This window comes from Magallana gigas, chromosome 7, assembly GCF_963853765.1.
Source record: "Magallana gigas chromosome 7, xbMagGiga1.1, whole genome shotgun sequence".
NCBI classification, from domain to species: domain Eukaryota; kingdom Metazoa; phylum Mollusca; class Bivalvia; order Ostreida; family Ostreidae; genus Magallana; species Magallana gigas.
This window is the reverse complement of record NC_088859.1, coordinates 17,648,604-17,709,551: the sequence shown is the minus strand read 5'-3', so window position 1 is coordinate 17,709,551 and position 60,948 is coordinate 17,648,604. Positions and strand designations below refer to the sequence as shown.

The 60,948-nt window shown below is 31.9% G+C and overlaps 7 protein-coding genes and 1 long non-coding RNA gene across 19 annotated transcripts in view; 5 read left to right on the top strand and 3 right to left on the bottom strand.

Annotated features, from left to right (window-relative positions):
- Window positions 1–865: 865 nt before the first annotated feature.
- On the top strand, window positions 866–6,127 carry LOC105322295 (uncharacterized). Its single transcript, XM_011420941.4, has 9 exons — window positions 866–1,049; window positions 1,195–1,712; window positions 2,712–2,841; window positions 3,111–3,377; window positions 3,724–3,939; window positions 4,087–4,122; window positions 4,551–4,609; window positions 5,109–5,169; window positions 5,490–6,127. Exons 1-9 carry the CDS (start codon window positions 1,019–1,021, stop codon window positions 5,549–5,551), a joined length of 1,380 nt encoding a protein of 459 aa, XP_011419243.3. The 5' UTR covers window positions 866–1,018; the 3' UTR covers window positions 5,552–6,127.
- Window positions 6,128–11,735: 5,608 nt separating this feature from the next.
- On the bottom strand, window positions 11,736–14,351 carry LOC105322306 (uncharacterized). Of its 2 annotated transcripts, XM_011420949.4 has the most exons (6): window positions 13,950–14,350; window positions 13,637–13,695; window positions 13,509–13,548; window positions 13,315–13,377; window positions 13,152–13,192; window positions 11,736–12,721 (listed from the first exon to the last, which is right to left on the bottom strand). In XM_011420949.4, exons 1-6 carry the CDS (start codon window positions 14,233–14,235, stop codon window positions 12,593–12,595), a joined length of 618 nt encoding a protein of 205 aa, XP_011419251.2. In that variant the 5' UTR covers window positions 14,236–14,350; the 3' UTR covers window positions 11,736–12,592. The 2 variants fall into 2 exon arrangements, with proteins under 2 accessions (XP_011419251.2, XP_065921824.1); XM_066065752.1 differs by lacking the exons at window positions 13,509–13,548; window positions 13,637–13,695 and having other exon boundaries at window positions 13,950–14,351.
- Window positions 14,352–16,670: 2,319 nt separating this feature from the next.
- On the top strand, window positions 16,671–21,527 carry LOC105322317 (phosphoinositide 3-kinase adapter protein 1). Of its 5 annotated transcripts, XM_011420961.4 has the most exons (11): window positions 16,671–16,779; window positions 16,955–17,436; window positions 17,525–17,654; window positions 18,508–18,771; window positions 18,883–19,104; window positions 19,550–19,588; window positions 19,878–19,948; window positions 20,631–20,691; window positions 20,902–20,954; window positions 21,043–21,099; window positions 21,253–21,527. In XM_011420961.4, the coding sequence occupies exons 1-11, from the start codon at window positions 16,752–16,754 to the stop codon at window positions 21,310–21,312; spliced, it is 1,467 nt and encodes a 488-aa protein (XP_011419263.3). In that variant the 5' UTR covers window positions 16,671–16,751; the 3' UTR covers window positions 21,313–21,527. The 5 variants fall into 5 exon arrangements, with proteins under 5 accessions (XP_011419263.3, XP_065921819.1, XP_065921820.1 ...); XM_066065747.1 differs by lacking the exons at window positions 20,902–20,954; window positions 21,043–21,099; XM_066065748.1 differs by lacking the exons at window positions 20,902–20,954; window positions 21,253–21,527.
- Window positions 21,528–21,572: 45 nt separating this feature from the next.
- LOC117684797 (uncharacterized) lies at window positions 21,573–29,116 on the bottom strand. Its single transcript, XR_004598510.2, has 2 exons — window positions 29,073–29,116; window positions 21,573–22,142 (listed from the first exon to the last, which is right to left on the bottom strand). It is a non-coding gene; the product is annotated as an uncharacterized lncRNA (long non-coding RNA).
- LOC105322334 (phosphoinositide 3-kinase adapter protein 1) lies at window positions 21,653–25,357 on the top strand. Its single transcript, XM_011420997.4, has 10 exons — window positions 21,653–21,820; window positions 21,952–22,421; window positions 22,523–22,661; window positions 22,844–23,110; window positions 23,666–23,899; window positions 24,074–24,118; window positions 24,298–24,350; window positions 24,524–24,572; window positions 24,690–24,760; window positions 24,967–25,357. Exons 1-10 carry the CDS (start codon window positions 21,802–21,804, stop codon window positions 25,036–25,038), a joined length of 1,419 nt encoding a protein of 472 aa, XP_011419299.3. The 5' UTR covers window positions 21,653–21,801; the 3' UTR covers window positions 25,039–25,357.
- Window positions 29,117–29,958: 842 nt separating the features above from the next.
- Window positions 29,959–36,105, top strand: LOC105322352 (uncharacterized). Of its 3 annotated transcripts, none has more exons than XM_020064765.3 (11): window positions 29,959–30,033; window positions 30,445–30,896; window positions 31,034–31,175; window positions 32,016–32,282; window positions 32,385–32,575; window positions 32,659–32,692; window positions 33,605–33,679; window positions 33,986–34,011; window positions 34,125–34,176; window positions 34,626–34,766; window positions 35,716–36,105. In XM_020064765.3, exons 1-10 carry the CDS (start codon window positions 30,021–30,023, stop codon window positions 34,763–34,765), a joined length of 1,392 nt encoding a protein of 463 aa, XP_019920324.3. In that variant the 5' UTR covers window positions 29,959–30,020; the 3' UTR covers window position 34,766; window positions 35,716–36,105. The 3 variants fall into 3 exon arrangements, with proteins under 3 accessions (XP_019920324.3, XP_011419309.3, XP_011419316.3); XM_011421007.4 differs by having other exon boundaries at window positions 34,626–34,805; XM_011421014.4 differs by having other exon boundaries at window positions 34,626–34,684; window positions 35,716–36,104.
- A 3,716-nt stretch (window positions 36,106–39,821) lies between these two features.
- On the bottom strand, window positions 39,822–48,812 carry LOC105322365 (uncharacterized). Of its 4 annotated transcripts, none has more exons than XM_034458367.2 (15): window positions 48,591–48,812; window positions 46,846–47,364; window positions 46,225–46,354; window positions 44,835–45,122; window positions 44,455–44,670; window positions 44,270–44,338; window positions 43,291–44,070; window positions 43,069–43,173; window positions 42,844–42,960; window positions 42,344–42,453; window positions 42,109–42,216; window positions 41,807–41,882; window positions 41,505–41,557; window positions 40,696–40,782; window positions 39,822–40,432 (listed from the first exon to the last, which is right to left on the bottom strand). In XM_034458367.2, the coding sequence occupies exons 2-15, from the start codon at window positions 47,347–47,349 to the stop codon at window positions 40,352–40,354; spliced, it is 2,724 nt and encodes a 907-aa protein (XP_034314258.2). In that variant the 5' UTR covers window positions 47,350–47,364; window positions 48,591–48,812; the 3' UTR covers window positions 39,822–40,351. The 4 variants fall into 4 exon arrangements, 3 of the variants coding, with proteins under 3 accessions (XP_034314258.2, XP_034314259.2, XP_011419339.3); XM_034458368.2 differs by lacking the exon at window positions 48,591–48,812 and adding an exon at window positions 47,778–47,866; XM_011421037.4 differs by lacking the exon at window positions 48,591–48,812 and adding an exon at window positions 47,606–47,737.
- Window positions 48,813–53,661: 4,849 nt separating this feature from the next.
- LOC105322386 (formin-like protein 1) overlaps window positions 53,662–60,948 on the top strand; it is a 23,836-nt gene continuing 16,549 nt past the window's right edge. For both annotated transcript variants that reach the window (XM_066065208.1, XM_066065207.1), the window contains exon 1: window positions 53,662–53,796. In XM_066065208.1, coding sequence (XP_065921280.1) covers window positions 53,701–53,796 — 96 coding nt within the window. In that variant the 5' untranslated portion in view covers window positions 53,662–53,700. The remainder of the gene's footprint in view (window positions 53,797–60,948) is intronic.

Sequence of the window (60,948 nt, the reverse complement as noted above, 5' to 3'; positions counted from 1 at the left end):
ATTTCTTTATTTAGAAAGTACAGGTCAATCCGAGTTTTTAAAGCTTATTTTAAGAAAGTACAGGTCAATCCGCATTTTTATACTTTGACACGTGATATCAAGGGAACCAATGATAAAATTCGTTATAATGCATTAAATAATATTGTTAAATATTAAGAACTGATTTTTGTAAACGCACTGTTTTGTGGGACATATAGCAAACTAAATGAACTGTGCCTCTTTCCCTACAGATATATACTAGTGATCATATTTAGATTAAGATTTGTAGACGATATGTTTTAACAACAATTTCAATATCATTGAAATTGAGAGTAAAGGACACACCTTTTAACTAGAGTTATTAAAGGCGACAGTGGATTTAGGAGGAATGAGGGGGTTTTAAAGTAAAAACAATGAGCAAGGAGGCAGATGTATTTCTGCCAAAAATCAAGGGACAAGATTCTTCTGCCATATACAGTCTAAGTACTAAAGTACTATGCTAATAACTAGCCAGAATTTTGCAAACCGAGATACTTCTTAGACTATTTCATTGTATTTGGAGAGGTGCAGTGTTTTTACTACAAATGTATATGTCATTTCTTCAAATGAAAAAGGTCATTTATCGCCTTATTTGTTTTACAGCTCCATAACTTAAAAGTTTACCATGCCATTATAATTGATTAAGACATAATCAGATTTTTTTTATTCAATTATACAAAAATCATTTCGTAAAATTATTTTGGCATGGGGCAGCTTGAAAGGGAAATCCCCTATGGAGTCTTCTGTATTATCTACATATAACAATGAAGTCAGTAAGGTGTCACCGATAGCGGTGAAATGTTAGATATTGTCAAGTCAATGAGAATTAAAAAATGAGAAATGGATATTATCTAGGTCATTTACAAACAGGGGTGACTTTGCTTGGTTGAACACCCTGACGAATGTGGAGTTTTGAGTGCATCCTACCCGCAAAAGAGGAAGAGAAATATGGGCATATAAAAGATATTCCATCACTTAATTTGGTTAAACGACGAAAAAAATGGACGACGGTGAAGACAATGTTTATGTTCGTAAGTACTTGCACCGATGGTGATAATCCAAAGAGTTAAACGTCAATAAATTAATTTGTAATTTTGTAATTTTAATAACAAAATATTAATTTTGAATGATAACTTTAGTATTAAGCATGAATAATTTTACAATTTGTATTTCCAGCTCCACTGATGGAACAATCTGACGATTACATGATCATGCATCCAAAACTGGAGAAAAACTCCATTTTTATAATACACGCACATGATGGTCAGCCGATTACTGACTGTATTAAGAAAAATCTGGAAATGTATACCCATCCTCCAATCAAAGTCAAAGCCTGCGATGTTACAGTGATCCAAAGTCAAGAACTTAGACACCAAGTTACAGCTCTTCTTTTAACTCCTGAAATGATGGCACACCTTGAAGCAAATTCAGTCTCAAAACAAACAACCTTACAAATTCCGGAAAATACGACATGTGTTTGCCTAGTTCACTATTCAATGAACACTGAGGATGACGATGAAGTCAGAATGGTGCTGGAAAAAACTATTCCTAACTTTGCAGTTTGTAAGAAGATTAAGCTGCTGTATCTACGGACAGCAACGATTGAAATTGTGACTTTACTTGATGGAATGTCGAAAGAAAATTCATTTCCAGCTATCCTCCAGTATCGTCTGGAACCAGATTACATTGTTACTGTAAGTTGGTTTTCATTTATCAAAATTATTCTGTTATTAAGTTGTCGTGAATCTATGTTTCAAAGTAATTTATTCTATTTGACAATATTGAAGTCAGTTTTTTTCGTCAGTAGTACAAATTGCCATCTCTTTTAAAAACAAATCAAGTAAAATTAGTAAATTCTTTTTTAAAACTCAGTTTCTTACTTAATTTTTAACCAAATTTGTCATCATTTTGGTCAAAGGTTATTGCTATAGAAAGCAAAGGGCTGTGATGATGAACCATCAATGTTGGTTAAATTTATTAAATTTGACTTATTTTATCTTCCAAACACCAATGCCTTGTGCTGAGATCATTTTGTTTTTGATCATTCAAATGTAATTCAATGAATTCATAAATACGTAACTGTTATACATGTTTTTCATTCATAAAAGACACTAAATGTAAATCTTTTAATTCATTAAAAAATGAAATACTTCCTTATACATTCTGTCAGAGTTATTTATGCATATTCTTCCTGTATACTGGTTGTGTGTAAGGAGATACGGCATTAGAAAGCCATTCTAATGTTTTACCTTGTTGTTATAAAAGGAAAATATGTATCAATATTTGGAGAAATCTTCTCTCCTTGACCAATCACCGCAATCAAAAATAAGCAAGAGCAAACAAAGCAAAGTTTTGAAATCTCAAACCAAATTGTTATAACAAAGATACAGTTAGTCGATAAACAATTATTGTCAGTTTTTTTTACAACGCACTATTATACAAGTATATGTTCTAAATCAATGTCTGGTCACTTATAATAATAGGTAAATGTTTATGTTGCGTTTTAAATAACGACAAATGAATAAATTACTAGTATTCTCATTAATTATTAATATAAACATAAGGTCTTTTCCACATGTACACAAGCCTTTCATTTTACCTTATTACGGTGTCTCCTGTAGAGTAAAGATTTGCTGATCTAGACATAAATAATTGTGTATAAATACGTAAAAATCGAGGTTCTTTTTTGACAGGACAAAAACCCGGTACTCATTCTGTTCAAATCCAAGAAAACTGACCGGAACCCAGTATCTGTGATAGTAGACGGTAGACGCATTGATGCCAAGTACCTCAACCCCTACACATACTCGTTCGTCCCATCCGGTAGGTTTCCAGGCACACACAGTGTTGATGTCAAAGTCTTGTATCTTAGCTCTTTTTTTAAATTCACAGTGGAATAAGTTAAACATTTATACTTCTTCGGGAATGATTTGTTCAGAATTCGAATCAGAGGATTAAGAACACTGGGAATAAAATTCAAATGCTATCAACATGCATATCAGTCTACATGTATATTAAAAATATGTACTCGCATTTGATTAAGATTGAGCAGGTTTAACGCATTTCATAATATAAGGTTTATTTCCCAAAAGGCTTGCCATATGGAAAAATAATGGTGGACGTTTTGGTTGGCGGGAAATCAGAAGGAACTACGTATATAACAGTGGGGAACAAAATGGACTTGCTGTACGAGGAAATCAAGGACATGGCCTCCCCAGTAGAGTTCCTGTGTCAGGTTCTGAAGCTGTCCTCGAGGGACAGAGAAACTCTGGATAGGGAACTAGGGGATATAATCAATGACAGAGTCACGGATCATTTCTCCTGTCTGGATGGCCTTGATTATCGGTTTTCTTTTCGTGGTAAGTCGATTAATAAAATACAGACGATACTTATAAATGTTAAATAACAACCGATATCTTATTTTTGTTTTGTTTGTCATAATATCAGTTTGAACTCAAGTTGACTTCTATAGCCCAGTCTATCAACTTAAATAAATTCTTTTAGGGAATAAAAATGTTTTTAAAAGATTCATTTTTTCATACAAAAATATTGCTTCTCACAGAGTTTGCATAATTTACTTACTTAGTTTCATAATATTATCATTCAGATTCAGGCTTCTGTATATCTTAAACATCAAGTGATTGAAGAAAAGATGGGAAGTATCAAGCAGGTTACTTATCATAGAATTTTTTTATTTATTTTTAGACCAGCAGATTGATAAAGAATTCCCTACAATGCTCCATTTTGGAGCCAAATATGGGCTATCTTGCTTCTGCAAAGTTTTGTCGAAGGTGCCTGGGTTCAAAATTGCGAGGACAATAAGAAATAAATATGATCAAACACCAAGCCAACTGGCTCAAAAGATGAAATTCCTAGATCTTGCCGAACAACTTATCCCAGCGGACACCAGGATTTCAAACCGTACGTATAAAGCAACGACGCGGCTTTTAATTGAGATAGATATGATAATGTGATCTCAAATTACTCATAAAGATAACATATAAGGCATGTAATTACACAATGGAGCATTAAAAATTGTTCAACTGATGTTTTTTAATTTTAAAACAGATAGCATGATGAGAGAGAAAAGTGAAACATTCAACAGTAAGTTTTAAACCGTATAACCAAGCTTAAAGAAATACTTTATTTATATATTATGAATATATTATCATATATTATACATGGGAATGTTTTAAAGGATACACTTCTTGTATGCACAATAAATTGATTTTGATTTATGTCTTTTGGATAATAACTTAAAACTCAAAAATTCTCATGTTATAAACTTCATCAAGAACATTTCTCTGAAAAGGACACATTCTCTCACTTTGAAAAAAAAACTTTTTGAAAAAAAAAACTTGAAATGTTATTCAACATAAAATGAATTATGAGCAGCGCTTCAATAAAAACTTTAATTCTTTAATTTCAGAGTTTTATTGGTTCATTTTATTAAAAAAATACCTCTTACTCTTCACTTTTAAAAATTAACCGGTAGTTATTCATTTGTATATTAAACGTAATATATATTTTAGACTATCACACCTTGCAAAAACTTGGACGGGGCAGGCAGCGAATACCTGTTGAAAGTGCTGTAAGTTCAATCCTTATATCACGTTTTTTTTTGTAGGGAAAACCCCCTGAAGTACGTATTGTACAAGAAATAAAATATAAACACATACACGTAGAATGCAAAAACCTGTATCAAGTATCGCCAGTCAACAAAAGGCGATCGTATTACTTGTTATTAGGTTGACACACACAAATAAATGTGTTGTTTCACATTTGGGTTAGGTTAACATATCTATGCAGTATATTAAAAAAAGAACATAAAAAATGCATTCTCTTTTAAAGCTAAGTGTATTAACATAGGTGCGTCTGAAAAAGTACTTATTATAATTTGAAATTGAAAAGTAATTATAACTAAACAGGTTTCTTGTTGAGATCAGGTTAGCATTGCCTAAATCGGCCGAGTAACAGACTTGTGGATGTAAACGTTATAAACGACTGATTCGTTGTTTGGTTCAAATAAGATATAAAGTATAATTACTATAATTATCCTTCTAATTGACTTTTGTTTTCGTGTTAAACAGGAAGTGACAATGCGACCACAACAAGAAAAAGAACAGATTCTGAAGAACAGAACTGCATCAGGTCTGATATCCAAATTTTACAAATTCAAGATATCATTAACATTCTTTGTGAATTAATAAATGCATGTACATTCTGAATTTGTCCTGGACTTAACAGTGCTGCTGCACAAATTGCTTTACTTTTTATCTTTACACTTGAAAAGTTGATTTATTGCATTCTAAATAAAAAATGACAATTGCTTTTATTAAACAATATTTATACGTGCAGTTGAAACTTACATGTAGATAACCACGTCAGTTTTAAAATCCCTTATTGATAATAATACTTTATTATTAAGTATTCACAATTATTTGAATAATATTTATATTTTGTTTTCGCAGGACTCTCGGACAACTCACGTGATAGTGGAGTCTCTGCATTGTCATTTGAAAGTGACAGATAAAAGTATAAAACAAAGTCGAATAAAAAAGAAACTTTTTAAAAACAAAAAAAGTTAAATGACAGGTAGAACTAAAACTTAATGCAGTAACTAAAAGCAAAAGATGAAATTCCTATGGTTGTTTGTCAACAGATCATTCCATTTATAATAAGCAATTCATTTGCCTAACCAAGTTATTAAACATGATTTATGTGTAGCCATGTATATTTTTTCCATTCAATCATACCCGATAATTTCCGGACTGTAATGTCAAATGAATCCAATTTAAAAACATTGTGTGAATTATTATATTCTTTGTGTCGTTATGGGTAATATTCTTGCCAAACTATATCATAAGTCGTCCATTATTTGTTATTGTTACCATGACTGTGATTTTTAACGTTTTGTATTTTTCTTTGATATTTTCCGCTTCTTTTGAATACTTGATTGATCTGTTTTACATAAAAAATAGAAAAATCGGTAACTAACAATGTAATGCAATAACATTGGTGCTAATAATTATGATGCATGGTTTGCATAATTATTGTTACCCGTATTTTACATGCGATATGGATTACAATAAAAAAAATCCAATAGCTAGATACTCTTATCCTTATTAAGTATGATATTGTGTTTATTAAAATGAACACTTTGAAGTTCAATTTTAACTAACATTTTGTATTGATGGGATCATTGTCCACGAATTTACGTATCATTGAAACTAAGGTTTTCAGAAAATCCACGCAAATTGATACCCACGAAAATGAATGAAACCACAGTAGATGAAATATAAAACTAACATAATACATTATGTTCAATATAATGAACCATGTGAAATAAGATAAAGGTTTGATAGCAAATCGAAAAAATGATCGAAAATAGTCTGGTTAAAGTATGAATAAAGTCTTACATGGGGGATGAACTCATGAAAAAGGTAAAGAATAATGAAAAAAAACCTACAGCTTACACCCCATCCCCCCAAAAATCCCTGATAAAAACCCAGTACGATCATCTAGATCAGTCTTCAACTGTTGAACAGATTGAAGCACATTAACCCAGCTTTCAATTTTCACTCTGGCAAGATCTATATTTATACTTGAAATTTAATCTCGCCCAATTGACATGCCCACTGCAATTCATTAAAATGCATGGACAACATTTGAACTTTCTTAAAATTTCACATTCACTCAGATCTTTTTTTTAAAATACCAACGCTGACATTGCTGTTTAGTTATTGATATTCTACTTCTTTCGGGAAGTTTCATAAGGAAAATTGAACACTTTAAGCTTTGTTATCATCTAAACTCTGTGGCAAGTAAACTTTTTGAAAGATTAAAATCATGAGAATACATTTTGTGCATCAAAATCTTTTTTTATATGACACATCTTGAAAAAGTGATAAACAAATCAATTCCTTTTTTACGTGTATCTTATCAAACGCAATGCATGCATTCTCAAAAGTCCCTGTCGTTCCCTTTTCATGTTATTTGGTTTCCATGGCGTTCGAAGCCAGTGAAGTGCTGCTTTCATCCGGTGCATAGTCTTATGGTATTCTTAATTTCAAATATTGTAAATAATAATACATCCCAATTTTAAATAGTCAATGTGTAGGTACAAGTTTTCAAGCAGCACGTTTTATGATAAATTCAGTTTGACAGCGAAGGCAGTATCATTGCTTAAAAGGTAAAGAACGTTTGCTGATTTAACAAACTGTGTTCAAAAATAAATAAATGTATCTTGTTCTTTACTCGTTATACTTTTAAGCAAGAAAGTAATGTGCCACTAATTTACGTGTAGGGAAAGCAAATAGGCTCCAAAGGTTATTCTTTTCTTTCTAAATGAAAAAGTTGACGAAGAGTCAATATTTTTAAGCGGATGCAATGTTACTGCAAAGTTTTTTTGAGTTGTAGAACACCCTTTTTAAAATAATTATTTCTTGATGAAATGTTATAAAGAGTAAATCAGAAAATAAAATGACTAAATATAAACCTTGCCCCAAAAATATCTTTATAAGACCTAGACCATGGTTTCTTACACACATGAATGGGTTTCATGTCACAAAAACTGTTTCAGACCGATATCTGACCAACCGAAAAAAAAGTTCAGTAAGGTCAACTTAACAGCACGGATTTTAAAGGGGAATACCCAAAAAGTAACATTCCTTTTGATAAAATTTTGCCAGACACCGTGATATGTAGAATATCAACCATCCAATCCCAACAAAATATGTCATATTTGATGAGGTGGAGCCATGATACTAGATCTTTTATATAAAATAAAGATGGTGTTTCACAGTCTTTAATTCTGTTAGATACTTTAATTTATCTCTACACAGATATACGATATAATGTAAAATTTTGTAGCATATACAAGAGAATGTTCATGTTTTTCACCCCCCCCCTTTAAACTTCCTCTTTATTCATATCTAAGAATTAAGACATTTTGCGAATAAACTATAAAATGCCTGCACCATGTTAACTGCTTACACCTTTGGTATTTCAACACAAGTGATATGATGTCCGTAAAATATAATTGATTTTTACTTGATAAGGAATAATTGTAAAATTAATTAAAACTTATTTTCATTTTTGATAAACCAGCCCGAAATACCAAAAAATGAGAGTAAGGTGGTTGACACGCTTTGGCGGATATATGTTGGTGGGAGTTAGTATCAAAATATATAAACTTGCGATGAAATAAAAAAGAACGATGACGTCAAGAGTAGATATATTTACTGGGAACTTACTTAGAGTACACATAGAAGTTAAGATTTGACAAATGTTGATTAAATAAAATAAGGTACACTGTAATTCGTTTCTTGAATGCGCCATTTTAGTTTTAATGGATATAACTCATTCGCTTGCGAAGCACGAAGAGAATGGTATAGAACTTTCCATAAAGGGGTAACCAAGAACGCAGGTTTACTAATTAACGTCATGGCGAAAAGTGAAGGATGAGTTCATCATGCATTGCAGGCAGATACCTTGGATCGGACATCTCTGGTTAATACAAAAAAGTTAAAGAATAAAATGGAACAATCTAATGCGCTTTTAGTTTGGATGGAAAGAACTTTCCAGAAAGAGATGACCAGGAATGATGGTTGTCAAATTGACACCATAGCGGAAAGTGTAGGGCGAGATAACTATCGGACAAATACTTTAAATCTGACAACTTTGGTTTAAATTATGCAAATAAATATGCATACACTAGCATTTTTTATTTCATTCATTTTTATACAACGACAGATTTGTAGAGAACCTCAGACATTAATTTGTAAACAATGAACAGTTTGTGTTTATGTCTATATGAATATTGTAAATTCCTCATATTACGCGAGTACTTAATTCCGCGATCCCGCTGTTTTGTATCAAATCGCGAAAGCGGAATTTTTTTCCTTATTTCTTATTGTTATCAACTCTCAAAAAATAATGGCGAGTTCTAAAATCCGCAAAGGGTGTTTCTCGCGATTTTACGCGGATATTAATTCCTCGCGTTTAATAAGGAATCTACGGTTATTGATGCATGCATAAAACGGGGACGTTGAATGGTGTGACCCCCTCCCCAATTTTTTTTCAAAACAAGTCTTATTTAAATCCCTACCCGCTCCTCTAATTATTCAGCCTTTCAAACTTTAATTGTCTGGACTTTTAATTGTATCACAAGCTGCTATATGATATCAGTTGGTCATAAAAATAAAATATAAATTAACATATTTTATTATGAGATCTTGTTTTAGCTCCTTATGAAAATGAATAAGGTTTTATGTATGGGTACTTTGTTGACCACCCAACTCTCTCAAAAACTGATCCGCCAAGACATCTGTGATATAACACGGTTAGTTCCAAGTGGATGGTAAGTTGTGTGGAACCATGTGATAAGATATGTATAACTAAATGGAATAATATCTGTTTTTTTTAAGTTTATCCATCGTATATTCAAGGAAGTTGATAGGTAACTTTGAAATAATTTAAACAAAACAAAATAAATCACCAAAGGAATTTCTCATGATATCAAAACTAAATGGCCTAGTTGTGATCCAAGGACGCAGTAAATATATACCACCCAACCAAAACGGTTGAAATATTGTACCACATGCATGATAAACGTGATTTGAAAGAAGTTTGGAATGTAGTCAATAGGCAATCTGAGATGTGGAAGAAAGAATGTTGATTTTGCATTGTGTTCACCCCAGCAATTTCTTGAAATGACAAAACATTTATCTATTGCCATCAATATTAGAACTATCAGTGCACGTTCATTAGTATTTACATTTACTTGTTACACTCCCTTTTATTTTCCCTGTCTATCTGTACAGTAAATGTTCGTATTTACGTAAGGCTAATTATGTCCAAGGATTTTAACAGATTCCATTTTTTTTAATTTGAAACACTGAAAAAGATTTCGGTTCTAATGTCGTCTTATTGAAATAATGCATCAATGGTATTTTAGAGAAGTGTAAACTTTCATTCTAAATTCATCTGGTATTTGAGTAAATGCTGTCCACACAAAAAGCAATATCTTACAAAGGTAGCAACAGAACAAAGCTGCAAATGTGCATCAGGTTCTATTGAACAGTAATCTTTAGTTTACCAGCATTTAAGAACACGTAAATATGTTGATGTTGGAAAGAAGTTATAAACAACAGTATTTTAAAACTAATAATGATAACTCGATCGGTGTGTTGTTTCTATAAGCACGACGTGTAACTAGAAAAAAAACCCAAATATGTAGGAAGTGTATAAGGGTTTGGTGTGATAAAAAAATTGGAGTATCTTAATTGCAATTTTTTAAATAACTAATTAATTTCCCGACAATTTCCAAAAAGTCATTGGCGTACTTAAGGAGATACATGGAAATAAGCAATCGATGAATCTATAATGAAAAATAATGTCTTAAAACATAAATGTCTATAAATGTTAAACAAATGGATAAAAGACGAGTACAATCGTTTTATTTAGAGTCGTTTCTAAAATACTGGAACACAGAATAATATCTGCTTGTACATTTAGAATTCAAGGGACCTGACTTTAGCTTTTGAACATTGGTATTTACTAGATATACATCTACTTATTGTTTAAATCATGACCTTATGAAAATAGATGATTATTCTAACTTAAAAAGATGACTTAAGAAATGGATGTTGTGTGTTTGTTTTTTAATGACTATTCAACTGAAGAAAGAAGACTAAACTGAATAAGTGTTGGAGGCAAGCAAAACACATTTGAAAACACAAATACAGACATAAAAATTTCAACATTAAAAAAGCTACGAAAAAGTAAAAGGACGCAAGCACATACAATAACATACCCCCTCAAAAAAAATTAAATTGAATAAATAAATCAACACCATTAATATGATTATTTTACATGACTTCGCTGTGGTTTTAATTTTAATAACCCAATAACATTGACAGGTCAACTGTTTGAGTATATAGAACCAAATTGTAAGGGAATTTCCGAACATGACGCAAAATCTATTTTAAAAAACGAATGATTTTGGAAAGAGAATGTCTAGGCTGACATGACTTTTTGATATGATGGTTTGTTTTTCCATTTTTTGAAAATACAAGAACTCTTTCAAAAAACAACCCCCTCCCTATAAATAGACAAACTATAAAAATCCAAGTTTCATTTACATGTAACACAGCTCAATTTTGACCCTGCAAACATTTGACTTTATTGTTTACATGTACAATGGTGTTTTATATTGGGACGAGAAATGTTTCCATTATTATGATCAATTCATATTCATTGTGTTGCATGTACAGAAAATATAATATATATAAACAAAAATTCTAATTTTATGAGTTTAGAAATGAATCTAAGTAGTTTAGTTTTCATTGAGATATGGAAAAAACTGAATATCTAAATTTCACCGTTTAGACTACAATCGCTATTGTTCGTGTAAACCTGAAAGTCTTAGCTATTTAGACTATAATATTACTATCCTTGAAAAGAGCGCTGTATAAAGAGATAGAAAAATATATCAAAGTTTAAAAGCTGAAATATTTTCTTTTCGCCTTGGGTAATTTGTTAACCAGTCTCTTTAAGAGAGTAAGTTCTTTTGGTGGTACTTGTATTTAATAGCTCAGCTGTAACAGTTCTCCTGAGGATGAGCATTTGAATCATTTTGCATTCAATATTTTATCTTTGGTGTCTTAATTTTTATTAACCTTCATGTAATAATCAAAAAGGAACAGACAACTGAAGTTTTTGTAACATGATTTATTTTCAACATAATACTACTGAATTAGTAGCATATAACTCAATTATGATAATGAATTTTATTTACAAAGAAGACTTGGAAATAATAAAAAGTATTGCACATGATACATATTAATGATTGCAAACGTGATCTGATTAAAACAATTTTAAATCGTTTCATCAAACAGTACAATCTGACTATTTAAGCCAATATCTCAATCAATAGATCAAATTTATTTAAAATTTACTATTTTCTGTCAATAAAATGCAAATGATATTAATACCTTGATTTTTCAATGCAAATCAAACCTTTTTTGAGTTTCTCATAATGCAAACTTCAAGTTAACATGAGTAAATGAATTTTAAAACTTTTCATCAATTGTAATTAAGGACACAACGAGTCTTCATAGGTCAGACTTCAACAATATTTTCTTTTATTTTACAATAAAAAATGACACCAAACTGTCAATCATCTCAAAAATCCATTAAACGAAATACAAATTTAAAGCAGAGCAACACGGACCTCTAAAAAGGTAACAAGTGAAACCCATTTCCAAGTTTGAAAAATCTCATTGCGATAGAATGTTTCCACCATTCCACAGCTTAAATACAAGTAACAATTTTAATGAGAAAAATTAAATAGGAAATAAAAGAACTGATCACAAAAACGTATATACAACTAAAAACACAAAAAACTTAAACTTAATTATCCTGAGGGTATGAAAATATGAGAAACAGTAACAAATGAAATGACAACAACGTTTCCGAACTTATATACATTTGCATATTGCTCGAAAATCAAATCTCATCTTGTAGTACGCAAAACTGGCCTCCATAAACGCTTGCAAACTCTAAGATAATGTCACAGGGACGATGCTTTGTCTTTAGATTTCACATATCTCCTACTGGAAGCCTTTTGTGCTTGGACAGTCAACAATTGTTCAGTCCGTGTAGAGAATCTTCTGTTATCCGGGTCTTCTGATTCACAGGGCTGTAAAAAATTTTCAGTATTTACATATTATTTTAAAACACAATTTTCACAACCAGTCGTTGAGAAATCTGAATTCTATGATGTATTTTTGTTTTTCAGCATCGTACGTAATTCATGTGTGCAATAAAGAAGGGTGTGTTTTGATACTAAAATTTTGTTAGCATTAGTTTGAAATTATGTTTTTTTTAGGATATTTATAGCTTTAAAAAATACAGTAGTTTAGTTTTGCAGATTTACTTGGTTTTATGTATAAAATTATGTATTTTTCAATTTTAACATTTAAATATGTTTGACCAATTACAATATATTAAGAGTGTAGCGATTTTTATGCAATAGTGATGTTTTTATAACATAATTTATCAGTTATGTAAATTTTGACCTAATCCTTTGTTGATTGCACTGATTTATGTTACGTATAAGCATATTTTACCTCGGATGTTGTTGACAAGGACCGTTGGGACAAATTCGAACCTGTTAAAGTTAAAAATGATCAATTAATAAGCTTATTTCTTCCTTTAAATCAAAGAATAAAAATATTTTACGCTATTCGTTAAATACAAAAAGCATTTGTAGTACATAATAAAAACAGGTACCTGGTCTTGATAATGATTCGTCGACGTCTATCCCACTATCCTTTTTTGAAGACCTTTGAGTACCTTAAAAGGAAATGTGAATCCTGATAATAATTACTAAACAATGAACGATGCACCCGTATTGCTATATCAAAATGCAAAAATCAATACAATATCTTATATCTAAAAAGTTCCTTATTGTCTTAAGCAAGTACCTAAATTTTCTCTTATCTGTACACACTGTGCGCTTTCCGCCTACAAAACAAAATTTAAAAAAGACGTTGACACATGAACTGTATAATCGATTGACATGAAACTCTCAATCTATATAAATGATGTTTACTTTTTCTTTAAGTACTTCTCCGGCACCTTCTTCCTGAATTGGTGGAACAGTTCGTCCACCTGTAATAACACCTTAAGCACATGATATAAAGCCGGAAGTGACTGTTCTTATAGCATTTCTAGACAACTTATTTTCAGAAATACCATCCATCCTTATACATAGCAAGTATAGAATAGAAAAAAAAGCATAGAAAAAAATGTGTCGCGTTATCTATAACTTAACTGCAACTAATAACGTGAAGAGTTTAAATAAAATTGAATTCAAATAAAGCCACCTAGACCTTAAAAATTCACTTGGTAGTATATACGCTTACCTGATGCGTATTCATTGTTTGCGCATCCTTTGCATAGCTCGTTGAATTTCTTTAGATTTAATTTTAAATTTTCCAACTCTAAAATCAGACGGGAAACTTTTTCCACCAATTTTTGTCCGTGACCTCCGAGGACGTCCTTATCTAATGCACATAATCCGTGATGGCCGTCCTCCATCTTTTCGTTTTCACCTATCAGATGGGCGTTAAACAGAGCGATTTTACATTTTAAATCCAGTATATCTTTTTCAAGCTCCTTACAAGTTGGAACGAATTTGCAGTTAGACATATTACTTTCGTGTCCAAAATCATTGACTGAAAATAGCAGGGTCTAAAAAAGGGAAAAAAAATGCGCCTGTTTACTTTCAGTGTTCATTAAGTTATGAGCTTTGGTTTATGACGTCGACTGTACTTGCAAAGATAACGTCTTCCTCGTTGGTCGGAATTCCCCCAAAAACTATAAATAACATAAGACACATGAATTTTTATGTGTTTATAATAATAAACATTTAAGCTATTATAAAAGTGTTGTTTACAAGGAAAACAGTAATTATGCTTTGAATTCCTCTCCAAAATTTCCTGATATAGACAAGTAAATATTGAAATAAAAGCAACAATAAGTACAAGTATATTAAGAAATTTTTAATAGAAGAACGATATTTCTTTAATTTATAAAACAAAGAGTTTGCGTATTTGCAATAAAAGGAGTAAGAATTATTTTTCATTATGATTTTATCATGATATTCATGATATGTAAATCCATTTAATATTCATTATCTACCTCAATTAGAATTAAGGAAGTGTTGTTGATGTCAATTACATTTATAATTAGATAAAACATGTTTTTAATAACACGTGTATTTATATCCTCCTTTCCATTCATGTTTGAAGAAAAGGAAAATAAATGTTAGATCACTGTTAATAAAACATTTAATGAGAACCAAATTTAACTTCTCGGCTTAAGTCATCTCTAACATTTTTTTTTCATTTACCTGTGCCGTAAGAAAGGTATTCAAGCTTTAAAAATTAGTGTACATTTTTATAACAGTTAAAGGAAAGACATTTTCAAAACGCAAAAATGCAAAAGGTTGTATCGAAATTTTTAATAAAAAACTGTGTATTTCGAAAGAAAGACACACTATGACTTGTTTATTTATATGTACATATAAAATGTTAAATCAGGTTATGTCGTATATGAAGATCGCGTATTTTCATTGGCTGAAAAGAAACCGATGAAAACACTCTCTAAATTTCAAAACATGACACTGAGGCTTCTTGAAAAGAAACCTATGAAAACACTCTCTAAATTTCAAAACATGACACTGAGGCTTCTTAAAGGAAACTTGTGACCTCTAAATATGTGTTTTTTGTAACATAAAAATAGACACAAACAGCAGCTTTTGTAACGAACAATTTGTATATTTATTATAAACTTTTGTATACTTATTGCTACAAAATACCTGTTAGATACTGTAGATTGACATGTGCATTAAAAAAGTGAGCAAACCACCCCACGCTATACTTGTATCTTTGTGTAGATACTGATAATATAATCATTGTGTTCAGAACAAATACAGCTGACATGTACCGATTTCTCACATTTAGTGCATTCAGTAAGGGTAAAATAAAAAAAATCCCCACTCTTGATACCTGTGTCATCTTGACACTTTGCCATTTAAGCGATGTACCCTTTATCATGATGGAAATTTAAATTATTGTAACTGATACGAGTGGAGGGGTAACAGCGAAATAAAACTTTCACAAAAATGCACTTAAATTCAGAATGAATCCATTTAGTCTTATATGCCAAGTATAAGATAAATACATGTACAAGAAATAATTAACGACGTAAAACAGCGCTTTAACTTTAATCGACACTTTTTAATCAATATTATAATATTACATATCTATAAAAATTATATATGTTGTTGGAGTGATACGGTTCCTAACCTCAAAAATATTAAACTAGACAATACTAATTGTTTTTGTTTTTAATAACATATCTTGAGTCAATTAATAGCACACTTATAATTAATCTTTTTTGGATTATTTTCACAACATTAGTATCATTTTTACTTCATTAACATTCACATATATTGTTAATAATCGTACCGTTAATTCTGTTAAAGAAAGTTTAACAGCTATTTCCCATAATTTGAAGATATCTTAAAACAATTTGTGCAAATGCTGATTAAGCATGGGTGGTTTTAAAGATACAAGCCAACAGGATTCATTTATATAAGTAACCATTTTAATCTTCCCTTTGCAACTTAAAAATGCTGCCAAAGTAACTAATTTGTTGACATCCTCTTTTTCGAAAATCACCATAATAAGCCTTGTCTTCTATTTGTAGTGATAAGGATTTTGATATAAGGGACATTTACCTCGAAGATCAAGATCTTTTTAATTTCATCCTAGAAATATGCTCCCTCGCATACAAGAAATAAAAAACTCAATTTGACCCTCTTGAGTGGTATTTGATATTTTCCCCTTCTAACCCAATCTTTACGTTTTAGAGAACCAAATTGTTGAAGTTATATGCCGTATAATTTTTACTCTTTTGTCTTCGCTAACGATAGAATTACAACATTTAAAAATATATTTGTACAAATTTTACAAAAAATACAATTGAAAGATAAATAAAACTATCGTTTAATACTTTTTTAAAAGCTTTTTTTATGCATGAGAAAATAACAATGTGTATCAGATTTAAAAGTCTCAGCATTTTTTAAAGTCACGTGATTTTGCACTAAGAGGAAGTTGTTGAGATAAGACACACCACTCGCTTCAAAAAATAATAAAGAAATGGACGGCGACAAAGGCGTATACAACGGTAAGAACTAAAAATATCGTGTACTGCTTTAGTAATTCTTATTTCTTCAGTTTGATCTCTGCAGAAATTTCAGTGGTGTAATAACGTACGTGAACCAATTTAACGAAAAGAAAAAAAGTATATATTATGTTCATAGGTATTTGTATGACACAAATACTTTTTTGATATTTTCTAGAACCTTGGAATGATGCCGACGATGACTATGAAGAAATGGATTGTATCTTACTCATTCATACCCATGAAGGTGAGCCAATTGCGAGATTCATCCAAGAAAATCTCAGAAGATTACAGGTCATGGTCAACGTTTGTGACGTTACAGAACTAGAGAGCAGAAACATCAACTTCCAGCTTACACTTCTCTTGGTTACACCGGAAATGATAACCTACATGAATGCCTTTGGTGATTCTTTTCGCCCAGGGCTTCATTGTAAAATGAACAGAGCTTTCGGTATCTTGGTCGATAAATCGGTAAATATGGAAGAAGAAACTATTAAATCGGTTCTTGGAAACAGTCTTCCAGATTTTAAATCCTGGAAAATCATCAAATTAACACAAACTCAGCCGACTATGATTCAAATTCTGGATCTTTTAGATGGTACACAGGAATCAGCAATGCCGACTACACTTAAATATCATCTACAACCCGCTGTCATTACGGTAGGTCCATTATGTATGGTGAGTGTTTCTTTGATACTATTTCTTAACTAAACACTACAAACAGAAAAACTTTTTATCAATTTTATAGGATGGAGACAAGGTTTTTGTACTTTTCAAAGGCGAAAAGAAGAGTTCAGATAACGTTGTTGTACGTGCTGGAAACCAAACATTTGACACTATTTACCACAATCCTTATACTTTTGCCTTCACGCCATGCGGTAGGTTAAATTAATTTATGTTCAGTGCTGTTGCATTGCGAAGAGTTTAACACTTGACTCCTAGACAAATTGACCAACATTATTAAGAAGAAGAAAAATTATGTAACTCAGAGGCCATTGTATAAAAGAACGTACGACTAACGATCAAAACAGTGAAAGTTTACTTATCACAATCTTATCGGGGCATTCTGAAATCTAATACCATGAAAACATCATATTAAAAAAGAAATAGTTTTAAATGATCATTCATGGTTTTGTTAGTCAACGATTATTCAATGAGACTGAACATATTTTTGTCGTACGTTTTATTGTTAAACGCATCACATGTTTTATATAAGACTTAATGGACAGTCAAGGCAAGTAAACAACGGACGCGCAATGCGACGGTTTGCTATCATAGAGGTTATAAGGATTTGCGAATAACTGTGAAGTAAAATCAGGCACAACATCCGTAACATTATTCCTATAGGCGGCGAAATATCACCATTGATCGTTTAAAGCCGACCATATTTTGAACTTTGCGCAAAACTAAATTTGTGAATTCGATCTATGTTGAGCTGAGAAAATTACGGCGATCTCAAATCCTTTCTTAAATTTTGGTTTTTTCTTCATATAACAAAACAAATGAGTTTTCAGGCAACATTAATTATATTAGCCCCCTTCGCTTCGCGTCGGGCAATATTTCATCCCACGGGGGCTAATATAATCAATGTTGGCCTAAACCCCAGTCAATATCTGTATAATATAAAACAAAAATATTGGTGAAAGTCATATTCATGTTAGACTGATATTCTCCGGCTTCATAAACCACTTCTTATTTAAGTTTTAACATGAAAATTTATTTGGATTTTAGGGTTATCTTGTGGCGAAGTAAAAGTCGATGTATTGGTGAACAACAAGAGTGAAGGAAGCACGAAAGTTACAGTACAAAATAGACTACACACCCTACAAAACATGATGGGAAACATATTCTCTCCATTTGAGTTTCTTTGTCAGGTTTTGCCACTTTCAGAAAAGCAGCGAAAAGAGCTTGATAATGAGCTTGAAAACAGAATGAATGCCGATGGATTTGAAAAAAATGTTGATCGAATTGTATTTGACTTAAGTCAATCAAGTGGTACGTTTTCTCCACAACATTACGATATACTTAAAGATAGATTACATGTTACTCTTGTATAACGATATTGCTTTTATCTCACCCATAAGAAAATTAATATGCTTCATTTAGGTATGGATGCAGATTTCCCCACCATTTTGCATTTTTGTGCAAAATTTGGACTCGCAAAAGCATGCAAATTAATGAAATTGTCAAAAGGATATGACGAAGCTTTAACAATAATAAACAAGGATGGTGACACCCCGAGTACTCTAGCCAAGAAAATGGGATATGAACAGATGTCAGCTGATCTGGATCCTTTGGAAGCTCAAAAAAAGTCCCAAAGTGATCCATGTATGTAGCAATGCAGTGTATTCAATTGTATGATTTATTGCTTAAAGTTTTTATTTTGTATATGTATTTCTTTACATAGGACTTTGGTATCAAGTTCTTTATAAAAATAAAGAGAAGATAAAGAAATAGAAAATATTAAAGATGATAAAAAGGATAATTCATGTTTGAACATAATTATGTTGTCTTTGAACGAAGGAACATTTACTTATATTCTTCTTTATGCAACCCCTCCCTAAAAAAACAAAGATTTGCCTACTCAACGTGTGAGCAAATTCAAACTTATTTCAGAACACATTGTTACTTAATTTTAAAATCAAAAAAAAAAAATCTTAACAGAAGAATTTATTATGTATAAAACGGTTACACCGAATTTTGATTTGTTGAACTACTAAAATAAACTTTTTTAAAATTTATAAAAAAAATTCTTCGTTCTTATTAATTTTAGATAGTCTTGTGAGAGGAAAAGAAAAGAAGAAAGAATATGGTATGGTAGTTATTTCTTGATTTTATCTTTATTTTTCTTTGATTCTTTACATGTAGTAAAATGTGTAACATTTTTCATTTTTGCACAAAAGTTGTTATTGTCTTTTTATTTGTAAACGATTTAAATGATTTTTATTATCTCAAAATCATAATGAACAACTTTTTCTGACCAATACATATTTTAGAGCCTGAAGATGCTATTTGTTGAAATACTATGTATAAAAAATTATTACAACAATAATCTGGCAAAAACTGGAAATCCCCCTTTAATATTCAATATCTATTTTTAGATTACCCACCCCCCTTACCAGAGCGTAAAAATTACCTACATGCAAGCATGAAGAGTGATCGACCAAAACAAGTACATTTTTATCTATACGAAAGCACCAAATTGATTGGGGATTTCCCTCAAATATAATACTGAGCTATCTCACCGTATAGTTGAACTTTAACTAACCTTTTTGTCATTTAAAGATTATAGTTACGTGTACCTAGATACCTATTTTAGATGTAAAACAAACAGAATAAAAAATTTGAATATTTTTATTCTAAAATTGCTGTGAAAGGGCTTATTTTGAGGCAATAAACTACATTTATATTTTACTTTTTTTATAAAGAGAATTTTTAAAAAACAGTTCACTGTCAAATGTCTCTTCCGCAGCTTGTTCTTGTTGCATGAATTCTAAAAAAACCCAATCTTCTAGTGATTGTGTCATTCATTTACCAATTAAATGAAAAAATATAACTAAAACACATTAGATACAGAATTACAGATATATTAGCTAATGTAATAGCTGGGATAAGGTCTTATGATAAATTAATGTTAAGTTGCGTGGTAAAATTGATTTGATTAGAGCGGCAATGGTTTAAGCTTCTGAAAGTTTGATCCCGAGAGAATTTAGAATTCGAAGATAATAGATACAAAAAACCAGAACTCAACAATTGAAATATTAAACAGCTAATTCAACGAAGAAAGGTTGTATATAAAACATTTTATGGAAAATAAAATTTTATGGGTTCATAGTGGCATACAAATATTTTAGGTAGCTTTGAAAAGAAGTCCCTCTGATATTGGAGGATATTCTTCTCATCAAAACAGAACAGGTGATTTATGTAGATATTAAGAAGTGTTTTAATACTTCACTTATCATTTACATGTTATAAAATGTGTTTAAAGGTATCGTTTATTCATACATTAATCAGCTATCTAAAGTACGTTAAAATTGCATCTCTAAATGCAGTCTTTACGTATAAGAGCATGATCGTATTAATGAAATGCATATTTCTTTAATAAAATTTTAATAATAAAAATAGGATATTGGACGCATATTGAGAACACAAGAAACCAACATATCCGACATTTTTCGGTAAATATTATTAAAACGGTTTCTTGTTTTCGATTTGAATATTAAAATTAAATTATCTGACCAACACAAAATGTCCCTTTTATTTTAGTTTGATGACAATTCCAAATGCCTAAATCAAGAAAACAAGAGGTTAAATACGAGAAAGGTGTAATATGTTTATAGTTTTAATTATTTTTAAATTTTACACAAAATTTTATCTCGAATTGAATTAAACTATAAGAGAAATATGGAATAAAAATTAGCGTATATCATATTTTGGAGTAAATTGGAGATTGTCATGTATTTTTGATTTTATTAGGACACTGCTTTTCCAACGGACGTTCCTTTTCCGACTATTGGAAGATCGTTCCAGAATTGAAGAATATTCATCTCAGAGGATGAGCTTACCTACACCCATGCTGATAAACAATATCTTTAATACGACGTAGTCCTTGTTATAACCTATTTGATAAAAAAAAAAAACCCCAACATTTATTTGTTTGTGACGATTCAACTATACATCTAATATATTACTGCCGTTCAGAATTAATGTTTAATTTCAATTCTTTAAAAATAAACTCGCTGGAAAAATTAGATCGTGTTTTGTTTCTGTTTTGTTTAACACTTTTTGTATCTGTGTTACATTTAAGGTTGACACTTTAAATTTTCTGATATCAATACAGTTTAATTGTTTTAGAGTTATATTGTTATTTAAAGATATCACATAATTCACGTATCATGAATGAATGTTATCAAAAATGAGTAATCAGTCGCGGGAGGTCGATAGATTAAAATGAATATAAATCAAACTTCCAGCTACTGAGGATAACCAGTATCTCAGCCGATTGATAGGTATCTGGCGTCCAGCATGAACCGATCAAGCCAAGGTAAGTCTGAGTTAGGTAATTCATGAAGCCAAGCATAAAGCCTCGCACACATGATTAGACTTAAATCATCTCTGATTGTCTTTTGATATATTTAATGGAATTGGAACGTTTTAAATACATTTTGATTTCAGCTGAAGATTTGCTGACTATTTTCTACGCTGATGATGCAGAAGCAATATGCTCGCACATCAAAACATATTTCGAGGAGGGACGATTCCGTGTGCAAGTCTCAACGGTGAACATTAATAGCGACCACAGCACACCATGTACTGTTCCTTGTAGTCTTGGATTGGTTTTACTCAGCCCGGAAATGTTACACGATCTACAAAGAAAACCAAATAATTACCTCAAAAGTGTCAGTGCACAATGCACAAAGCGAGCTTTTCTGTGTCATAACAGTGTTGATCTTTGTGACCAGGCCAATGAGAAAATTCTTGAGAATTCATGTTCTGATGTGACACTTTGGAATAAAATCTCCCTTGGAAATGCTAGTGAAGATTTTAAAATAGCTCTTCTAAACATGATGCAATTGATGGAATCTACCCCGAGTGCTAATCCAGTTTTACTTACGTACAAAATAAATCCAAAAAAGATTTCATCGGTGAGTTACAAATACTGTCGATTTATTGTATAATGTATATCACGATTTACTTTATTCTGATGGCATGTACACTTATCACATTATGTACATCGTTTTTACAGGCCAAAGAGCATATCGTTGTTATTTTCAAAAAAGAAGTATCAAAAGGGGATGTTTTCGTTCATCTGCATAGAAATAACTTTCAAAAGAAAATAAAATGTACAGAACTAAATGTTTTAACCTACACATTTAAACCAGAAGGTAAAATTTATTGATTATATACTCCATTTGAATTGTATTTCTATGTTATATACTAGCATTTAAAATGTAAATTTAGAGTTTTAACAAAACAAACGTTACTCATCAAAACGATCAAAGACAATATTGCAAAAATCAACAAACATTATGCAAGTTTGAAAACATATTCTTCGTTGTCAAAATAGGAATGCCTGAGGGAGAAATTACCATGGAAATCTTTACAAACAACATTTCACTTGGCAAGACAAAGTTCAACATATGCAACAAGATGGACAACTTCTCGTCCTTAGTGTCCGACTTAGTCAATCCTCTTGAGTTCTTCCTTCAGGCCCTTGATTGTGACGACACGGACTCACTTGATCGTGAATTGGTCGATATCTTAACAAACGGGTCGATGGGTAACAATCCTCTCACTGGGTTAGAGGCTGTGGATTTCAGGGACAGCATATGGGGTGTGTGTAATCATACAACTAGATATTGAACTCAGTGCCCTTTGTTGCCCCCCCCCCCCAAACAAAAGAAAAATAAATTATTTTGGTCTTAATCTTTACAAAAAATGTGTTATTTTATAAATAGCATTTACTATATGACAAATATTCTTACGAAAGGGTAAAGTCAGTTTACTGCATCAGATGATATTAAAGAAAGGTTATCTTGTGGAAAATTCATTTGTTTATTTTACCCCCCCCCCCCCGTTCCTCTCTACGCGTATTTAAGTAAACAAATGAGTGAAATGGGACAGTGACCAGTAAACTTTGAAATGTTGTCATTAAATGCATTAAATGACAATGGGAATTTTCCGTATGATAATTTTTTTTATCTCATTGTCATTACCTCATTGTTACCCTTTTGGATAAAAGTTTAAATATATAAAGATAATTTATGTAGTTTTAAACTACAATTCATAATCAAATGTGCTTAATTTAAGAGATCGTGTTTGAGCCCAAAGGGAAAAATGTCAAATACATCTGCGCATGGTCATTTAAGTGAATTTTTATCATTGATAGCAAATAAATCATCAAGAGAGTATCCAACCGTGCTTCATATTGCTGCAAAGCTTGGTTTAAAGCAGTTTTGCTCTACTTTGAAAAAATTTCCGGGATACCAGGCTGCCCTTGGTATAAAAAACAAACACAATAAAACAGCCAGCCAAATAGCTTTGCATGCAGGACACACGGATCTAGCCTCAAACATCCAACCACCAGAGAACTTTGCTATGTTCCAAGACAAAGATGTTCAAAGTAACTACGTTACGTTACTACAAGATATACATTAAATACATTGGTTTTATTTTTACATCCTCAAATGATCTTAAATATTTTTTAAATCATAATGTTCCCAGATTTTTCAAACCTATTTATGATACATTTATTAATTATAAAGATCAAGTTATTTCAACACATGTTTTTTTCAAGATGGTGATTCTGGTGGATACATGAGAATGAACCAAGTTACAACAGGTAACGGCTTACACCTGTAACTTGATATAAAAATCTTCTTTCTTAACAACGGGTGTTAATCGAGAACTTTTGTCAAAATACCCAGACTCGAGCATCTTCATATAAAGAAAACAATATTTGAATTAGATACTGATCGTATGAAATTTTAAAATAAATAATGTTTATATTTTGATATATAGTGTTGTACAGGCGGGAAAGTACATGTACCCCTCCACCGCTACCACGAAGATCAGTAAGTAAAAATATAAACTCAGCACACGCATGTATTTAATAAAAATGAATATTAATTTTTACAACAAAACCCAGTTTAAATTAGATACGTAACGTTTTTATTTGATCAGAGACAAAAAGAAAGGTTGGCGTTAATCAGAATATATATGTACATATTGACATTTCCTTTTTCAGTCGGAATCGGAAGAAGTTGTCCTAAGACAATCTCGAAACAGTCAAAGAGGTAATCGTGATAAAAATTCAAACATTTCTATTTATTGTCGTCAATTTATTAATTAAGGTATCAGTAATATTCTACGGCATTGTATTTATATTGGTGTAATAATCTGCCTCAATATAGATAATACTGGAAGTGGAGCAAGCAATATCAGTGATTCTTCGTTAGAGGACCCATTCTTTAATCCGAGACAGGTAAAACATGTATTATATCATTCTCATTTCATTCTACTAGACTTGCACTCAAAACCTTAATGCCAATAATATTTTGAAAACAAGTTATTTCTCGGACAGTTATAAACAATAAACGCTATAAACGAAGCCCGGTCTAAAACAACACTAAGAAATCCAATTCACACATGTGCTAGTCTTCAGTTGAATATTTCTTTTATAAATTTCAGATGACATCACGGATGACACAAATTTTGGAGGATAACATTATCTATTGTGGAAATTTGACAACAAAACTTTAGATAAGACTGGTTCTTCAATGAAGAGCAAAAGGGTGAATATTTACATGGAGAACAGACCAGGATTACTGTTACACGGATATATTATAACATATGAATTAATCAACGACTGTATAATTATTTGTATGAATATGTAATACAATTTTATGTTGATAGTTTTCCTTTATTTGATCTGAGAGAATGTATTATGAGATTATCAATAAGTAACCTTGTACCTAAATGTTTTCAACTATTGAATATTAAGAACAGAAATATATACTGAATTCCACTGTGTTTTGTTGTATAATATGCTGATATATGAATTTTGGCGCTTTTTTTTTTTTTTTTTTACAAATAGTCGCACATTTAAATAATGTAATATTATTGACATTGAAATCCACTTAACAAATTTAAGGAAATCAAATTAAAATAGGACTTTGCACCGTTACTCTTTGAAGGGTTTCCTAATACTGTTGGCAATTGTCCAAATATAGGCAAGCAGACACACACACTCTCTCAATTATACATGTTAGTATCCTTTAAGTTCCATGACCACGTTGCTGTAAGATTAAAAACTAAGCCCATATTTAATTCAAATTCTTATTAAGTTATTGACGTTTCCCTATCGTACATATATATCATACATATATCAAGTGTTTACTCGTAGTGGAAAGTATTTCTCATTGAACTGAAAACATTTTATATTGCTATGACCTGATAAAAGATTTTTTTTTGAAATTTGTTTTTAACTCTTAGGAAAAACCAAAGAAACCGAGTGCTTTGAAATTTTAGCTGCAGGTCTGTAGCTCTCAGTTTGAGAAAATATGGACGATACTTTGTCGTCCATCCGAATTTTTTTTCAGACCGGGAGCTACAGACCTGCAGCTATTAAAATATCTAATGAATGTGCAAAAATAAAAAAGATCAAATGTTTTGTAAAGAAATGAACATAATACATAAGAAATTAAATATGAAACGTCTTCAGCAACTAACTTGTAAAATTGATCATATTTATCTGCAACTGATAAGTTATACAAAAGCTATAGAATATCATTGTATTTCTCTCTGCAGCGTTTTAAACAAATCAGTAATGAGCGTTTTTATTTATATATTATAATAGTATAGTATTGACGCTTGAATTTGAATTCCTTTTTTTCAAATAAATTAATTTTCAAGAACAGTGTACATGTACTTGCATTTGCAAAAACCAAATAAGGTCAAAATTGTAAGTATAGCCCCTTAACGTACATAAAACATTTTTTATTTCTTTATATGTAGAAAATGTTGTATTTTATTTAGTAAACAGTGTCTTATATTGCATATAATCATGTTGCATTTTGTAGAATAAAAAAATAAAATTTCTTTAATCTTATAAGTGCCTTATGTTATATTTAGTAAAACTGAGCTTACATTGTCTGACAGAGAATCATCCTAACAGGTTTCTATAAATATACATGTATTTAAAGACATCAATTAAACAAATATGGTCAAATTGGAAACAAAATAAGGAATAAAAACTAGCAAACTTGATAGCATATTCAAGATGTATTAAAATAATTTCCTAATATAAACGCATGGGAAAATTAATATTTTCAAGGAAAACATACCATAGATGTCAACTTGTGTATCTATTATTTATTGTTTTGCAATTCAGCTTGTTTGCGTTTTACAATTGAGAAAAAAATTAAACTTCTTGTAAAATACACGGGAAATGCATGGTACTTGTACAGAACATTCATATTCTAGCAGCATTTTTGACAGTTGAATTGTCTTAAAAGAATCCAAATCGCAATAACCAATACATAATTGCACTCAATTTTAAAGGAGTTGGTTCATACAAACATCACACATACTTGTAACAATAAAACTTAAAGTTCCAAACTAACACACACACAGGGTCATTGATTTTCAAGGTTTTATAGTCAAAGTATAACGTTTCCTAAAGTTATATTTTTTTTAAAAAAGTGTTTGCAAAGCATAGATGTTTAACTACCTCTATTTGGAACCACAATTACTTGGTACCATTATTACCTTGCTAATTAATGAACACAATGTATTTATACTACATAACGTAGACGAAGCCAAATTTTTTTTTTACATTTCTAAATCAGTCACCAATATAAATAAATATAAAAGGTATAATTATTCGTATTTGTGTTTAAATTTTGTCTACAAATACTTTGTTGTGATACTTTCTTGTTTAAAAAAAACCAAACGAGTAGGTTGTTTTTCAAATATCAGAAAATAAATACAGTGCTATAAAATACAACCAAGGAAAAAATTGGCACAAGCGTCAAAAGAACGGCCGCAAACTATTTATTTTTCTATACAACAAACATAATTGAAATGAAAAGAAAAGTTTTTGCATAATATGAAACATCCTATCTAAGACATATGACAAGGTTGGGAATAACTCTGCCTGTTGCATTTTAAAATGATAAAATTAAAAAAATGAGTTCTTTCACTTATACTTATTTCGTTATTAGGGTCTCTCGTTTCCAACAGTTGTTAAAACACATAGACAAAAGTTGTTCAAGTTTATACGGGCTTTCATTTGATATCAAGAAAAAAGGGTTGAACCCTTCAATTTAGGGCATGGTGGCTCTAAAGTCTTTTAGTTATAAACCCTAACCAAGTAGAATGTTTGTAATTTATTAAAAAAGCAAAAATTTTATGGTACAGCTGTTTTTCAATCCGGTTTCATAATCAAATCATATGTTACGTTTTTAGCATTACATACGTAATTGCAAAGAATAATGTTCTTAACAATATGCTACCTTTAAAATGTTTGGTTCATTGCCTTGATAAGGAGTTAAAGCACCCCTGCAAATGTTATTGTCATTCAAATTTAGACCACATGGTTTTATTTAACCCTTTCAGTTTTGCAGTAAAAATCATGCCTTGTGTTTATAGTCTATTTCCTAGAATCTAGGTACTTGTAGTCAAATATAAAATCTAGACGTTTGTTGATTTTAAACTTTATCTCCATTATTTGGTGGATAAAATGAGTTCTAGAAATAAATGTGACAAGTTTTTTCTGCTCTTGCAACAATTAACATGCTTAGTAGCGATCCCCCTAAAGATTAATTTTTGATCCGCGCCTGACTTAGTAATAGCATTAATAGTGATACTGACTAATAGTATACTATTTTATGCAGAATGTTCCTTTACTTGAAATTGGCTCGATATGCTAAGTTTTAATTCAAAACAGACATTCATTCGTTTTTTTAAAAGCATGGTAATGCAAACCAAAAGCATCAAACATGGCTATGATTTTATTAAGCAACTCAATGTTTATATTTTCAACCACGTGTAGAGTGGTTGAAGACGAACGATAACTCTGTTCTGAATATCATCGTTTAGTTTAAATAACCGCCAGATGATGAGATAAGACATCCATCCTAATATGTTTTCATGTTTTTAAATAAATCAAAGTAGTATATGATATGAAAAACGACCAGCACTTACGTATTTCGAGCATATTATACGAACACCTATACTTCCGCTCAAAATTTCAAACGAACTGAACAAATCTCGGGGAATTAACGTGAACTTTCTTTCGAGCACCTCTGGATTTATCACATACTTAGCAACGATAAAGAAAACAATCCGAACACATTCGCAGGGGTTGACCCTTAAACACTTTTGTTAAGATATCTGTAGAACGGTTACCAATTCCTGAACACCTGTTGAACAAAATATGTTGATTTACAAGTCTTTTCACTTGATATCAAGATATATTAAGTCGTACCAAGAATCTTTCGTATTTATTTTTTATGTGATAGATTGCCTGTTAATCAGAACTTTATTGATTCAGAATTCCGGGTTTAGTTCGACAAAAGCTTAAAACTTTTACTTTCATCACTAACTGACAACCCACTCGTTGCTTTTTAACAAAGTTTGCTCTAGTTATTATTATTTTCTTAATTGATATCGTTTAATTCAGGCTCTCTCTGAGCAGAGCAAAGCTACGTTGCATAGACACAACGTTTATCGAAGTAGACGCTTAATGATAGCTTTGCAGAAACGCGAGCTACCTGTCAGTGTCATATACTTACATTTTCCAGTGCATTTGCCTGTTCAACACTACGTATCAATTCTGTAATACAATTTCAAGAAATTCTAATGACGTAAAATTGGGACATAAAGCGGAGTTTACTTATTCATATATTTAATTGTACAATTGCTGAAAATTATATAAATATAATTAATAAGAAATCATTCTTTGAATATTAGGGGATGATAAATTTGGTCGGGGCGTGTTCAAATCTAACATAAAGCCTCTCGGGCTTTATTGGATTTGATCACGCACTGACCAAAATGATCACATCATAATACTTAAATTATACAACCGTCCGCCTATTGTAAAATTTACAGACAGATATAACCTGTTTTATGTTATCATTGTAAAAAACAATAACGTACACTTGCCTGAACGTGTCTTTAAATGTGCGCCGTTAGGTAGATTATAACACAAAAGACCTTACATGAAAATACTTTTAGATTAAGCAAAACAAAAATTATTTACTTGATTCCAGAGTTAATAAAAAGGGATAGAACACCTCCATATTGTGAAAAATCGTTCTCCAGAATCAACAATATTTAAAACGTTTGTAGTTTTTCATCACATTGTTAATCATTGTTAAACTTCAAGATCATAAATTTAAAATCTACTGGAGCTTTAACAATCTTATTTTATATTTGTAAGACTTTATAGAATGCATTTTATGGTCAAACGTTGTTCAAGTTGAACATCTTAAATCGGAGATCATATTTCATTGTAAGTTATGACTTTCATCCACACTAAGATCTCAATGTATCCCATGTCATTGTTAAAAATAAAACTAGAAAAATGACCACCTGAATAAACACTTTATCTGGGTTTTAGGTGGATATAAATGGTGTTTTCCCTTATTACATGTTATCTCAAATAGATATTCTAAACTTTATCTTGATTTATCACAATAAAACATGCTGTTATGGCCATATAGACTACATATCACAACATGGATCATAAAAGTAAGTATTACTTTAATAAAAATTATTAATAAAAATAATGAGAGAGAGAGAGAGAGAGAGAGAGAGAGAGAGAGAGAATGGCATTGCAGTGAATTACTTAAAGACTGTTAATTTACAAAAAATCAGTACATGCACAATGTATATCCAATATTCAAATTATTCACTTGGAACAGACAATGAAAACATTTAAGAGTGGCTTAAGAAATGTAGATAAGATTAGCATAGTTCAATCAAAACATAATTAGAAACGTTCTTTGTTGTATAGGGATTTATTGTCAACGTTAATATCAGTATTAAACACAACCTCACGCTTCTCAATGTCTACATGTACGAGAAACTTGATCCTTAGAAAAAATTATGAAGAGATTAATAAAAGCATACTAAATATATAACATGGTACTTACGTTATAGATAACGGAGTCGTCCTTTACTATGCAGACGATGGCGAGAGTATATGTGATCTCATTGCATCTTTCTCCAAAAGTTTCAACTGCACAGTCATGAAACACAATATAAGTTTAAGACGATCTCCAAGACACAACTTAATTTTCGTTCTTATTTTAACTCCTGAAATGTTAGAAGAACTAGAAAATCGTGCAAGACTTTGTCTACAAGAAGTGACGCGTGGTTTCCAATACAAAATCTTGCTTCACCATGAAGCTCCTGAGTTACAAAACAAAAGCACGCAACGAATACTGGAGTACCAGTGCCCTGGAATTTTGCAGTGGAAATGTTTTACAACTGATGAAACTGATGACAAGTTTTCACAAAAGTGTTTTGAGATCTTTAATATGACAAATATGAACACCCCTCAACTTCCATCACTAGTGAATTTCAAGTTGACACCCAAAAGAATTTGGACGGTAATTTTGATATTTTGTTTTCAAATGGTTAAGTCATTATCATTTTGATATGAAATGAAACTGTTTTTCAGAAACCATAGAGATATATTTAGAAATGAAAAAAATACTACTCCATATATTCGACTCCATAATTTTAGGCAAAGGATGAAATAGTCATCACATTAAAGAAACCAGAAAACGAGCACCATTTAAACGTAAATCTCCGTCACCAACATGGTGGATGCAGAACAGTGTCTGTCATCAAACTAAACGACAGATCTTTTAAGTTTTGCCCTGAAGGTAAGGCAAAGTGACTTATTGATGTATTGTTTTTGTAGAGGGTTAGTAACATCATAGCATTCTATGTGTATGTAGATATAAACAAAAAGGAAGCAAATTGCTCACCTGAACATCTTTTAAATATGATACTTTTCTAAATTATTGTTTAAACTCACGAAAATTGCCATACATTTATTAGCCTGCTTATCTAGACATGCATCAACTTACCCATCTTATCATTCTATGTGTCAATATATAAAAGAAAACCCCTCAAAATTGGAAAATTAATAATCATTAACTTTATATAAACGTTTATCTAATTTATCTCAAGATGCTTCATAGTAATTACACAAATTGTAGGATTGTAGTTCTTGAGAAAAAGATTTAAAAACATTTTCCCGATATATTTCTCCGTTAAACTTTTAACCTTTCTTTTGGCCATAGATTAATTGTGGCACGAAGGTTACAGTTTTAACAATTTTTGCTTTTTATACGAGCTTTGTGCAAATATTGGCACTTTTGGTGCTATGGTTCTTGAGAAATTTTTTTTTTAATACATACACCTATTTTCACTGTTTTAAGATTATCTCCCTTTTGAAAAGGATTTAGCGCATTTTTAATAGTTTACAAATCCAATCTCATAAGAATAATTTGTATAAGTATGGTTAAATTTGGCCCAGTTATTTCAGAAAAAGAAAAAAATATAAAAAGTTTATAGACGGACGAACAAACAAACAGACGGAAGGACGAGAAACATCAGGTGATCGGTAAAACTTATTTAAACCTTCAGCCCAGGTAAGCTAAAAAGGAGCTATAAAAACACGCAAGTACACAATAATGATAAATTTTTATTACTTTTAGGAATGTTGGACGGAGAAGTCACAGTTGAGGTTTTGGTAAAAAATAAATCATTAGGGAAGACATCGTTTATTATTAGATCAAAAATGCAATTGCTCTCAGAAATATTGGATGACGTCATTAGCCCCGTTGACTTTCTGTGTTCTACGATGAAAACGGATGATCTAGAAGCTTTAGATTTAATTCTAGCTGAAAAGTTTACAAACTGGAAAACCCTGTTTCCACTAGCAGCAGTGGAAAACGAGCAAGAAGATGATTCACCTATTTTTGGTTAGTATTAAAACCAAAATTAAAGAATCAGTTATCATTGAAAATATGATCATATAAAAAAAATGGATGGCAATTTAAATGTGTGTTGCTACTTTTTATCAGCTGATAGAGCACTTAGTTTGTATCCCACACTTCTTCATTTCGCTGCCAAATACGGATTAAGTGATTTCTGTAAAACGTTGATGAAATATCCGGGTTACAAATCAGCAAGAGAGATGATAAACAAAGACAATCAAACTCCGAGCGAAATAGCATCAGAGGCAGGCCACACTGTGTTGGCAGAAGATATTAAGGTATGGGGCTATGATTCAGAAAAAAAGAGCTTGATTGATTTTTTGTCAAACAAATCAATTTTTATTTCTTTTAATATTTCCAGAATACAAAAAGGGCATCTCATTATGAAGAATTACGTAAGTGGTTTTTTCTTTAAAAAGGAGTTCTCAGTCATTCACTCTCCCTCATATGGTGTTCAGATCTTGCACTAGATGCCATCTGATGATATTTTCAGAGATTTCGTCCCCTGACATCTCTTGGCCCGGGTTAGATCATCACCTTTGTCTATATAGCCAAAAGTTTACATTATGTGATAACACTGATAAAATTTGAACGCAAATATTACATTTATCAGATATAGAAAGTGTCATGATCATTTTACATACCTCTGAATTTAAAAGCTAAAAAAAATCCCCTCCTCTAATCACAATACTATTCAAGGTTAACTTTATCTTTTTAGTGGATAAGAATTGACTTGTCTGTACATGTCTAATCAAATACATTAAAGGTGATGACAAGCAAATGATAAAATGTTATCATTTGTATACTGACACTTTGAAATGACCTATCTTTACCAGATAGTCGCGAACATGTATAAAACACGTAACGAACAAATAATAAAAAAAACACCAGTGATATGGAAATATCACGATACTGTAAATTCTCTACATTTTGCAAATACTTAATTCCGCTATCTCGCTGTTTCTTATCAAATCGAGAAGAATATAGAATCGCGAATGCGAAACATTATTCATATTTCTTATAGCTCACAACTCTTAAGAAATAGTGGCGATGTTTTAAATTCCGCGAGGAGTGCTTCTCGTTATTTTACGCGGAAATAAAAAAAACCCTCGCGTATAAAAAGGAAATTACAGTAAATGTAAAATATAAAAGAATGATTTCTACAGTACTTATCTGTTTTAAAAATTATTTTATATTCAAAATTCAATGCATTGATAAGTACATGTATTAAGTTAACGAACAAGACTGTAAAAGGGTGAAACGCATAATAAACAGCGAAATTACTGATATTAGCAATTCCTTTTTAGCGATTGAAGACGAACCTGAGCCAGAGTTTTCTGCGTACCTTACATGTAGTTTCAACGTAGAAGACCACAGAACTGGTATATGTAACTTCAACTTTTTTTTTAACTTCAAATGTTTTAAACTCTATATATTATTCGTAATATTTCGGTTCAAGTAATGATTCATTTTATTTAATTTAAAAAAACCACCCTGTTATATTGTAATTCATGATCAACGATTAAAAAGTACGATTCCATTTTCATAGTATTCGTAATATTTCTATTCAAGTAATGATTCATTTTATTTAATTAAAAAAAACACCCTGTTATATTGTAATTCATGATCAACGATTAAAAAGTACGATTCCATTTTCATATTCTGTTGTTGTTTTTTTTTCATGTTAGAACGGAATGATTTTCCTGAAAGAAGGGTAAATAGTCCTAAATTTATTTCCTTTTCACGCAAAGAGATATGAGTGAAAGTTTATTTCAGTTTTTTTTTTTTATTTCAAAATAAGTATCTCCAAACGTGATTTTTTTGCAGTATATTAAATCTATCAGACGTCGTTCTGCCCCACCCAAGTGTCTCAACCGAGGTATGTCATCGATAATAGTTTTTATTTTGAATTGGAAAGAGGTCTAGATAGTGTTGATATTTTAGTTATAATATTTTTTTTTGAGAAATTGATTTTTTAAAGGAATACGAAAAATTAAGATGTCAAAGTTAAAATATAACAATGCGTTAAAAGATATAAGGTCTCAAAGTTTGAGTTTGATTTTCTCAACAAAATGTGCCATTTCTATTGAAAAATATCCCATTAAATCCAACCATAAAAATCAAACAAAAAATCAAATTCTTTTGACCGCACAATCATAATACGTATAATTAGTGATTCATCGTCACCGACAGAGACATGAAAATTTTGCCATTGATGAAAAAGGATAATTAAGATTTTCAAAATAAATATGCTTTTTCTAATTACATTGTACTACTGACCTGGCCAACATTTGTGTACCTGAGGATTTCTTTTATTACCTGTTTTAGACAGTGGAATACACGGAAGTAATGACAGTGACTCCACGGACAGCTCAGGAAAAAATCATGCAAGTTTCTTTCTGGATGTTTTAAAGACACTGAAGAAAAATTTAAGAAGGAAAAGCAGAGGAAAATACAAAATTGCATGAAGTATATAACACTGTACCGAAAAATTTTGCCTGTGCCAATGTATCCTTGTTATCCGCTCAAGATGCAATTTTTCAACAACAAAAAAATCATTAATTCGATAGACCTAGACACATGATCCTACCTCTATCTATTTGGAGGTCCGTGTTGCACTGTTTTGAATTTGTATTTTGTTTTATGGATTTTTGAGATGGTTCACGGTTTGTTATTGTCATTTTTCACCATTACTTAGAGGAGTTAATAGCCACTTTTGTTATTGTTGAACATGCATCCCATTTGCCTGGTAGGATATTCAAATTTAATAGATTATTAAAGATGGAAGAGTGTTTTTTCTATTAGAAAAAACAATTTACCTATAGGATATAAAGAATATCCTATTGGATTTGAGTACTTTCCATATGGATATATAATCCTGTAGAATGTGAACAAAACTCATATAGAATTAAGAAATCCATTGAGTTTTCTATAGAAATCCTACAGATTTTTCAGTTTTTTTTTGTAGAAATGATCACTCCTCTCTATGGAAATGTTGGTCCTTTTCCCATAGAATTCAAACTTTTAAATTTTATATTTCATTTGTTAGGTGGGATACTCTAAAAACAAAAGTGCTTCATAAGCAATTGTTTGTTGTTTGATATATATATGAAACTTTACGAAACTGCATTTTCAGCGGATGCAAAAATGCCACCTTGGTACTGACATAACTCTAGGCACATTGTTATATAGATTGTTTGACACAACAATCTCTGACTAGCATTATTAGAATTAACACCAAAATCGGGAGAAATTATCCATATATATGACGCAGTACTTCTATCAATTTCTGAACGGTCGATTTATTACCGTTTGTCTTGTACTAACTGCATTGCTTCATCTGTTTTTGTGACATTTATTTATTCAATCTACTAGTATCATAAATGCAACTTATTTTTGTCATTATTGTGTTTTGCAGTCAGGAAGACGATTGAGTCTCCGAGAGAGAGAAAGACTGTCCCTTCCAGGAAATACAAGAGGGGACTTGATCTGAGCAGCGCTTCGATTCTCACTGACTATTAAAAGCTATTATGTTTTCTGATGATTGGCTTGAACTGCTTGCAGAGTGTGTTGCTTTATGTAGTTTCATATAAAGAAGGACAAAATCAAAGACTCTATAAACAGTGTGTCAATATGATAGTGATATTTTTTAACCAAACTGACTATTATAGAAAACCCTGCGTGTTTAAAGGGACTCAACAGAATTCAACGATGTGTGAGAATCATGTTTTGATTCAAAAAATGAACGGAAGAAAAGTGGTATAGTACTAGTGTTTTAAAATACGATGTGGCATGTACTGATACAAGTCATTGAGGAAACGGCATGACAACGTATCGATACAAGAACAATAAAAACATAAAAAAAAATTATATGAAATTATTTTCGTAGCTGTGTTATGGTGTGATATTTTAATTTACTGGGTGGGTGTAAATACAAAATTTACAAAATGTTTTAAACTAGTAGATTTTGTATTTACACCCACCCAATAAATTCAAAATTTACAACTTGGCCCCCTCCTATTTTTCAGTTCCTTATTTATGGAGGTGTGGTTTGTGCATGCACATGTCAAACGCCACGGTTGCCAGTATTAGTGGCGGGGACAAGTCACAGGCTTGATTAATCGATAATTCATGTATAAATGCTAACTTTCTGGGGATGCGATCCCGCATGGATAAAAGTTCAAGATATTTGTTTGGGAGTTTACTCTCGGTTTACTATCGGCGTGTAAAATATATGTAAGAGGGAATCAAACGACTACAGTATCTATATTGTTCTACTGCTCTTAGTAGTATTAGATCCAACATAATCATCTCCAAGCTAAATCTCTTTGCATGATTTTACTAAACCACATCAATACCACCATTCATTTTCGTACCCAATGAAAGAGTTAGGGTTTTTTCTTCTTGATTATACGTGTACAGTTTGGTAATATAATTATAATTGCAAATCAAACTATTTACACTCGGTTGTTCAGCTTTTCTACATCCATGGACAAAACCCTCAATCATAGCCTTGTTAATTGCCTATGATTTTGTTGACAAGAGACGTATCTTTGGATATTTGCATGGTACAAAATAGCCAAGCGTCTCTGTATGCTCACGTTCAAACTCATTCATTCTCTTGTTGATACTATTTTAATTAGGCCTATTTATTCCTCCTTCTGGGAATTAAGTCTTTATATATACGCGTGGGAATTTAAAGTAAAAAATGATTATTTTGCTTCCTTGTTCAAATATTTATAAATAGAAGCATTGAAACAAAGACCTTGAAACTACAAGCATTTCTATTCTTACACTTTGTTGAACTAAATGCCCTATTATTGACAAGGAGCTTTGTGTCCTTTCCGAAATATTTCATTTTATCAAATAAAATATACAACATGACCACAAATTTTGATTCTCAATAATCTAAATTTTGTAAAGGACATTTGTTTTGTTTTTTCCACCTTCATCATGCACCGGAGAAAGATATCATTTGTTTTCAATGCATTGTATTGCTAAAAAGGTTTTAAGAATTACCTGGTGCAACCTGTTATTTTCAGCTAGAATCGGCCAAACCATTCAAAGACAATAAAAAATAAAAATAAAGGGCTGCATGATTTTTCAAAGAGGTTATGATAAATAATAAGCCAGATAAACTATACTGCTGTCTTTTTATTAAATATTTCTCTCAAGAACCTCTGCAACGAAACGAAAAACAACACATTTATAGTATACTTTTCCAAATTGTTTAAACCCAGGATTGGATTCCCCAGATAGCTGCAACTGCAGGAAGGAAGACATAAAATAGATTTGAAAAGAACATCTTTGAAAATCTTTTCAATAACTACATTAACTGCTAAAATTTCTGATCTTATTCTTATAAAATGTAGATGCAATTTGTTAAACATTTGATCGCTGACTATGACTATTTCTATCCTCCATGACCTACAATTACTTAACATTTGTGTATTTATTGATTTCTCGGCTAAATATTGAAATGCGGAAATATCATCACTTATCGTGCATGACATGGGATTCTATAAGATGTTTGTAAACATCATGTGAAGTAATTAAAACCACTTTCACGTGAGCATGCATATCGATCTCTGGAGTAGAAAACTGAAGTCTTACACTTTGCATTCAGGACAGGGAAATAAAGTGTAAGAGTGATAAGTGGAAGATGATTTTGTTTACGGATTTGATTTCATGTTCCGCGTTAAATACCTGGGAAAACCTGATTTTCGTCAGGTCCAGGAAGAAATGGAAAACGTAAACGTTTTATACTCACTAAAAGAAGAACTTTTCAGATCTAAGAAAAGTACATTTTTTTTATTTTTATCAAGCCTTAATGCAAAAATATACATGAACATATAATCTGGTTTGTAGTGCTAACACATTTTTCATGGTAAAGTTTTCTGGAGAAAATTGATGAGGATTGCTTAGATTTCTAAGAAATCGTGTATATATATATATATATATATATATATATATATATATATATATATATATATATATATATATATATATATATATATATATATTCCTAGCATGCGTTTGACTTGAAAATGACATTAAAACTTTAATTTTCGAGAAAAACAAATTTTTTCTATAAAAAAGGTATCAATGTTCATAAAAACAAAGTACCTTGTCTATTTGGACTCGGTACGTATCTGATGGTCAGTAGCAGTTTAATGTTATACCCAATTCTGTACTGAAAAAGACATCCATATTTGGAAATATGAACAGTTGCACACTGGGTAGAAATCGCTATGCTGTGACGTACTGTCATAAAACGTTAAAGATATGGGGTGTCGAGGACCCCTAACCCTAGATTCCCAAAAGTTGTTTTCTGTAATTATTACTAGTATGAACCCTCATTATGACTCCTTCCTGGTCCGTTAGAGTCATGGGTTGAACAAACTTGACTAAATATCAGGAAGCTAAACTGTAAAAGTTTGGATCGCACAGGCTCTTTATAGAAGCCTTTTTATCATTCCCATCTAATTTCTTTCCTTCTTAACTCTGTCCCTTTGGAAAGAGGAATGACCCTTTTAAGTTGATCTTGAGAAAAATAAGTTACAAGGAAAACAACAGAAAAGGGACTTTCGTTGAGGCATCCTTATTTTTGCCTCAAGTTCGCTGAAATAGATAAAAGAAATCTCCAAATTTATGGCAACAGTAAATAAGTCAAGAATTAAGAAACCAGAAATCTGGAAATAGTTTTGGTGATCAATTATGATTTGTTTTCTTTTTGCACTGAAGTTAAAACTGGCGTTAAAACTGTAGAAATGTTGTGTATGTTGTTTGTCAATCATTAAATCAAAAATACTGAAAAACAATCGAATAAAGAAAATTGAGTTTGAGGAATCATGTATTTTAACATAGTACTTATTTTGCAAAAAAATTTCAACTAATGCTAATTAAACTGATATTGTTTAAATGTTTTCATTCTTGTTGTTACTTATCAAAAGCTTATGATAAACGATTCATATGTGTAAGTATGACACATGTAATGAAGATTTTAATCATTTTTGTTACCCTTCCCATCGGGTTTAAAGCAAAGATAATGACAAAGACAAAGACAAAGATAATGCGCAGTGATATAGATAGAAACTATTTCTTTGCTATACACATAGCACCATGTGTTAAAGATGTAAATGTGATTCTCATATCGCGAGGTTTTGATTCTCGAGAGTTCGGTACAAAAGAAGAGAATGCCAGATTTGAAGCACAGAGATCAAAATTCATTTCTCTCTCGTGAATTTTAAGGTAAGGAAATATTTTAACATTATCGAAAGTTTATGACGAAGAAACAACCAGTTACAGTTTAACTATATAATTATATATCTTCCTTATTTATTGACGCACACTCTATTCTACATGTATGTAAAGGTTAAATGGCAATATACCTATACACACATTAGTATGTTAACAATATGAATTTATTCTTACTGGGGGTGCTTAGATCTTTTTAAAATGTTTATGGTCGATCACGATTGTATTGAAATTTCAAGAAAAGAAAAACAAAATATCACTCTGTCGCATTTTTTCTTTCGTAGTTTTATTACGCTACAAAAATAGCGAACATTAGGTGATGAAATATGACTGGCTGCAGACAATATTACATGTTTGAAAAATGATTACTCTGCATTGTTCATAACACAACATAATCACAACATAAACAACATCATATGCGTAAATAAAAATAATATATACATGACGGATATAATCATTGTAGAGAGATACTAGTTGACAGTCTTAGTTAAAAATAAATATTACATCATCACATACAAAGTAAGTAATGCTGTTCACACATCACACATATCATCATCATCTTAACCACAATCATCATCATCATCATGACGCACATTAAATATCACGTTTACTTGGTTATGTTAATGCTTTGTAGAAATATATAAAAAAAGTGATATGTACAAATCATTACCATAAAAAATGACTAAGCTGGAGAACTAGAGTTGTCTCCAAGGAGTTGTAGGTTTTCATATTTATTCAAATTGTAGAAGTATTGTTACTTATATAATATTGCACATCACACTTTGTAGAAATATCAATTATTTGCGTTTAGCAGGAAGCTCCAACAATTGTAGATTTTTGTCCTTTTTCATTTTATCAATTCTGACAGACTTCCTTCTCTGGAAAAAAAATTGCTTTTATTTAAAAATAATTGGCAGTTTTAACCAGTATTGAGGAATGTAGTGACTGCATGTACCTATCTATTGACTAAAATCGAACAAAACCACATCAAACGTATAAACCTGGTCAGCATAGAGCCAATGCTCAGTTGGTGCTACATGAATAATTTCTATTAATATTTTTGAACATTGTTTTATGTACAGTTAATTAAGTACGTAGCAGTGATGTTGAAGTATGCGTAATTGTTTAAACAAATACTTACTGCAGTAGATTCATGCCTTCCATCCTTCTTTTTACCTCTAAAAAGCCCTTTCTTTGTATTTTTCTGCCTTACTTGAACCTCACCCTCCTTCAACAATCAAATTGAATGGATTTTTAAAAAATTGTTTTAATATGTACGTTTTAGAATATTTTCATGAATAAATTGAAACAATACAACTTAATACATGTAAATGGATATTATACAGTGTGTGTGCAGTGACTATAGAATTACTAAGTTATGTAATTACTTCTTGTTCATTTTACTCGTCTAAATCTACTTATATTGATAAAAACTCGCACTTAAAATGAATTACTTCCTTGTAAATGAATAAGAAAACCCAGACATGACTTGATCACAGCGGTTCATTCAGACATGAAGGAAGGCGAACACAACATAACCCCCGTTTTATTAGAAGGAAGTAAATTGTAATTTGGTTGAAATCAGCCACAGTAAAATTTACTACATGTAATAAATGAGAAAGTCGCAAACAAACGGTTTCTGCTAAATGTTACTGCGTGCTGTAACATCCATTAACCATTGTTAAGTGTTTTAAAAGTGATATTCAAGTGCATTATAAGGGTCCTTTCCGATTAAATTTAACTTTATCTTGAAAACAAAATATTTCCTCATTCATATTTCATAAATGCTGCATTTATAAAACAATCAATGGTTTGCTAAATAGATTTCCAAAAGAAACATATAGGTGATGTATGTGCAGTGTTAGTAGTTAAAGTAATGTACTAAAATTACTAGCTACTTTGCAATTTCTAAATTAAGTATCTAAAAGCATGCCTACGTTATGAATTTACCTCTCCTGCACCCGATTCATCGTGGGTTTGACCTTCGTGATAACTTGAATGACCTTGAGAAACAAAGAGATAAAAAAAAGACTTATGTATGAAATAAAGAACTAAGAATAAATAAGCAAATGACTTACTTAACTTCTTCTTTGCTATAGTATTTGAATTACAATGATCTTGAATTAAATTGTTCAAATTAACAATTGTTTTCGTTAAAAACAAAACCAATATATACACGTACAAGTACAAGTAAATGATTAAAATATATTTCCTTTTTTATGAATAACTTTGAAGCTATGAATCGTACTCACTCGATGAGCTGGATGTACTGGCGTTCGACATTCTATTTTCGTCGGATGGCCTCAACAATTGTTGGTTTCTTTGGTTCTTTTAAACAAATGTCAACATTTTAAAATTTATCGATCAAACTCCAAAGAGACTGCATTTTTTAACATAGTCTTTAGAATTACAGTATGTTTTAAAATCTTAATATCAAATAACATATCCTGACGTTGTTCTAAATTAAATTCTATTATCATATTATTCTATTGAGTACATGTATTTATTACCTAGAATTTCAGAGACATAACAACAAATATAAAAATGAACCTACAAATTTATCCAAGCTCTCCTTAATTGCCTCTGGTGGACAAGACATTTTCCTCCCTCCTTTGCCCCCCATTTTAGATTTCAATTTGCTGAAAAATCCTTGACCTCTATTCTAAAAAAAGATGAAAACAGAAAGAAAGAAATTAAAAAATAGTACTAAGATATTCATTTTACATCATCATTCAGAATTGAAAAAAAAAATCATCGCAGTATAAAACAATGCACTTTTTAATCATTACCAAGGACATGTCGTCATCAGAAACGCATTTCTTGGGAACACTGCTACTTCTCTTGTAGTGGTGGGCTTTCTCCGACAGTGGCCCTTGGGCCAGTGGAGATACAGGAGAACCTTCATGAAGGTAAAGCAAAGTTTTATTCGTCAATTTTATTTACACTTGAAGTATAATTTAGTTAATTTTGATAAAAAAGATACTTTATTAGAAACGCTATATTAGTAACTATTCTATGAAATCAAAGCATGCACGACCAGTCACGTGTCAAAAGATCATAGTTAAAAAGACTTTTCTAGAAACTACGAACTGTGCCACGAATTCATGTTAGGATACGGTCCTGGGGGCCATAAAACTTAGACGAGCTCACTTTTGATCTCAGTCTCACTTTTCCACTATATGTTCCTTTTGTAAAAGTGAGACTTAGATCATAAGTAAGCTCGTCTAAGTTTCATGGCCCCGGGGCCAGGAAATCAAAATATTTTGATAGAGTCTGTTCATCTCCATACCTATCCGTTGATGGAATCCTCCATGATGTCTTGTATCACTTTCAGACATGGCCCTCTCGTGAGGTACTGGTGTTGAAGTAAATTCATGAAACCTGCTTTCGTGGCTTCCTCCAAATGCTAATAAATTATGATTTTTTTATTCCAAGATCTTAAAAACATCCTACAAGTTAATTTTTCAAGGTAAGACTTAACTCAACTTGTATGTTAAGTTGCAAAATAACTCACGTAGGTAGCTTGGTCTATGTCCATGTGTATCTTGTTTCAAATCGGAGGTGGAATGGACATTATGTACCGGTGACATCAGCGATGTTCGAGGAGAAATTCTAGGAGCTGAAAACAAACAAATATAAATTAATTCTTAGTATCAAAAAGTTATTCTTTTTAAAGTTTTTATGTGTTTTCCGAAACGTTTTTTCATTAGTAAATCGGCGTTATGTATGCTCTTACAAACTGATGTTGGATTGACATAATCCTCTGAATCTGGGATCGGAAGCTGTTTGGGTACATTCACAACAGATTCTGAATGAGACTTTTTGAGGTGATGGGGTGGTACATGTACTTCTTTCATGGGCATATACTCCGAACCAGTCGGTCCTGAATCCAACTCATCGTCGAAAGTCGCGAGGCTCTCGGCTGCGTCCTCTTTTGTTGAACCTACACTTGCATCAGACGACCGATTTGGTTTTGGAAGAACTATAGGAGGTGTGGGTTTAGTTTTACTTCCGTTCCTTTGGACCGATCTCATGTCCATGTAGGAATTTGAGGTAGTTGCCATGTCTACATAGTCTGCTATCGTCGTATCGTCACTGCTGTCGCTGGACAAGATGTCACCTGAATCTGCGGATAATTTTCCCGAATCTAGAGTGGTTACCGACTCCATGGAAGTTTCCGATGTTAATGTGGTTCTAGAATCGGTGGAATATCTAGAATCGATGGACATTCTAGAATCCCCAGAACTTGAGTCTATGGAAGATCTCTCCGATTGAACAGGCGGTCGAGGGACTGGTTTACAAGGAGCAGGGGTGGACTTCATTTTGGGGGGAGGTGGCGGCGCAACTTCGTCCTCTCCGTCGTCTGCTGTCTGTAAACCAAACACGTCGTCTGCGTGGTGAACTTTTGCCTGGTTACTGTTTACGTAGTATTGTGAGGACTGATGGGGTGTTGGAGGGGGCATTTCATATGCGTCATCTTCCAGTAAACTATCCACAGTACGACCAGAAGGTGAATCTAAAATTTATAAACTTATGCTTAGTAAAACAAGATATTAAAAAACGTTTTGTTTTTGGAACTCTTATATTGGTGTAGTTTGAAGCTTATATTCATGGATATGGAACATGATCTTGAATTTAAATTTGAAAATTTATTACTGCTAATGATATTAACGGAAAAGAATTTTAGTGGAAATAATTGATTGCTTGATGCTTACACGAGCTGGCGACAGACATATGATCAAAACTGTCACTGATTCCGCTATCCTTATTAGCTGGAGAACTTCCTGAAATGTAAGAGAGCATTTGTGAATGGCCCGATGTACATGTACGAGCATAGTACCGGTATTTGATATAAGCCATAAATACTGAGTATAAAGCAGTTTAACAAGCTGACACTAACGCTTATCTCGCTGGGTAACAGTAAGCATGTCCAGTTTTTCTGCTAATTTCAGGAAGCCGCGATTTCGCGCCAACTGACCAGGTGTCTCGTCCTGAGAGTTTGTCACATGGCATATTTTGTCCATTCCTGGGACCTTTATCAGTTCATCACAAAATAAGCTCAGACCAAGCTCGGCGCCGAAATGTAATAAAGTTGGCCAGTTACTTTCTTCCGAATCTGTAAAATAAAGGAAGATAAAAAAAAATATAACTCAGATTTCTGAAGAAAAGTAATATTTAACAGGCAAACTAACGAGAGGATCAGAAGGAAGTTTCTTAAATAATATAATAGTAGGTCGGCTCTTCATACAAAAGGAGATTAAGAGCGAATAAGACTCTTACGTTTTTCAGCTAGATTATCCCCTAAGGACAGACTTTTCAGTGCATCAAACATTTTGAAATTGGAACATTTGTCCGCTAAAAACTTGTCCAAACAGGAGACTGATACTTCCGGGAGTCTGAGAGCCTTGCATAACACTGTCAGTGGTTCTAGCTCCGCGTGCAGAAGCTCCTGGATCTGGGATAGTTTGTCGCCTGCTGATTGGTCAGTTTTGGGTTCGATCTGCACGGTCGCAACATTTCTTCGTTTTGTTGTTACTATCCTCAGCGACTGTGATCTATTGAAATCATCTAAAAAAATATTGCATTTAAAAGTTTAAAAAAATTTTAACGTTGAATTTTGTTTATGTAAAACTATCAATATGTACGGGGCTTAACGATTTAAATATATTAGGATATAATATACGGGTAGACTTTTAAAGGCAGGCAAAATAGAGAGTAAAGTGCACCCTCATTTAAATATAAAATCTCAGAGAGGATATCAAGACACACGAATAAATCATTTATTTCTTTTTTGACGAAGCTGTAAAACTTATTGAAAGATGGAAAACAGAATTTAGGTATTTATGGCTCTTAGCTTTTATCTGAAATACTTTTTATTGGAGGGTAAGGGGAGGGGGGGGGGGGGTAATGTGCAGGTATGAAAAAAAACGTGTTTGTTTTGAAGTTCAGACAGTCTTAGCTGTAGTATTAACCTACAATGGCGGGGCTGACTCAATGCGGAAGTATTTGGAAGTAGTTAGGCGGAAGAAAAAGCGATAAGAAAATGAATATAATGCCTTATATTTGACCACCGCTTGTCACCGTGATGAATAGAACCTTCATCTCGCCATAATTACTTTCAATAGGGCATGAACGATGCTTAATGCGACATTCCTTATAAGATCTCAGAGCCAACGCTAACCGAGTGCGATTGAAATTCAATACTCAAATCACTTCAGTCTTCGCTTTGTTCTGATTTTACACGTAAGTTCATGTCCAATTTAGGGATCCCTTTCCACATTCTTTTCTAGAGTTACCCTTATTGTTCTTTAAGAAATACCAAATTGACACCTGTGATTGTATGAGGACTTTCTCTCTCTCTCTCTCTCTCTCTCATAATAATAATAATAATAATAATAATAATAATAATAATAATAATAATACATGTATATAGAACAGAACTCATTGACAAATCATAATAGGAAGCAATTTACCAATCTAATTCTGCACGGAAATTTCACTCACGACGACCAAATTTCCAACCTATTGTTCCTTGAAGATGATCGACTCCTCCCCTTCCGCATTGAAACTTAACCCACACATGCAGAATGTTTCTTATACTCGCAGTCAATTCACCATCCTTTTTATACTAATACCAAAGAGTTTTCTATGACCGTTAACAATAACATACCTGTAAGGGAGGCCTCATATAGAGCGTTACCCAAGTACTTGCACTGGACACACATCTCTGGCCTATTTTCGTCTTGAACAAGGATATTTTCTTCGTCTTTATGCGTCATAATTAAGTATAATTTGCTGTCCTGTTCGAATAAAAAATACATCAGAAACAGCCCTATTAGGATCCTTCGACAAGAATAATATCAATCTTTTCATGACCGTCGTTCTTCTGATATTAATCATTTGCATATCGATTATCATCATCATCATCATCATCATCATCATCATCATCATCATCATCATCAACTTCATCATCATCATCCAATTTAAAATCATATGATGAGGAGGCGATGATTTATCATACATGTACATGTAGTTATATCCATCTTACTGATCAAACACTGTACTAAGAAAGAGGTACTGAACAATAGAGCTTCACTTCAAAATGTTTTATCTATTTTTCAGATAACGCTGGGGGAAAATGCACTTGAAACAAACAAATATCCTTTTTTATGTTTTCCTTTAGCTTAACTTATTATAAATGCTTCTTAGAGAGAAAAAAACCCCCACAGAAAGCTTCGAAAAACCGAATAGCAGGCAAGTTTACATGAACTAAGCATCCAACAAAACCTACCCTCTCACTGATAATGTACTTCTGTAATTGGTTTGACGATATGGGGATCGGTTTGGGTGCCGGGAGAAGGTCGTATGGTACATTACTATGATGCATGAAGTCCTCTGTAGGAACATTTCTTTCGTATAGGTCAATAATCTCCACCAGAAGACATCTCACCGAACTCTCGTTGGCCTCGGTTTCAAATATTGGAAAGCCAAGAATGGTATCTGCTTCTCTTTCCTTGAGAGCAGCTTCGAATTCTGACTCGTCGACACCTAGGAGTACCACTAGAGATTGCTGTTTTGAAATAGAGCAGAAGTGATCGTAATTCGGTAGTTCTAGAAACGCAGGACTGGCCAATATAATGTTGGCCTTGTAAGAGTCCTCACATTCTGAAGCCAATGCAGCCTCGATTTCGTGGACGCGAATATCGTAAGCCTTTTCTCCTAGTTTCGTCTTCAGAAAGTTTGCCCACTGTCCGCAGTCTTCAGACACAAAGTAGAGAGCAACCGCTTCGATCATGGTGAATTCATGTATCTGGAGACAAGAATGAAAATCGTACAAAATAATAAATAATTAAAATACGTGGAATTAAGATATAGTTTCCTGGTGGTACTGTGTACAAAGGTACAGTTAGATTAACGAAATGATTCCTGGTCTTCAGGAAATTCATGAAAACACAGCTATGTAGTAAAAGCAGCTTTTGACAAAACCATAACTAGAGGGAAGTTTTTCTCTTATCACGCTCCGAAAAAAAAATTCAAACTATCTTATGTACCGATCGATAACTCCTCAAGATAGATACGATCTACCTCCTGAGCAACTACTTAATTGTTTCCTGAAATACATGTATTATAATACATTATAATTAGAAGTTACATTAGAAGCACGTGGATTTTTATCAGACTTCCTAAAACAAAAAAATGTTAAAAAAAATAAAACAAACGTACGTAGATTGATCATCCTTTTGCGCTATCTCCCTAAAACATCCCTCCCAGAGCTTCCTCTTTCACTTAATTAAGAATATCATTTCTATGACGCGCCATCAATGATCGTGTTTATCTACGAGATCACACCGCATTTTATTTATTTATTAACGAACTGAATGGCTGTGGTCAATTTACGACCCGCCTTTGTCCAAGTGTGACCAGGCAAAGATTTCTCGCTTCAGTAAATTCTATCTTTGAACGTCAATCTAGGTTTGTGAAATGTCGTTTTAAAATTTTGACCGAGTAGCTAGCTTACATCGCTCAGAATCGAAACAACAATGCATTTGACTGAAGTCACACGTGATAGCTAGAATTCGTACTGTATGAGTTAAAAGACGAATGTAAATGAATTACCTGATGGGCCTGGGTCTTTAATTTTATTGCATATGCTATGCAAGATTCATTTTAAATCTTGTGAACTAGGGGTGAAAGAACGAGACCTGTCGCTCGCACATATCAGACAGGCATTCCCAGGTTAGTCTCTGGGTTTTTTTTATTTTTTTTATTTAGGAGTTCCGGAAAACAATTAACTTTTCGAAAAGAACGGGATATGTTTATGGAAATCATTGACTCTGTATTTAATCATGGATAACCGTATCATCACTACGAATGTCTGGTGTCCTTGCAGAACACCTTTACCTATATACTAGCCTTGTTTATATATAATAAACAAACGGTTGACTCTAATGACACGGTCTAGCACACACACAAACACACAAAAAATTAAACTGCAAGAACTGCACAGGTTGTGGTCTAGAAATATAAATGTCTTACCTTTACTTCTCAGTGTTGGTCTAAAACAACTGGTTGTTGTGGGGTTTTGTATCCTCTCTTTTTCTCTCTCTCTCTCTCTAACTTTTTTGTCACTCTATCTGTGAGCCATAAAATCACATCCGTGCAGTTAGAATTCACTCGATATTATGAGTCGTGTGTGGAAATCAGGCACTCAAGTAAGAGGAGAGAAAAAAACACTAAACAACTTCCCTGTTTATAGAGCCGCTTAATGCTACCTGGCTGGGGCCCAATCTATTTTTATTTCTCAGGTAAACAGGAGGGGGAAACCCAAATGACCTGGTTTGTGTATTTTAAACGATTATGTTTAAATGAAGCTACTCTCTCTCCGGAAAAATCCCCGGAAATCTAATGTTGATGCTGACATGCTGTGATGATCATTGATACCCAATATTTGACCTCAATATTGATCAGTAGGAAGTTTAAAACACCTTCCAATTTTTGCATTGACATGAAGGTGTATATATTGAAATTAACTTTAATTTGTGTTGAGTTGCAGGAGGTATATTGAGTTTCAGTGCTTGCGTGCGACTTTATTCTAAACTGCTTTTATGCAACTGTCATGATTTCGTTACCTATAATTCTGAAGATATAAGAATGAATATTACATTTAGCTACATGATATCAAAGAGAAGCTATCGAGATATCAAAATATAGTTTTCTTCTGCTTTTTTTTCATTTAAATATCGAATATATTTGTCATAATGATATTAATTTCTTAAAAGTAATTTAGATTTAAAATGCAAAAAGTTTTTATAATGTAATTAATGCGCGCTCTCTCTCTCTCTCTCTCTCTCTCTCTCTCTCTCTCTCTCTCTCTCTCTCTCTCTCTCTCTCTCTTGTAATTTTCAACTCAATTCGTTTATTCTTTTAGATTATTTTGTTAGTGGAGAACAAACAAAATCATACATATTATTCTAGTTCAGAATTTACAAATTTTTTTAAGAAGTACAGAATTTGTTTTTGTCAACAATTTTCTTTAGAAACTTTAAAGCATTTGATGGAACATAATGTTTCCTGAAATCTTTTGGAATTGATGATAGTAGATGTACATTACATTCTAACAAGTAGTGAATCTCATGTGATACTGTGGAATCATTAAATTTCGTGGGGGCCAATTTTCGTGGATGACTTAAATTTTACAGGTTCGTGGGGACGTAATTTCGTGTATTCATATATATCTACAAAAGGGAATATGACTTTATTACCCTAATTCATCAATTCATGAAGGATGTTATTTCGTGGATGAGAGGTACCCACGAATTCCACGAAAAATAAGCCACCACGAAATCTAATGATTTCACAGTAATCATTACACAAATAGCAAAGTTTTTACTTTCCATGTTGTCATATACATGTACTTTTTCATTGATCCACCCTTATTGGGGGAGTTCATAGAATTCAAATAAAAAAGTTCGCTATTTTTCTGATCAGAATAAATACATTAGAATCGAATTAAATCTCCGAACTATTGAAATTCAATTTTATTTCGCGGATGGTTGAATTCCTTTTTATCTTTTTTTTTTAACTTTACAGTTCTAAATAAAATATTTACATGTAATAATTTGTATTGCGGTCAGGTATGAACTATGATGTTTAAATACAAATATAACCGATCGAACATATTGGTTAACAAGACAAGAAATGAGGAAGTTTTTATATTATAATTTTATTTACTCGAACTTTAACCGTGCTCAATTGGGTGTGTTCCCGTTTTGCACACATTTGATAATTGGGTATAGAACAATAGGTGTGATTTGTGTTGTGATAGCAATTATAGTTTGCTTCCAATCAAAGCATTTACCTGGATCTGTACCTGTGTTTTATCAGTGCCTTACAATGAATTAGCAAAAAGAATATAGACATTTTGTCGTGTTTTATGTCTGATTACTAATAACTCACCATGCATTTTTTCATTTGATAAAATAAAGATAATGATATTTTTAGTCTTTAATTTCTGCTCACTGATAATGATTAGATGATTTTACTTTTACATTTTTGTCCATTTATCTTAAATATAAAATTAAATGAATATTGAGGGAAAATTCTGGTTCCAAGCCAACTGGAAGCTGATTCAATGGATAATTATATATATGATGTATAATCAAATGATGAAGGGGAAAACTACACGTACAGTCATGGGGTACTCCGTGTCTCTTTTTACAACTTGACAGTAGTTCTTATGACACCACCGCTTTAGTATATATTACGGGTCACTTTCTGGTTTTTTCAAATCAGTTGCTTAATACATGAAGCACAAACAATTCCGACTAAAATGATAATTTTAATATGGATTCGATAAACTTCAAACTGAAGAAGGTTGACCATGCATGAATTACATGTAGGTCTACATTTCATAGATTTTGTGAAAATATCTTTACAGTTTTTGAAGCATAAAAATGCCGATTTATCATCATACAATTTGTCTATTTTCTTCGATTATTCAAGCCATAGCATAACTGAAAAATATTTAGCAGCGTTTTCACCAAACACATTTCCTCCATTTATGTCAGCAAAAGCAATAATTGAACATTAAAATATATTTTCTCTTCAAGCTTGTTACATGTACATGTACTTCATATAGACAGCAAGATAAAAAAAAGCACTACATATACAACAGTTTTGCGGTAATCTTTCTTGTTTAAATAAATAAATGAAATTGTTCGTGACCAAATTGAAGTCTGAAATTAAATTCAAGAAGATGGATGTCAATTATATTTAAATGTGTTTTTATGCAAGTTATATTGTAACATGTAATAAAAGTAAATATCAGTTGCGAGTAGATATGTTTTATTTATTTTATTGTCAATTGCCCTCACTGGAACTGTGATGTAGACTATAGCAATTAAGCAATTAACTCACATGGTAAAATTCCCGTTTCTCACACATTTTTTCGACACCTATTTTCAAATGTGTGCAAAACGGGAACAAACCGTTCACTTGATCTTGATTTTAATAATTGTTAAAATTCTGCAGTGAAATGGGCTCGTGAAAAAGCTTTAAAAAGCAATTTCGTTTCACTGGGACTAGTCTCGCATCAACAGCAAATAGTGCACACACCGAACTTATTTTAACAGCCCCACTTATTATACTTAACAAATTTAAAAATGAGTTATTGTGGACAAGGCAAAAGAGCAAATTTGCAAATCATTAGTCATAAATTAAATTGGATAGACAAGTATCAGTTACTCCGGATATACCATTAGCGCTATGCTTTCTACATAGAGAATCTAATGCTGTATTACATGTATGATTATAATGAAGACTTGACGAGTTATCTTTCTTCACTCGTTCAAATTTTTGTTCTTTTGTTAGTTTGGTTAGTTGTCTGTGCTTAAGCCTTTTGTAAAGTATATAGATAAAATGTAGAATCTGTAACTGGATTAATCCTTTCACAGGTGTTCTTATGTTATTAAAACGTTTATTTTGTTGTTAAATACAAGTACATTGTAAATTGTTTTGGTATAACTTTCAGTTTTAACTGATAATGGCTTTGTTGATTTCTACTATATAATTTCTCGAAAACATTATACATGTATTTGTTATATGACATTGATATTATTTAATAATAGGATGATGACATTCTCTGGTAAATCTTAAATTTAGAACAGAATCCAATCACTCATCCAACCAAATAAGTTAAACAGGATATTTCTCGTGACCAACCAACTTGGTTGATCACGTGATAAAATCCTGTGAAGCCCGAAGGATTGAACGTTTTTGTTATTCTATAGGTTCATATCTGGAAGCATATTTGCAAATGTAAATATTTACAATTTCCGAATTCATTCAATGGTACTTGTCCCTTCATTGCGGCGAAGAATCATTTTATTTCAAATACCAAAGATAAGTTAAAACTAATTATATAAATTGCGAAGAATCATTCTTTATATCTCAAATACCGAGGAGTTTGAATATATTTTGTCTATCGGAATTTCTTAACGACTTGTGCTCTATTTGTTCTCTTTTGATAAAAACTTTGTAAAATCACAAAAATTCATTTCTATTGCTGAAAAAGATGATTGTGTTTCTTATTGCATGTACGATGACATATTTACATGAGGAAAAGATGATACCTGATTGAATAAAAAGTTGAAAGTTTTAATCTTGAGACACTATCATGTTTATCATGTAAGGATCAAGAATGGTTTCAACTTGTTTAACCTTGATGTCACATACTGTCATACATGTACCACGTGTTAAGGTCACAAAGCCTACTATCGAACAATGTCTTTGTGGTTCCTTGCATCTATAATTGGTCTCTTGGAGTAAGATTTATTTAAATCATAAACCCGATGCTATATTTGTTTATATTGCTTTGAATTTGTAATATTTGTTTGATACTTTGCATAACAATTGTTTTTGTTTAAATGTAAAAACAAAACATTGTTTTATTAAAAAAAACCACAACATCTGCATGAAGTTAATCTAGTCTATTTCAAATTATACCATGCCCATACATTTAAAGTACTAGAAATTTGCTTATATAGTCAAAATTTGTGTTTTTGTGTACTTTGAGACACAAAAAGATTATTATTCGGTATCAAAATTTTTCATCAAATATGTACATGTACATGAAGTTATGCCTCAAAAATGATAATACAAAACTTAAAATATCAGAATTAAATCAAGGCTTAAATGCCATGATTCAGGTTTTGAAAACACTGAAGACCTTTGGTCAAGACCTATGCCTCAAAAATAAAAATACAAAATCTTAAAACCTTAAAACTTAAAATATCAGAATTAAATCAAGGCTTACATGCCATGATTCAGGTTTTGAAAACACTGAAGACCTTTGGTCAAGTTCAAAATGATCCGCGATACTGTGCCATTTTCCCAGGTTTCTGCCTGAAGTGGAATTCTGATTAACTCTTCATGTTAAAATATCAAAAGCGGGGATTACTTCTTTATTGTGTGTATTTGACTCCGGGCATAACGTGTTTAAGCCTATTTAATATAAACGGCTTAAAGCCTTTAATCTAATTTTCGCTAATTAAAAATTACTACATATTGAATTGTATATTTGTGAAACAGCCAGACCTTGTCGTTAGAATACTTCAAATAGCCTGTCAACTGTGCTTCTTTTGAGAAGATGGATCTTGTTTGCAGGAGTATATCTGATCCGTTTCTACACAGGGCACAGATCCACGACATATTTTATCGCAGTCGTTATGATGTACCTTTTTGGGTAAGTTATAAAAAGCAAGTGATTTTTCCACTCAAACAGCATGCCCATTAATAACTACGTAAAGAGTATACGTAATTAGGCTTTAGAATTGTGTTTCTGTCCAAGCTAACAGACATTCAGTTGCCAAAGTAATTAAAATTAGATGTAAAATCCAGTCGCTTACTCGCTATATACCGGTAATTATGCAGTTCCGAACATGGAAAAAAATCCTACAGTTTGAAGAGCTTTTGGATTTTCGATCCTTTTATGTTTACCCCGCATTGTGAAAATATTTAAATATTATAAACTAGAAATACTATTAGGCATTTTATTACTGATGTTGTCAGTTTACTTGCATATGAAACTCTCTAAACATAAGTTGAAGCCTTGGAAGGACAAGTACATGTAGTTTTGGTTTGTAAAAAAAGGCGGCTCTTGATCTGCACGTGATTTTATCTGACTTAACTATCCAAGATTATTGAGAATATTTCGAAGAAGTTTGATATAAAGCTGGAGGCAAAAAGAGAAACAAATGTCTTCAGAATGGGTTGATACCAAATATTCACAATCAAAGTACTGAAGTACTGAAAGCCGGGCTCTTTTGGTGTGTCTTTATGCATATTGTATAGTAAGGACTGAAAATATCTCTCTCTCTTTCTCTCTCTCTCTCATGCTTTTAATGTCGGCAGAGCGCCAGAGAGCGACCAAATTTTGTAAGCGGCTATAAACAAAAATATATCTGTCTAGTAGAAAAAAATTAAACAGTATCTGCCTTGAATTTTGCAACAAAATATTCAATCCCCATTTTTTCAACGTGCAGCAAACTACATTGTAGTTCATGGAAATTTATGCTCATTGTATGTGTCCAAAATGCATATTCTTGTTTTTAAAACACGTTATTAATAAGAAAACTAAAAAAAGATAGACAATTCTCTCGAAATTAAAAAAAAGAAACAAAATCCCAACACTTTTGACAAAACGTGGCTCTTTGTGCAACTATTTTTTATAGCGGAAGCTTTTACTTTGACGCTGTTTGGTTTTTTGTTTACTTTTGAAGTTGTGCTATTTAAAGTAACATTGGCGATTTGCCTGTCTACAGCAAGGACTCTGCTTTCAGCAGAACCCAGCTAAAAATGTATGAGAGACTAAGGTCGTCTAGTCTAGTCAAAATCTAGCAGAGCCAGGAGCTTTGCACATCAGTAAAACGCTCACATCAGTTTTAATTAAGGAATAAAAATGGGTGTCATATTAATCCGAAGTATTAATGCAGTTCACTGTAAGAAATAATACATATCAAATAATGTAGATCACTCTCTGGAAACATGTCCCGGCAAGGGATGTTTCTATTTATCACCAAAGTAACTGTAACAAATAATAGACACGTTGTTTGTCAACATAGAAGGTCACAGTCTTCATCAATATGAGAGCCCTCCGTGGTATAAGACAATGGCGACAGAACCATTATGAGACTTAAAGTGCAATCGTTGAATAAATGATCACTGAATAATTTAGAGGTTTTGGTAGAATTTCAAATTACCAGGTGCTCTAAAATGTGATTGATATTTAGCTTTGAGAATATACCTGAATGATTCTTTACTGACTTTGCATAAATATTTAAAGGAAGGGACGAGCAAAGCATGTATAGTGACGTTCATTGTGAAATGATCAATTCTTTCAATAGGACAAAGTGGGGCATACTGATTCAAATCATGGCATGATTTCTGCATGATTTAATTCATCACGACATTTTGGTCAGAAATATCATACGTGTGATCACTTTCATCACATCGGTTGTTTTCCGACCATCAAAAATTTGAGTTGCAAGTAAGACCATGAGGAATTTACTAATTTTCGTGGCGTATTTTGGAATCTGTTTTCTGCCCAAATGTTTTGTTAACGGTCTAACTTTTTCAACTATGCAGAATCAAAAAGCTATTCAAAATAAATTATTAAAAGGATACAAAAAGTCTCTACGTCCTATATTCAATCAGGATTTACCCGTGACCGTTGACATACAATTTATTTTCCGTAAAATGCATCACTACGACGTTGTAAGCGGGCTTTTTGAGTTCACGGGGGGGATTCGACTATCCTGGAGGGATTTCTCATTTACGTGGAACTCTAAGGATTACGGAAATGCAACTGCCACCAGACTTCCGATAGATGAAGTATGGATTCCAAACATTGGCGTTCGAAATCCGGCAGAAAGAGAGGAATTCATGCAAATTGAAATCGCGGGTTTTTCTGTGGAGGTCACAAGCAAAGGAGTAGTGCATCTCAGGAATTCAGGTTTGATTAAAATGATGTGTCAGTCTGATGTTACATACTACCCTTTCGATTCCCACACTTGCTCGCTAGTTTTAACTATTCTTAATTACAACAGCAATGAAGTCAAGTTTCATACCAAAAAACAAGTGGAGGAAAGCAGTGATTTCAAAGATAACGGGAAGTGGAACGTGACAGTCCTCGGGTCTAGAATAAGTGCCGCTGCAGTATCTGTCGACTTAAAAATAAGACGACGACCCTCCTTTCTCGTTGTTAACATATTTCTGCCAGTCATCTTCATTTTGGCCATGAACACTGTCGTCTTTCTACTTCCTGTTGAATCCGGCGAGAGAGTGTCTTTTTCAATCACAGGTTTTTTGGCGTTCACGGTTTTCATTACAATTTTAACGGACCAACTCCCACACCAGTCCAACCCGCTTTCAATTCTCAGCTCGCTTTTTGCTTTTCAGCTTGCAAATAGCACAATGATCCTTATTTGCAATGTTCTGGTTGTAAACTTGTATCATCGGACCTCCAGCATTAACTCTTCCTGTCTCTTGGCTTTCGTTAGACTCACGCGAAGAAACACCAGGAGAAACACCCCAGTCTTAAAAATCGACCCCAAAGTTCATCCTGATTCCGATTGTCGTGAACCAAATGACGATAATGAGTTTGATAATGGCGTTACTTGGAAAGACGTGGCGAGCGTGTTCGACAAATGTTTCTTGTTTGCCTTTCTCTTTTCGACTTTTGTTCCAATTTTCGTTTTTATTCTGTACGTCAGTCATCGCTTTTAAAAAAAGAGACAAAAAAGACGTTTATGAGGTTTGGACAACATGATAATGAATAACATTTTGGATTTGATGATCAATCTATACTTTACTGTTTATTTTTTAACAGCATCTGTGCAACTAAATGTCCTGGATTATGGGTTGTACTTTTGTTTTTGCTATTTTATCAACAGTTTGTGTAGAATAATACTACTGAATTGGATGATAGCGAATATATATAAATATTTACCATATAAATTACATTTTTGTCCTCGGTTTTAGTTAAGATTTTTTTAATAAAGCAAAATTACGATGACAACTGTTCATTGAACTTGTCAATATTGCAAATTACTTATCATGGTCAGCGTTCAAAGAGAGTTTATTGATTGCACTAACTTAAAAACTACTCGGTGTTTGTGTTTGGTATAATGCATGGCAAATTTTAAAGGAAAAAAATTATATAATTAGTTTATAATAAATTTCGCTACTTTGAATAAAGGTATTATATTTAAAACAAAAAAAAATATATTTAAAAAATCAAAATAAGTAAATGATGAGATTAATGATTCTTAAAAATTATTAACAAGAATATAATTTATATTATAAATTATGTGTGTTTAGTTATATACATGTATGGAAACTATATAATGAAGATATGGTCCATTGGAGAGCTGCAAACAAGATTTTTTTTATAATAAGGATACTGAGTAATAATTACACGTACCAGGCATGAATGTCGTCATCAGGTGCACCATCTTAGGTTCTGCGTCATGTTCATATTTTTAGTATCGATATCAGCTGAACACAATTCAAGTTTTAACATCTCTGCTGACTTCTGTGGTTCTCGTATATAAGATGTCCTAAAATTAGGAAGTGTGAGGGAGAATAATTTTTATGTTTACCATAAGGTTTCATAACTGTATAGAAAAATACTTTTTTATCTTTGGGCATTATAAATATGCATTCTTGTACTGTATCTGGACGATTTTGGATATTATATACGTTGTTTTGTCTCATTTTCCCTGAATTTGGCGATCCTGATCCACGCAAATATTGAGATTTAATCCGAGGAACTTAGTAAATAGGTTTTTAAGTTATTTAAAACAGCTGATTAAATGTACTTACGCATCTAATGGTATATAGTACACAAATCGCTTTATGTATTTTATGGTGTCGACTGCATATATGGTTTATCACAATAAAACAGTCAGGAGGGTGTTGACGTTCACAGCAGTTTGTGTGATGAATTTATAAAGCAATGTTGAAATTACTTTATGCCTTTAATGTGGTGCGCTCGTGTATATGAGCATTAAACTTTAGATTACATTTCACATGCGACCTACCTTTTATTATTGCTGTTTAGGCCTGTATATAAAATCGAATATTTGTAATAAACTGGGTTTATTTTTAATTAAGGCTGTAAAAAATAGATTGTGATTAAATTTTTAGGAGAGGAGTATCTTTCAAGGCTTTTCCATATTTTCTAGTTTGTAAGAACAGACTTCACATCGGTGATTTCATACTTTGCTGCATTTACACAAATGGTTTGTCAGACAAGTCGTTTGTAAACATTTTCTTTCATCTCTCTGTTTATAATTTTAGAAAAAGACTGTCAATTACTGACTTTTAGTACATGTATTTCACAAACATCAAAATTCATCTGTTAATTGTTAGGTGATGCGATGCACTAGTCCGTATATGAGTTTACCAATTCCATCTCAACAATACATCAAATTAGTCTTAATTATTCATTAATGTTGTAATGTTCTTGGAAAATTCCAAGTTCAAATATTATTGTGATGGTCTTAGATCAACTTGATAACTATTGGTCAAAACCACATGACTTGCCAGACACAGTTGAGCATGTCTCAATCTATCTGACTTGTACTCCATTTAACTTCGAAATGAGACTTTTTTTCTATTTACACAGTCTCATATGTTAAATGTGGCCAGGTATTTCCCGTAAACAAGGCTCTACTCGCTATTCGTCTGATTCGTGACATTTCAGAGTAAAAGGTACACGTATCATTTGGGTCTTTCACGTCAAATGGCCTAACCCTAAAAAAAATTATTGGCAAGATTTTACTTTACTTCTTCTACTGGTTATTCGAAAATGAATTCAAATTTCACCGAATAAGCATGATCCAAAATGGTATAACGCAGTATATGAAATGATAATGATATTTTTAAGAGAAAATTTAATGCAATTGTTCTTATCCTTTGTTACTAAAAGTTATATATGATTGAAAAGAAAGCCAAACTATTTTTGAATAAGAACTGTGTATAAAAATGCAAATAAAAACATTAAATTATTTGCAAGGAAAAGGAATAACATTCATTGTAAATTGTTATATTCTCTATGCTTATACGTATTAATGATAATTATGACTGAATTTATCTTTTAACTTGGCCATAACGGAAAACTTGACTTGCAGTTTATTGCAAAACTGTATGATTTGTGAAACATCGTTTTTAGTAGAAGAAGAATATACGATTTCCTACTAGTTCTTACTTCTCTTGTATGTTTAATCTTTGCAGGCTAAAATATTCTACTGAAATACGGCAATTGTTAAAGAATCTGCACTCAAAGATATTTTTTCTATAAAAAAAAATAATAGCTTAATCAATTTGATGGTAAATGCATGCAAACTTTTTTATTGCATGTGCTGATATTACTAACATTCAAAAGTCTTTTATATTTAAGTTGTTTAAGTTTCACTAATCAGAAACCCTAACTACGTATGTAGTACATGTGTTTAAATTGTAAAAATATGTGCTTTGAAATATACGCGAAAAGGTCGCGCACAATGGTACCGCTTTTTGGTTTTAAATCTACCCCTTTTTACCACTGGTAACATGTATAGTATTATTAAATACTCGGGGTCACCGTCTATAATTTGAATTAATCGCTTAATTTATTGCAAATGTACTTTTATGTACATTATGTATATTAGTGTATAAATAAAAAATAATGTACTGCGTAATATTTAAGTCACAGTTTTATATTAAATTCGCAATGTTTACATTTTGACAAAAGTTGTCCTTGAACAAGCTTATATTGCTTTCTGGCGTCCTTTAAATAAATCTCAGGTGAATCTTCATCCCAAATTCGATATAGATTGAAGTTATATATAGTATAACCATCCAACAGAAAAATGAAAAAAAAAAAACCAAAAAACAAAATATTGAAAAATAAAGTGTACTACATTTTTTTCATCATTTCTTTTTAATTATTATACATGTACATGTATTTGTTATCAATCCTTGGCTGTTTTTGTGTTTGTCTGCATATATTTATGTGTAACATATATACAGTCATGTATAATGCACCTCGTATACCAGTGACCTGCTTTTGAGTGCATATAAAAGTATGACTTAAATAGTAGCTTAAATTATTACTCAGAATGCAAGAATAATTTTAACATAGTTACAATCTTCCATATTACGCCATTTACTAGCCCTCGACCATTACAGCCTTCAGGTCTTTGAGTCTATAGATAGTGCTTCAGGCTGATACAGAGTGTGATATGAAAAGGGTCATTTCATTCTCTGATAATAACGGATAATGTTATCGGGAATTTGTGGGTATGACGTGCCATTAATTAGGTAATCTTGGAGAGTGATTATAATACTACTGAGGTCAACAATTGCAAAGTACAATTAAAGATGATGAAATCGATTAATAATTTATCTCAACACAAATGCACGTTGTACCTATGGTCTTCTCTACAATTCCACTAAAATCAAAATGAATAATTGAATAACTAAGAATTAAAAATTAGCAAAACGTTAAAGCTTGAGGGCAAAACATTTTCCAATGCGGACGACGAGCCAAATCTATTAAATATGTTCTTTTCCAGTTTACTAGGGAGTCCTCCAAGCCAAACTTTTATTACCCTTATCGTTATTGCTCCGATAAATTCTATGGTCATTCCACGATGTATTTTTGTTTATCTATAAACTGATAATTCTAACTACAAAGTTGTTATATCGTCCAATATCAGAACGTAAGGTAAACAATTAAGGCTTTATTATCAAGCAGATTTAGACTGGCCCCCAATGACTCTTGCCTATATTCAAGTTTGTTGAATACACAATACTTAGATAAATGGATTTACATAATCCCATTAGCATACAG

Excerpts from the sequence above, each read along its gene's own strand:
- LOC105322295 (XM_011420941.4), top strand. The coding sequence starts at position 1,019 with ATGGACGACGGTGAAGACAATGTTTATGTTC. Across the intron at positions 3,378-3,723 it reads TTATCGGTTTTCTTTTCGTG|ACCAGCAGATTGATAAAGAA; the intron begins GTAAGTCGATTA and ends ATTTATTTTTAG. Across the intron at positions 3,940-4,086 it reads GGACACCAGGATTTCAAACC|ATAGCATGATGAGAGAGAAA; the intron begins GTACGTATAAAG and ends ATTTTAAAACAG.
- LOC105322306 (XM_011420949.4), bottom strand. The coding sequence starts at position 14,235 with ATGTCTAACTGCAAATTCGTTCCAACTTGTAAGGAGCTTGAAAAAGAT. Across the intron at positions 13,378-13,508 it reads ACAGATAAGAGAAAATTTAG|GTACTCAAAGGTCTTCAAAA; the intron begins GTACTTGCTTAA and ends TTTCCTTTTAAG. Across the intron at positions 12,722-13,151 it reads CCTTGTCAACAACATCCGAG|CCCTGTGAATCAGAAGACCC; the intron begins GTAAAATATGCT and ends AATTTTTTACAG.
- LOC105322317 (XM_011420961.4), top strand. The coding sequence starts at position 16,752 with ATGGACGGCGACAAAGGCGTATACAACG. Across the intron at positions 19,949-20,630 it reads AGAGTGATCGACCAAAACAA|GTAGCTTTGAAAAGAAGTCC; the intron begins GTACATTTTTAT and ends CAAATATTTTAG. Across the intron at positions 20,692-20,901 it reads TTCTCATCAAAACAGAACAG|GATATTGGACGCATATTGAG; the intron begins GTGATTTATGTA and ends TAATAAAAATAG.
- LOC105322334 (XM_011420997.4), top strand. Across the intron at positions 22,422-22,522 it reads ATCCAAAAAAGATTTCATCG|GCCAAAGAGCATATCGTTGT; the intron begins GTGAGTTACAAA and ends TCGTTTTTACAG. Across the intron at positions 24,351-24,523 it reads CACCGCTACCACGAAGATCA|TCGGAATCGGAAGAAGTTGT; the intron begins GTAAGTAAAAAT and ends TTCCTTTTTCAG.
- LOC105322352 (XM_020064765.3), top strand. Across the intron at positions 30,897-31,033 it reads CACCCAAAAGAATTTGGACG|GCAAAGGATGAAATAGTCAT; the intron begins GTAATTTTGATA and ends CCATAATTTTAG. Across the intron at positions 33,680-33,985 it reads CGTAGAAGACCACAGAACTG|AACGGAATGATTTTCCTGAA; the intron begins GTATATGTAACT and ends TTTTCATGTTAG.
- LOC105322365 (XM_034458367.2), bottom strand. The coding sequence starts at position 47,349 with ATGATCGAAGCGGTTGCTCTCTACTTTGTGTCTGAAGACTGCGGACAG. Across the intron at positions 45,123-46,224 it reads ATATGAGGCCTCCCTTACAG|ATGATTTCAATAGATCACAG; the intron begins GTATGTTATTGT and ends ATATTTTTTTAG. Across the intron at positions 40,783-41,504 it reads ATGAATCGGGTGCAGGAGAG|GAGGGTGAGGTTCAAGTAAG; the intron begins GTAAATTCATAA and ends TGATTGTTGAAG.